Source organism: Punica granatum, chromosome 7, assembly GCF_007655135.1.
Source record: "Punica granatum isolate Tunisia-2019 chromosome 7, ASM765513v2, whole genome shotgun sequence".
Classification (NCBI taxonomy): domain Eukaryota; kingdom Viridiplantae; phylum Streptophyta; class Magnoliopsida; order Myrtales; family Lythraceae; genus Punica; species Punica granatum.
The window spans coordinates 20650792-20721511 of NC_045133.1; the positions used below are offsets into that span (position 1 = coordinate 20650792).

The following is a 70720-nucleotide window of genomic DNA, read 5'->3' on the forward strand; positions in this document are numbered from 1 at the left end:
ATACGAGGGGAAGGATCGAAGAAATTTTTCCAAAAAAATGATGTAGTGCAGTGACACGCTTTTTGATCTAATAATACTAAGTTAAGGTTTAATTTTTATCGGTAGGACAATTTACGCTAATTTATTTAAGTTTTCTTTCCATTATCTAGACTTATTTATTTTCTTTGTAATAAAGAAAAAAACTTCTTGAAGGCGAGGAATAAATATTAATTATTAATTATATTACCAGGAATTATTTTCACCCAAACTATTTAAATATCAAAAAGTGAAGTGTCATGGTCGCCCCTTTCTTTTGTAGCCCCACATTCAATGTTCATTGTCTTTTCCCTCTATTATATTTTTATTTTAATCTCCTATACTCGAATCCCTCTCTTCCCCTCACTGTACTAAATGCCATTTTGTCTGCCCTTTTTAAAATTATAAATTCTTCCTTTTCCTCACTCTTTACACTCTCCTCCCTTCTTAGCTTCTGTCACTGCGTCTCTTGCAGGGCTCTGTCCCCTATGAGCTCCCAACAAACAACAAAACAACAACTGCCAATAACTTAGGGTTTCTTGAATTTCCTCCCCCACCCCCTCTGAGATCTCTCCTTCCCTTGAACTCTCACATCATAAAGTAACAGAGGATCCAAGGAATTTCTGTGTTTCAATGGCTGTCTGATGAGCTCACCCCCCCTTTCCCTCTTTGTACCTTGGAACCATCAAACATTTAACAGATCTTGAAAGACCTCTCACTGTCTTTCTCTCTGTCCCTTCTCTCAGCGTACAAAAGGTATCAATCTTCCATCACATATATAAATATATATATATATATGTATGTATGTATGTATATGTGCACATGCATTAATTCCTTGGCCTCTCTCCAAGTTATATTAGACGAAAAGATTTTATAGATTCCAAGTAATTAATTAAGGGGTAAGTACATCTTTTCCATTTTATTCTTATATTGTATATATCATCTATCTCTATTGTTATATATGCATGGGAATTATATAGTTTATAACTTATCAATTATGTATGAGGACGTGGTTCTTGATCATGTAAGAAATTAACTCCAGTCTTACCATGTCGATCCCCTTTACAGGAAAAAGTAAGGAAGATATTGCCGATAAATTAAATCCTTAGTGTGTAGCTGGTTTCATTTTGAAAATTACTTATATATGGCTTTTATATAGTGTGCCAAGTTTGAATTTCATCTCTAATAGAATCTCTGATTTATTAATATTAGTGAATAAATAAAGTCAAGGAATCTCCAATTTAACGTAGATAATACCGTGTCTTTGCTTATTCCGAATTGATTAAAACAGATCGTTTGTGCTCATCGAGAATAGCTGGGAAGAGAGAGAAGAAATATGTCAAGAATTTTTCGAAATCACTAGCGATTGAAAGTGTATCTATGAAATTAATGTTTCAACAAATTCAGCAAAAGCATATCTCAAGAATTGACCCAGGGGAGTTAATAAATATATATTGCTTCTCAGCTTCTTCACTTACTTGAAGATGTACATACAGGGCAAACCTTATGCAAACAAGAAGATAGCGTCCAATTCGCCGTGCGAATCTCGCCGAGCATTAAAATTGATAAGAGTAACAAGTTATTGATTGGTTAAAGGGCTAATCATGCACGAATAGAGTTGTACTTGCCGTAGGAATTATTCCGGTGCATATTCAAGCAAATTGTCCAGTCTTATATTGATACTTCTATAAAGTTCAGATATCTAAGTTGTTAGTAGGGACAAGCTGGGTTTTCGAATAGCAGATGGTGCATATCGAAGAGAAGTTCAGATATATGAGCGAGGCCAGAAAATATTGAGTAGGTGAAAAGTTTCTAAAGATGTGGCAAACTGCGATTCGTTATAATTCAGATGAAGATGTGGAGTGTATATTTTTATTATATCCAATTTCAATCCTCAGAGCTCCTTTTTGGTTTATTGTAGAAGATAAATGGCATCTTCTTCTTCGTCTTCCTCGAGCTACTCTACTTCGCCCTGCGCTGCTTGCAAATTCCTGAGGAGAAAATGCCAGCCCGAATGCATCTTCGCACCCTACTTCCCACCAGAGGAGCCCCAGAAGTTTGCGAGCGTCCACAAGATATTCGGGGCGAGCAATGTGAGCAAGCTCCTGCACGAAGTCCTCCCCCACCAGAGGGAGGACACGGTCAACTCCCTAGCCTACGAGGCCGAGGCAAGGTTGAAAGACCCGGTCTATGGCTGTGTAGGGGCCATCTCGGTCCTCCAGAGACAAGTCATTCGGCTACAGAAGGAACTAGATGCCACGAATGCCGATCTCATCCGGCACACGACGAGGAGAAGGATCAATGGTAATAATTCTGGTCATCGGAGCGGGGGAGAAGGATATGATCAGGGCCCGGGAATAATATACTATCCTAACTATCATCAATGGAATTGCAATGGAGGATTTGGAGATGGGCATCAAGGGGATGGAGAAGGTAATAATATGTAAAAAAATTCAGAGTATTATTTGGTGAAGTATTTATATGCACTAGAAGACACAAACCTTTTTAGGGTTTCTTTTGTCTTCTTAGTGAACTTTAAATGTGGACGATTAATTTTCATGTGCTTAATGTTACATATGTTCCATAAATGTTTGAATATCTGAAACCTTGTTGAACTGTTCTTGATATACCTATGCATATCCTAGATGTAAACTGAAATTCTTATTTGGGAGAGCAAGCATATAAAAAGATTCTTATTACTGTGTTTCCTTTCGGGAAATAGGATATTTGGGGCATTAGCCAGTCCTTAGGAGAATGGAGATGTTTATTTCTTATCCATGAATCAAACTGAGATGAAACCACCGTTTTTGGTGCTTTTCTGTGCGTTTCACCTAATGATTTACTATATATTTTGAAGATTTTCAATGAGTCGGACATACTCTTCTTTACTATATGAAGAAATTTCTTGCCATATGTTTTGGAACTCCATGGTTCATGTTGGTTTTTTTTTTTTAATTTTTATTACAAGGGAAGTTTATAATTTAGCTTAGTTGAAGAGAGAACGATAAATAAAAAGAGTACTAGAAATTCTACTAATAAGAATCAAATCCAGGATCTCTTTGAGTGCGTTTGGTTTCAGAGTTAAAAAGTAACTTTGATTTTGATTGTGGAAAAAGATAAATGAGATGGTATTATAAATTTGACTTGGGAAACGTGTGTTTTTGTTGTGTAGTGGGTAGAGTTAAAATCAAAATCATGATTCTAAAATCAAACTATCAAACCAAACGGGCCCTATGATCTATAGTTAGGGTGGGTGCACATCACCAAACTCGTCCACTTCTTGTAGTTACTTCCTTTGGTTATTCATAGTGTTAGCCAAAATGTATGACTACAATCCACTTGGTAATACACCAGCTTCTGTAAATAGTTCTTGTTGGATTAATTTTTGCAAACGTTGAGACAGGACAACTACCTTAAACTTAACTGGCTCTATTTATATATAGATTTAATATGTGTCTCTAATTTTTGGTTATAGTGGAGGTTTATAAATCTAATAAAAATGATAAATAGAAGGGAAAATGAGGGGCCGTAATGTCCCCTACTAATGAAAACTGAATATGTAAAACTTTTAGTTTCCAATTGAGAGTGAATGAGTGAGTGAAACTAGCTAGAAGCCTACCTCGAGTAATCTTCATTTTTGGACCCTCACATAGAACATCAGCACATATATAGGAGAAGGCTAAATTTAGGAATGAGTCATGATTGATGTGGCTCAAGAAGTGACAATGTGACGTTGCATATAATATATTGGTTGTTGAATATTTACATCAACTACATGAATTCACGTGATAAAATTTCTGAACTACAGTAATATATGACGTTAGGGTGGGAGGTAATCTCAACGGGTAAGTCGAGAAAATTCCATAATTTCACAAGAAAAACAAAAGTTGCAAAGATACGGCTTATTTAATTGAAAAAGAGAACATGTGACAATCTTTTCTCAACTTAATGAGTAACGGACACTAGGATTTGGATTAAGAAGGGGGGCCTCCTTGAAGGGGCGAGTAGGATGGTGTTTTTTCGAGTTAAGGTAAATACAACGAATTCATTAAAAATCCAACAATGGTATATAAATTTTGTTAATGCGATAAAATTTTAGGGGAGCACCCGTTACCTCAGCTCCTCCACCTCTGTCCATCCCCGAACCCAACTTTGAAGCCATCAAATGGAAATAAATACTATTTAATTTGTGGAGGGTAGGATGTCCCCGCAGGGGAACTGCTGCAGGTCCTTTTTTGTGAATAGAATGGAATTAAATCATTCAGTCGAGATTTCACTGTTTGCCGACATTTAAAAAAAATAAAAATAAATTCTTACCCAGAAAAGAAAAATAATAAAAAGTGATAATTAGTTATAAGATTCTTCTGAAAACATTTTCCCTTCTTTTTTTTTTTTAAGGTTCATGCAAGAATCGAATCCTACTGCGTGAACAAGAGAAAAGGTTATTGAACGCATCTCTATATGGTCAATTATATCAATTATAATATCTAAAAGGCGAAGGTAAGAGGATGATGCATCTTACAACTGAATTATACCATCTTCGACCCCGTATTAAATTTTTAAAATCAATTACATGAACTTTTACGATATTTTCATTGTGTCATATTCGACGTACTTTAATTATTTTTCCATAATATATATATGTAATAATATATAGTTATTTCTAAAAAATAAACATTTTCTTGATAATTGAAAAGAAATTCTCGAAATATATGATAAATTTTTCAAGTTAATGTGCCAAATGCCTATACATTTTCTTCCTTCATCTTTTTACTTACTATAATTTTTCGAATACCTTAAATCTAGTATAATATCTTACTCCCAATCTATGGTGTATTATTATGTATTAAATATATAGATTTGAACATACTTTCAATCAATATTAATTATTTGTATGTCATATTTGTTCACTATGTATTCTCAATCATGCAAAAATATTAACAAAAATTATTGTTCAACGTGCAGGTATCAACTAATTTTTAGATAATTTTTTCTACATTTCTTTGACAGAGAAAAAATATTTCCGGATGAAAACTGATGAAACAACTTTCAAGGACTAGAATAGCTTTATTTCCACGGGTTGAATGAAATGAATTATGATACCAAATATATATTCTCTATTTAGAGGAAAAAGGAAAAAAAAACAGAAACTAGATTATAAATTCGCGACCTCTTTTCCTAAAGTTGACATAAACTAATTGAAAAATTGGAACACCAACTTTTAGGACTTATGATCATGAATACATATAAGGACACTGAACTAAGTTAGAATTTCCTTCGTGTTGCCTACATATATATATATATATATATAAAAGGAGAAATCCTAGTCGCCTTCATGGATGAATTTAGGGGGTGCGGGCCGGGGGTACACTCACAGTCTTTGGATCCCACCCCACACCCCCACACCCAAAAACCCACCCAACAACCCAAAAAAAACAAAAAGCAAAAAATTTAATATATTTTATCGAATTTATCTCTTTTTTTTCCCTAGAAATTTTCCTTGCTTGCTTCTTTTATGAATTTACTATTTCTTAGCTTCCCCTTCAATTCCTCCTCCCCCCATAACTAAATTTTCAAATCCGTCCCCGCTAGCCTTTCGTGTTCCTATAAGAAATCAGTAATGGCGTATCGTTAATATATATATATATATATATATATATATATATATATTTGGAAGATCTACTTTTGCATTTTGCATTTTTGGAATTTGTTTTGAAATGTGGCACAGATTGGGAAATCTAAATTATTTGGAGAAATATTCCAACACACTAGTGCAAGCCAGAATAATAAAGGGTCATAAAACAAAACCAAAGACCTAATTTAATATAAGGATAACAAAAAAAAAAGGTGTAGGAACCATAGTAAGATCATTAACAAGGTGTTCTACATTGTGTCTAGAAGTTTTGTTTTGAACTCGTCAACATAATCTTCAACCTGGATTATGTTGGACACAGATTCTAGCACAACAGATGTGCATGCCTACGGTTCATTATTTCTCTCGGTCTCGGGCATTTTTTGTGTTAATGAGATTGTATTTGTAGAATTCATATTTAGGAGAGATTCCCACTATCACGATAGTGACTCGAACTGGACCAAGTGCAACAAATTTCGAATTTAGGCAGGTACAAATCCTTTTTACAGTTATGCAATAACAGGTTAATCCCGACAAAAGAGAAAGAGACTTTAATCAGTATTTACTATTAATTGATTATAAGTTGCATCCTATAAAAGTAAAAAGGGCACGGGCAAGATGCTATTTACTCCTCTGACAGTCGATGAAGGGATTGATTGTTGCCTCAAGATATTGTGAATTGAATGTGGACGACTATTACCTCTTAATCCCATCATTATAAAGTTTACTACGGAAAGAAAAAGCTTTGGTAAAATATCAATATGGGTTGATTCAAGTGGCTCAACACATATTCTCCTTAAGTATAAGATCTCGAATTTAAATTTTGTAAATAGAGAAAATCTATGATCGAGAGAAATTTACTGACCGGCTCAAAATCGAGTTGATTGCTCATCAAACAATTTCGAATACTAAGCGGTGCACAAAAAGAAAAGCTTCATAAAATTTGATATATATATATATATATATACAATTATGACGGCATCAGTGAATCTACATGTGCGTTACACTTGAAAACTTTATCGATTAAGTGGTAAGATGTAGTACTTAAAAAATGCTTTAAAATATATTAAAAAATTAAATTTCATTTGAACAATATATAACTAATTATATAACATTATTAATAATTTTATTGGTTGGTTTAGAAATACTAAATCAATAAATATGAATTTCATAATATCATTAATGTATATTGATTCAATTTTCTTGTAAGAATTAAGTCGATTTACCTTAAAAATTAAGGTTAATATAAGAAGTGATGATATAATATTTTAATATTGCACATTACTAAACGATTATATATTTGTTGGACTTTTAAAGTAGCTAACTGAAATAGAAGAAAAAAATTAATTCTAACGTTTAATTAAAAATAAATTGTAATAAATATTCATTTTAAGTACATTAGTAACTTAATATTCTTATTCTATTGCACATATAATAAATTTTAAAATATGTAAAAATAAAACCTAAGTAACAAATTAATTAATATAAAAAAAAACCTTAACAGAAAGTCGGGTTAAAATCATGATAATCATAGGCAAAAAAAAAATGAACACTTGTTAAAGGAAAATGGGAGAAAAGCAAAATAACCGAAAGATTGTCTAATTATTTATAATTCTAATTCTTTGTAAAAATTACCTCGAAAGTAATGAATAATTATTGCCAATCTTCTTTTGAGCATAAATCACATATAATTTTAATTTCTTCTTTATTTTCATTTCGAATAAGTACAAAAAAGATATAAAAAAATATTTGGGACATTTTCATTTCAAACCAAAACGTTTATTTTTGTATAAATATGACATGAAATTTGTAAGTATTTATGGTAGCTTTTGGTTTTGGAATATAATTATATTCTACTCTGCTCCATTTCATTCTTCCCTCAATTAAACAATATAGTCATTACTTTTTTTTTAATCTTTTTCTCACATTTAATAATAATTCTCATAACTACTTTTTCCGAACCATCATTACAAATAATTTTATAATAATAAATTTCTCATTTACTTTTACATTCGTATATATACATACATACTTTTTTTCTTTTTTGCCATTTTAATAATAATTTCTCACATTTAAGTTTTCCTAACTATTATTACACCAGTTTTTTAATAATAAATTCTCCTATCTACTATTGCCTATTTTGTCTCTAGCTGGTAGAGTGAAGTGGAATTTGTTTTAAACTCCAAAACCAAACGAATCTAATATTTTGAATATTTTTAAATTTTAAAAGTTGAGCCTAAAATTTGTAATAAAAATAGAACAATTATATATACATATATAAAGAACAAACTTACAGGATCGAAGAACGAAAGACAAAGGCAGATCGCACCAATGGTAGTTCATCGAAGGGTACCACCACCCCCGGCAAGGTTGTCAACGGGTGTTAGTTGCCGGCCCACCGCTAAATTTCCTTCTACTTATAAGAATATGAACAAGAGTACCAAGGAAAAAATAAAATAAAATAAAATAATGTCTCGAAATATATAGGAAAACCTATGATATCCTAGATATCCTATAAAAAAGAATAAAATTTATGGAGAACAACAAATAAAGAGTCACTCGAGAACCATATATATATATTTTCTACACATCAGAAAGAATTATGTCGCTCAAATATTCGATCCGAAGTAATCCTAGGGAATCAGTAGTATTAACGGTATAAGTCCAGTGGGTTTGTGATGGAGTGTAGAGGCTTGAGCATGTTGCCCGGGAGAGGTTTTGAAGCTCGCCAAAAAGCACATAGTGGACGATGCCTCTGGGCTTATGTCATTAATCTTATTGCATTTCCCTAATCTCACCTATAAAGCATCTAAAATTATGAGGGATTAGATATCTTATAAGAAATGACATACCTTTTGAAATATAAGAACTCAATTATTGAGATTTTCGGGCAACAACGTCGAGAATCTTTTAATGCTTCTTGATGAACTATCGAGGAGAAAAGTGAGGGAGAATGGAGTTCAAATGATTTTTCATATAGTTATTTGAAAACTGGAATGAATATATAGCAGAGATAAATGCAACTCTTTGAACGGTTACATCCTTTTAGCAATCACATCTTTTCACTATAAAATCATATTTCACCAAATTTGAAATAGTATTTGATGATTGAATTTATTTAAACTTATTTAACTACTAAATTTATCTTCTTATTAAATTACAACTTTCTTTTTTCTCAATTTTTTTTTTTGTTATGCAAGGGACTCTTATAATGTTATTTGAAAAGTTGTTTCGCTTGTATTATATGAATGAATGGACATTTACCAAAATGTACGATGATTTCAAGAATTAATTTGGTTTTGTTAATGTAAAGCGGCAAATTTGTAACATCATTATTTAAGGGCAAAATGGGAAGAAAAGTTGGAGAAACACCTCATATTTTTATTTTGGCCATGGTAGCGTGAAAGGGTGCAATAGACAAAGACGGTGTGAAATCGTAGGGTAACGACCATATGATACAATGAAAATTTGAAATTTTAGACCGATATGAAAAAAAAAGGATAAACATACCTACTATAAGGTTTACTCGGTTGAAATGGATGTGAGAGAGAAAAATATCAAAAATCAGTGATGGAGGGAAATAACTCAAATATGCATTATGAAAACATGCGACAAAAAGTGACAAATTTAAAATGGTGCAACGTAAGTCACGAGGATACACGAGTATATTTGAAATAATAAAAATTGGAGAAGTATACATTGTGCCTTTATTTCAATATGATTCTGAATGCCTGTATTTTTGCGAAATACTTTCGTTGATAAAGCAAATTTCGTATACGATGAAGACGTGTATAAATATTAAGAATTGAATCATTGCATATCTGGTAAACATGAATGAAACGAAATGGAATGAATAATCAAGACAAGGTAAGAAGGAAACTGGACAACTGGGAAAATTGAAAATGTGGAGAATTTAGAGATAATAAGTTTCATAACTGGAAAATGCATAATCAAGGAAATCATAATATTTTCCTTTCCTCTAAATCCACTGATGATTGGTCTCGTTTGTTATTGAAAAAGAATTAGAAAAAGATAAATAAGTTCACCTGAAAATGCTTATCAAGTCTCTACAATCTCATTTTGGGAACGAGCATGCGCATGAACTAATAGGTGATGACATTGAGAGTAGCAGAACACACCAGGAGGAAACTTATAAGAAGCACGAGGATTCTTACATTGATTCAAGTTTGAATGGATTATCTCATCTCTCGAAAATCACTTTTTTTTAAATGCTCATGTCAATAGTTGTTAGAATTACTAATTAATATCATTGTTGCAATTAGTCGGGTATTTTGAGAGAGTGAAAATACAAATTACATCGAAAAATAAACACAGAAGGGCGCATATGTCAAAAAAAAAAACAGAGAGAGAGAGAGAGAGAGAGAGAGAGAGAGATGGTGAAGGCTCCAATGGGTCCATTTGATGTGGTGTTGGGTCACCACAAACCGCCCATGGATCGAGTGGGTCCAACATAAATCAAGCAAAGAAGCAAGAAGTCCCTTCCCTTTCCAATCCAAATGTGTAATGGAATGGAATTACGTCCGATCCGATTGACTGATGGATGGATTGGACGTGCTCCAAAAGCCCAACCGCACCTGCTCTACAACAGGGTTAAGAGTTATCCCGTCCCTTATACAAACCGACCCTAATCCCCCGTCATCGGTAGTGGTGGGCCTCGGAAGTGGTCCAAAACCAAGGTTGTTTTTACTTGAACTTAAAATTAAGTGGTGAAAATTTATCAATAGAACAAGTACGTAATTTGTGAAGTCAAAAATTGTTTGGTAAAACAAGTAACCACTCCTATAGATTAAGGAAAAAAGTTAATGTTAGAATTATTAAAATGTGAAATGTTTGTACATTTTTTTGTTATTAACCTAAGTTATTAACATGCAGATAATGATCTCTTGATTTTTCTTAACCATCAAATTAGCATTGGGAATTTAAGGAGTCAGTGTTTGATGTGAAGGTAAAGAAGAACCAAGTGACACTTTGAGAAGGGGCAGAGCCAATTTAAAAACGAGTGCACGAAAGTCCCCAAATCATCTATTGGTTGCCCTGATGGAATGTGATTCTTTTTCTCTTTTATGTGTACCCTTCTGTTCCATATCACCAAAAAAAAGCTCGTGGCCAATCTCATATTTCCTTATAATTTGACGGGAAAGCACTATGGACAGTCCAATACGCACTTTGGTCCATCTCTAGATGCATTATTTTGTAGTGATGCTTAATTTAAGTAGATCCCATGTATATGATTGATATCTTCAAAGAGTAATCATTAACTCGATGAATTCGTGATGTCAGTAGTCATATCTTGCCGGCTCGAATGGTGCTACGGTCTATGTCCCATTTCAATGTTAATTATCTTCGGCTCTTTTGGGATGGCATATGGGTTGGCTTATCAATCAAATGGATTATCATCTCATAAATCCACGGGCCTCGTTGAAAAACCCAAAGAAGAATATTAGCCCAAAAGAGAGGATAGAAGCCCAGATATCCCACATGGATTGCGTCCATCATGATCATCACTTAATACTTTTCTTTATCATAAGGAAGTTCATAAGTGAAACCCCAAAAGGAAGGAAAAAAAAAAAGTACTAGGCTCAAGCTTACTCCATATGATTTCTCAAATTCGAATTTCCTCTGCTCATTTGTGTCAAAACAATTGCTAAAAGTGTGCTCCTAATTTGGGCTTGGATGATACCGACTTCTGTGAATTATATTAGACCTTTAGCGATGCTACGTTGACGGAATCGGTGCTTGTACTAGTTGTTCAGTTCGTCTGATATATTTGCAGTTGAACACGAATTTGAACTGTGCGTAACGGGGTGGCTGGCCCACCATTTTATCAAAAAAAGAAAAAGAAAAAAGAAAACCAAAAAAAAGGAGGTTCGTAAGTTTTAATAAAGGATATGAAAATGAAAATAAAGGAGTAAGAGAGCTCACTGACCAGAACTGAACACGTATCTTCTTTTGTTTCAAGTTGATGAAGAGCACTGCGGTGCAATTTTACTTTATTTTTTGAGAAGTAGTCTCATCAAAAGTTATATATGCAGTAAAGAATTAGAACTCCTCGAGGCATATACACATCTAGGCGCTGACACAGTAATTCTTGAGGTTAATTCCATTTTATGCAACCAAATTTTCAATTTCGTTTTTCTTTTTCAATGTGTACTATGATATCTGGAAACTCAATGGGTCCCAACAAATAATCAATCTTTATATAATACTTAGTGGGAAAGTTTTCGAAGTCCTTCCTTGCCTGCCAAGAGAAAGTCTCCTCAAGCAGCATTTGGGAAGATAGGAAAGGAACAGCTATGGCACACTGCAATATTGTATACACTCCTGATATTCTCGAGATTTATGATAGGCGTGGTTTATTATTTTTACAAATGTGTCAAAAAAATCAAATATTAGTGACACAAAATTGTAGTACGCGATCCCGGAAAATAGCTCTTAGCGAGCTTCTTTTCCGAAGCTAAAAAAGCACCGATAAAAGTTACACGCTGGAGGCCTGGCACAGTTAAAAATGCTGGGTTTACTGACGTATCTAGGAATATTTGCAACAATGTTGCTAAAAGCACTACTAAAGGCTTGTTTAAAGCGTTCTCATATATGTCCATTTTCCGACCAAATATTTTCATAACTTTAATTTTTTTTTATTGTATTAGATTTATGGCCTCATTTGTAACCGACTTTTGAAATTTTAAATTTGAAGCAGAGGCATTCTGGACTTTTCAAGCCACGGCCAAGTTGTACTTTGCTGATGCTCATTAGGCATCGGCTCAAAAGTGTCTTAAGTTGACGCTTCTACACGTTGCCCAGGAGGCATCTGTGCCAATGCTTCACAACGTGGGCCGACGCTCTTGATGACGATGCTTTCTTTTGGCAAAAGAATTGGCCTGAATCGAGAATATCATTACTAGACGTGTTAAAACTGACCTGTTTTTTCGAGATATTTCTATAACGAAAATTCTCCTTTACTGGACATGGAGTCTGCAGATCTGATGGAGGGAGTCCAATTCCAACATCCATCTGTATGCTGCAATTTTTTTGTCCGTTACTGTCAGAAAACAAACAGAAAATCGCTTAGTTGGAATAGGCAACCGACAGAAATTTCCAATTTCCAATTTCCATTTTGGGAAGGCGGCAGTTAATTATTAATTCCACTGGTTGGTGGCGCCAACTAATACGTGAAAATCGCTACACAAATTAGTTAGACGCAATGAAATGTTTGTTAAATCATTTTTTCCTCGTAAGGAGACCCATGAATTTTGAAAAAAAAGCAAAATAATTGAGCGTAGATGGAGATAATCCAACTCGAAATCCTCTTGATTCCATACAATGACGTGTGACCCTACGTTTATCCCTTTCTCTATTATAATCAAAGCCTTAATTTCGCATGTTACTTTGACAATACATTACCAAATTATTGGTTTTAACCTCCGAATTTCTAAGAAAATAACTTTAATAATGTCACACTTGCTCTCAACTTGAAACTAAGAGATTTTATATTCAAATCTCACTAGTAGTACTTCTAATGACCATTTCTAATGCTTATAACACTCCCTTATAATTGGGAAGAAAAAACATATTGTCTTTGTTGTAATAAGGAAAATCTTATTCTTACTTGGGATAAGAATATTTTGCATCCATAGCCAAGTCTCCGTGCAAAAGATCTATATGTTCATATCATAAATTTTAAAATCTTTAGGCTAGTTTGGTTTGTTAGAATTCCCAATCCGTTCCAGATATATTCCAGGCAGAATAAAAATTATTGCGTTTGTTTGTATCCGGAATCGGAATAGTGATTCCGGATGGGGCCTTCCATCCTCCATAGGAGGAGAATGGCCATGACCGACCCCCCCTCATAGCTATTCCAATTGGGAATAGAGTGCATAATCCCCATCTTGCTCTTAGCTCGGCCCTCTACTATCACTGCTGCCGCTCCGCGTTGCTGCCTCCCAAGTTCCACCTTCGACGGCGGTCGGTGTTAGGAGCCTCGCGGCTCTGTCGCTGCCTTGCCTCGAGGTCGGTGGAAGGAGGCGGCGACCAAAAAGATTGTAGCCGTGGTGGAAGCGGCGATGGAGGGCTTGGAGCTTGAGCGAGAGGGACGAGAGGCAACGTCGGAGGCCGCCATTGGTGGAGGAGGGGTCGGGACCTGAATGGGAGAGGCTGTGAACTCTGGTTCAAGCTCGCACATTTTGAAGAAGATGAATTGTTCATCTTCTCTGAGAAACATATGAAGAATATATTCTTTTATTTTAATATACTATTAATCATTTTATTTTATGTTATTTAATATAATGAGGGGTATTTCAGTCTTTTCATTGTGTATTCTAGATTTTCATATTTTTCTAATCATTCCAAACATATTGAATTCTATCAAAATTTCAATTTTGTTATCTCTAAATTCTAATCCATGTCCATTCTATTTTGTATTAATTTCATTTTAGTGAACCAAACGTACACTTAGTGTTGCCAAAATTTAGAGTATCCTTAAAAAGACAACTTCTTGCTTCGAAAGATAATAATTAGGGCTTCATATTTAGCAAGAGTTTTATTTTTATTTAATAAGTTGGTTTCTCATTATATAAACTAGAGTTTTCACCTGTGTTACGCACTGGATTACACAAATTCAATTTTATAAATGAAATTGTGGGAGTTAAAAGAAAAAAAAAGTTTGAGGCTTTACAAAAGAATAAAAATGAGAGGAAAATGAGGGGGGAGAGTGAGAGTGAAAGAGGGCCAGTGGGAATAAAAGAGAGAGAAAACATGTGTAGAGGAGAGAGATTATATAGTGATATTACTGTTTTATCCTTTGATTGATAATTTATTTTGTTTCTATTTAATTGAGAGTGAATTTTTTAGTATCATTTCGTCAAATTACACAAAAAGTAACTTCCATAGGACACCAACTCTTTTCTTTATACATTAGTATAGCTATAATAATGCTAGCCATAAAAAAATAATACATAATATTCTAAATACACAAATTTTTTACTAGTTAACAATTATTTGGTTTATTTTAATAAAAAGTTTTTTTTTCGAATAACAAGAGTTTCCCTGAATAGTACTTAACTGATAGGACACGATGTGCCGAAACTCGATCGACCTCAGAAAATGCTAGGCTCCTGATGGAAGTTAAATTCGAAATTTTTAGCAAGTAGAATAACGAGAAGGAAGTTGTTTGATAATTGTTGTTATCATCTGATCTAACAAAAACAAAAATAGGAGGTAATGAGAATTAATTAACTACTAATTAGAAAAACAAAATTGAAAAAAAAAATTTCGAGTGAACAACAAAATTTCAAATAATTCCGACCGTTAGCCCACATTTGTCGATCCATCTCACCATATGCCACCGAGATGGCATGCCTGGCTGATGTTGTGATACCGTTCCCCCCCATGAAATGAAATCCAAAACGCTCCAACTGAAAAACCAGACATGAAACAGAAACACAAAGACAGCAACAACCGAAACCAAGTGATGAGCCGCAATCCGTTCATCGAGTTCGTATATATAATGGCGAAGAACTGCGATCGAGAAGACATCGAAACACGAATATCTCTGATAAGAAACCGAAGAATGTACCTGCAAACTCTCGACCGACATGAAGGAAGACTCGTCCACAGGATTCCCACTGTTTGCGCGGCAGTTCTTGGGACTGTTCAAGAAGAACATGCTGCTTGCATGGTGGAACAAGTTCTCTGGCTCCTCTTGCCCCTCTTCTTCACTGCCCTCATCTTCGGGATCCAGAAGTCGACTGAAGCTCTAGTACGGTCTCAACCGGAGTACAAGCCCTTGAGGGACCCCAAGACCACAGTTGTCGAGGCGATCCCCGCCTGTGAGGAGAAGTTCTTTATAAAGAGGCTGTGCTTTGACTTTGTCTGGAGCGGCAGTGACAGTGCAAGGATCCAGAAGATTGTGGACTCCATTGGGGATAACAACCCTGGGAGGCCGATTCCGAATAGCAAGGTATTAATAAATCCTCTAACAATGTCTTCACCAATAATGACTGCACAAAAAAACTCTCTTTTCTCAGATTGAATGAAAAACCGACCGACTTCTCCCGCATCCCTTGTGAAAAATAAGAATGTTTTCCATGTTTTGGTTTCGATAGGTTAAATCGTTTAGAACATCGGATGAAGTTGATCGCTGAATGTACAATAACCCTGCACGGTGCCCTGGTGCTCTCCATTTCTCAGAGAAGTATGCTTCTGTGATTAGCTTCGGGGTGCAAATAAATTCCACTACTGTTGAGAGCTTAGGCGACACCAACCACCCATTTTTCAAGTTCCAGATACCCTTTCAGGCCGCTGCGGAGCGAGAAATTGCTCGGTTTCTACCTGTTCCAGTTAGGCATGGTACCCAGCATACACTTCCATTTCACGTTTTCTTTTCTTTCATCCGCTTCAATTTATCGGCTTCGAGTCATTGATTTTGCCTTCACATCTTGTTCTTTCTTCCAGAGACTGGCTTTGCCTTCACATTATCAGCCTTCCTGAGCAAGTCCTCTTCATCCACAACTCTCGGCTCCATCGCATTCATCGTCAGCTCCATGACTCAGGCAAGAACAATATGCATCCGTATCTATAGCCCCAAAAAATTGTTTCTTAATATATTTTGGCGATCCAAAGCGACTTCTATAATAGTGTCCTCGTAACAATTTTTTTTTTCTTTTTGCTCGTTGCAGATGGCAGCGCAGGTTGGTTGTTTATGGGAATTCAGAAATTCCTAAAATCTGGATAATCGTGTTCTCTTTTTTTCCTCCTAACCTTTTTGCCCAAGGTGTGAACCTTCTCACTTTTGCAAGTTCCACCGCTGATGCTCCTGGATTCAGCTGGAAACGCATGATCCAGGATAAGTCCTCTTACCGTAGTCTCATAGAACTGGTGCGTAAAGAAAAGCTACTCGGTTTTTCTTGTAGGTTTATCGCTCTTCCTTTTTATTTTTCTTTCTAAGATGAAACCTCTCGGTTTTCAACAGAGTGATATATACCTATGGCTTGCGGTGGAGTTCTTCGTCTGGTTTATCTTGGCAATTTACTTGGACAATATACTACCAAATGCTTCCAGTTCAAGGAAGTCGGTCTTTTACTTCTTGTATCCCGGATATTGGACCGGAAGTGGTGAAAGCAAAATGGAAGGTAATACGCTAACTTTTCTAGATGCAGTTGGTTTAGTTCCCCGACCGAAGGCCGATCTTCGTGATGAATGTATTTGTCGAGAACATTTATGTGAGAAGTGAGAGCACTTACTTCCGGTTCCATCCAAAGAAAGACTTCGCCGACCTTGTCTTGTGGTGTCTTGGACAGAGAGTGGGATCTTTAGCTGCTTCGGTTCACTGCCAGTGCCAGAGCAGAATACTCCTGATGATAAAGATGTTCTTGAGGAGGAAACTGCTGCGAAAGCACAAGCAAGCAACAGGCTAACTGATCCCAACATTGCAGTTCAGATTTGTGGGCTCATGAAAGCTTATCCAGGCACAAAGTCGATTAGTTGTTGTTGTTGTTGCGGTAAACGTAAGGAGATTCCACCGTACCATGCCATCAAGGTGGCTAACTAAGCCAACGCTCATGCAATTACATCAAAATTTTCCATTTTTTTAGTTCCTTACAGCCTTTTTACTGATCTCCTTGTCGCCTTTACCGATCTGCAGGGACTGTGAACTTTCCGAAGAATCAGTTGTTTTGCCTTCTTGGACCTAATGGAGCAGGAAACACCACTACCATTAGTTGTCTGACCGGAATCTCCCCAGTGACCGGCGGTAATGGTAAGTTTCTGCATAGATTTTTCGCCTGATGAGGATGTTATCTATACATGACAGATAAAGTATCCAATCGCGTTACTCTGCTCTTTGGACAGCATTGATCTATGGGAATTTGATCAGGAGCACCGTAGGAATGTCGAACATTAGAAGGATAATAGGAGTCTGCCCACAGGTAAACAAAACAATCGAACATGAATCAATGGTTTCCTGATAAGAATTTAATATTATCATTAACTAAATTTGGCGTATCTGTTCTGCACGTAATACTTGTTAGTTTGACATCCTGTGGGATCAACTGACCGGCCAAGAACATCTCGAAATCTTTGCAAACATTAAAGGCTTCCCCCTGCATCCATCAAATAGGTAATTCTTTGGAACTTTCTGCCTTCCTCCGTCCGGATCCAAAATGGCTTATTCTGAAAGAGGAAATGACTTATCTTCTTCCGGTGATTGGCAGGATGTCGAGAAGCTACTCTCAAAGTAGAAACTAACACAGACAGCCAAAGTGAGGTCGGGAAGCTACAGCGGAGGGATGAAGCGACTGATTAGTGTCACTATAGCCCTCGTCGGAAATCCAAAACTAGTTATTCTTGATGAACCGGTATAGATCTTAACTATCCTAGTTTTTCCATTCAATAACAAGATATTTTCGAGATACTGAGGTGATGCTGCGTACTTGCCTGACCACGTGAATGGATCCGATAACAAGAAGGCATGTGTGGGACACAATTGAGGAAGCCAAGAAAGGACAGGCAATCGTACTGACCACGCACTCAATAGAAGAAGCCTATATATTGAGTGACCGTATTGGGATCATGGCTAAGGGGAGACTCCGTTGCATCGGGACCTCCATAAGGTTGAAATCGAAGTTTGGGACCGGCTTTATCGCCAATGTGAGCTTCAGTGGAGATTTGGCAGTTTCTTTGGCCAACCATGAAGCGATGAAGCGGTTCTTCGAAACCGTGCCTACAGAAACAAAACTACTACTACTCTTACTGGTAGCCTTTTTTTCTATCGGTGAATTGTAGGTGTTTGATTATAACAGCATCTGAGAGTTTCACCGAAGGAGGAGAACAAATCCTTCATAACTTTCGTTATTCCTCAGCAACAAGAAGCCCTCTTGACGGTAAAACAACTAAGCTCTTAGCTCTTTCGATTTCAGTTGAGTTGTATTCTAGTTTTAGTATGCATCAACGATGCATACCAAGCACGTAGCGTTCCCAGCATGTGCGAGTCGGCTTGATATGTGCAGAAGGACCCGAGAATAAGGCGAAGGCAGAACAAAATAAATCGAAGGATGATGCACTGATGATTGGATGTTAACGCTAATGAGTGTGCTGAATTCTGTGCAGATGTTCTTTAAGGAGCTTGAGGGAAGGAAAGAGGAGTTCGGAATATCAGATATCCAGATCGGGTTAATGACGCTCAGGGAAGTTTTCCTTGACATTGCAAAACAGGCAAAGTTCGAAACTGCTGCTGCTGAGGGGAGGATGGAGACCCTGAATTTGTCGTCGGGAGCCTTATTCCAGGTAAGCTAAGTGAAGCAGATAAGGTGGTACAGTTCAAGAAAATAACCTCTATGTCCCGAATCCCTGAGGATGAATATTTGTTTTTATCTCCTGTTTGTGATCAGATTCCTGTAGGGGCAAGGTCTGAGGCGATTCCAGGAACACAGTCGTCGAGTCCTAGAGGGTTGATGGTGGAGGTGTACTGGGAGCAAGATGATTACGGCTCCATTTGTATTGCAGGACATTCACCGGAAACTCCTATTCCTCCCTCTGTGGAGGTGGCTCCTGCAGGTCAAGGGGCGCCAGGTCATGGAGTCGTGCTTGACACGGATCAAGTACTCACTGCCACTTCTCGATGAGCCACCTAGACCTCCATCTATGTACCTTCTCAATGTCGCAAGTCATTCAAGTAGGAAATTCGAGATTCATAACTAGACTAGACATCAGGAGTGACATGTACATGATGAAGTTTGTACAAAGTTCCCACTGAATACATTGTAATGCATTGAGAATTTACGATTGTTGAAGCATTTGATTTATTGTCCTGCCCTCTTTTCTCCATCAGAAGCAACCTCTATCATGTGAGTGATCTGATACTTTACCTAACTTTATTTTAAGTTGGGACGTCAATAGCTCGCTGATCAGAAGCACAGTTTGATGAAAGTTGTAGGTCTAGAGAGCAACTAACCTTGTGCTTCTATTGTCGCAATACTTATTGTGACCGCCTGCAACACATTTTCGGCATTAAATGTTGTTGAAGAAGATCAGACTATTTGGAAAATTGTGGGTCAGTCATCTCCTAAATAATTTCCATGCAAGTTCGAGAGAGGTTTACTATCAACTATCAAAGTAGGTTACAGAACATTGAGTATGATCGGCGAGAGTGGGTAGAATGCTCTCTGTACATATTTTTCTTAAGAGTCACAAAAATTCAGTTTACTTGACCCCGATGGGAGTGAGCTCGAAAAATCCTTTGCAGTGTGTTACTATAACCTTTAGACAGGATAATAATCCAGAGCAGCAAAAACTACAACTGCGCAACTTTCAAGCTCAGACAAGATTTTGCATGGAGAAAGATAAGAATCCATGTCTCTTAGCTCGGAATTGGTTCGGGTTTTACTGCTTTATGGGGTGTTCCGATTGAGGAGCAGCTTCATTCTTTGATGGACCCTGAGAGTCCACGTCGGGTATCCAGAATGTGAGGGCAGTGGATGCTGCTACGAACATCACTCGTCGTGGGGCCCACTTCAAGCATGAGGCAACCCCGATGTAGCTATTCCAAGACGCAACCTGATTCACCAGGTCGAGAAGGTCATTCATTGCTAGATAAGCCTTGAGATAATGAGCAATCAATCCATTCATTAATTTTGCCATGTGTTGATATGAGCCAATCAGAACGGAATTGCATAAAACTTTCTGACTCTCACAAACGTTAAAAGGAATTGCTATTGGAAAGAGTGTGTGTAAGAAAGAGACATGTACCTCAGTTCCCATGTTAATGTTCCACGCATGCAAGGTTCCATCCCCCGAGCCTTGAAGGAACAGAACGGCTAATCTTAGAATGACTCACAATTATAGCACATCGAGGAATATATGAATTTACTGTCTAACAACATTCCCCTTTGTTGAGTTTGTTGAGACTTCATAGTGAATGCTATCCACTGAAAACTGAGTTTCAATATGGAGAATATATACCTGACACGAGATATTGGCCATCTGGAGTAAAAGTTGCTTCTATTGGTGTGCCAGGAGAAGGCTCTAAATTGAACCCACAGCGCTGCACAAATCATGACAGTATGTGCAGTTAATTTCAACCTCAGGTGAGAAAGTAAATTAATTGCAGGACATCTGGATCTTGAGGCTTTGCTTGAACGTGTACCATTGTATGATGCCCAGGGTTAGAGAAAATCTGTCTAAACCTTCAAAACTACAAAAAAACTCTAACAGTACAGGGAAATTAACCTTCTCTCCCGCATATGCATCTAGTACATAGATATTGTTATTAGTTGTTGACAAAAGCATCGACTTCCCATCATTGCTGAACTTGATGTCACACACCTCAGCTGTATCCCCGCCAACCAGAAAGGTATCGAAAGGGCCCTGAGTGTGGGAAAGAGAGAAAAATAATACTCAAACATATTCCATGAATAATAAAAAATCCAAATTAGCGTTCTGTATGATAAGAAAAAACCGCCCTTAATATATAACCTTGTCGTAGGAGCGAGAATCAAAGAGTTTGATGGCACCACCTTCCATTGCTACAGCAAAGACAAGTCCTTGTTGGTCGTATGCAACAGTTGGCCTACCACGAAGGCGCAAAATTCCCTGAGAGCTATAAAAGTAAGAATCATCATAATATTGTACCTGATCCCTTGAGGAGGATTAAACAGGCAAGCCAGCTACTACACTATGATCACGATTTTCTAAGGATTCCCTTCTTTTCAAGAGTATATTTAACTCCAGTTAGAGTTTATATTGAAACCAGCAACCTACCTGACAAGCATTAACACGAAGATCCCAAACTCTGACACTATGGTCAAGAGAACCAGACATGAAGCTGTCATTAATCGGAGACATGCAGAGAGACACAACTCTGCAGGGAGGAAAAAGAGGTGGTATTAATCAGAGAATCATCACGCGCAGAGAGAACTGCTAACTGCCAATTTGAAGTAATGCAAGTGGATGCATAATAATACTAATTATAACACAAAATCAGATCCCACAACTTCCTTATTAAAGACAAGAGAGGTGAAGGTCTGAAACCTGTCCTTGTGGCCCTTGAAGTAACGAAGGCAGCGATTATCATACATGGATAGGTATCGCATCGATTCTGGCAAAGGTAAATCCAAAAGTGAAAAAGACTTCTTTGTCTCCCCAGTATATTACATAACCTGACAAACCGAATTTAAATGAAACTAACCTCCGCCATCCATATTGTATCTTGAAGAACATATTACAGAGCTTGGGTGGTGGGTAAAGCAAACACGATCAGCACCATGTTTCTTGTGATAGGTGGTCTTCAGCAACCTTAAACAAAGAAGTCATACCCTTTTCGTTAAGGAAAACCACCCTGGATAGCCCTCTATGTTCTAACTTTTATGTAAAACCTCTACAACAATCATATTCTCAAAATGCAATACCTCTCAATCACATTGAGGAATAGAAATAGACAGGCGTATATTTGTACACTTCAAACAAGCAAAGTGCAGAATGAAAGTCCTAAAACTCTAAATTGATCAGACAAAGTTGTTTCAGCACAATTTGACTTGAGTGTGAGTCAGAGATCTTAATTATGAAAACTATCAGATCAATTGAGGAAGAAGATTTCAGAGAAGAACGAATCAGAAGCTTCGCAAACCTTGACACATAAACTGAAGAGTAATATGAAGGTTTCGTTGAAAATCTTTGTATCTCATGCTACTCCTTTTTCCTTGGAAACTGTCATGAACCTTGTATTATGATAGTTATAGATCTTATAGAAAGCAAATTCCCCCAATCCTTGACTTTCAGCATTCAACAACAACAAATGGCTTAAGACAGATGACTTAACCAAATTATTCACCATGCTATATGTTGCGGAACAGAGAACTCCATTTAGAAGATTCAAACGCACAAAAGGGTTCCGGCTCTGAATTACGAAGACACAAATCTTTCCTCTGAGAGAACTCACTTCGCATTCGCAATATCATATAATCGAACTGAATCGTCCTCACTGGCTGTCACCAAAAGGTCATCCTTTCGGTGGAAATCGAGCGCAGTAATCTTCCCACCCTGCAAGGTATACACATTAGACTGAGAATCATGTTTTATATATTACAATTAAACAAGGCATAGATACACAAATCCTCAAAACAAGCACAAATGTAAACGATTCTATCAATTAAACCAGGGCAAAACCCACTGCTACTTCAGTCAGTAGATTCAACAATTCAGCCTTGATCATGACAAACCTTCCCCCCGCCATCAACGTCCACTTTTCAACCTGTACTGATTACGATACAATCATATGATTCTCCGTGGAAGTGCACTACTGTACTGGTTTATGGAGTATGACTACGCCATTGTTAAGCCAACAAGCTTTCAAGGATTCCCAGGTGCAAGTAATTAAGCATCCCAGACGGCGAAGCTGACGATGACAGAAGAAGAACGGAATGCTTACAAAGTCGGTGAAGACAGCTCCGACTGACATGCTACGAACTGTTTCTTCGTCCAGTTCGGTGATCGGTGCCGTCGCCATTGGAGCGGTCCTTTCCACTGCTCTAGAGAGAGAGAGAGAGAGAGAGAGAGAGAGAGAGATGGGAAAAGGAAAAAGGAAAAGGGATATACCAAATTGAGTCCCTCAATTTTTACTATTTCATCATTTAGTCCCTATCTTTTAGATTTGGTCTTTTACTGCTCCTAGAAAAAATAAAACACCATATCAGTCTCGAGTCTTTAGCGTCTGTTTTGTCCCAAAAATTTCCTGCCTTTTTTTTTTCTCTAGAAGTTCTCTTTTGTATCTCAAATAATAAACATACAAGAATCTCGTGGTCATCGTCAATTGGCATGGACCGGCTTGTGCAGGTCGTTTTCAACGTTGATAAAGCCAGTCTAGATTGGGCTCAACCTTTGGAGTCCCTATGAAGTTCGATTCATGTCAAAATCAACCTAACCGTGGTGTCAACGAGGTCCAATGCAGCCTAAGTGGGTGACGATAGGAACCGACCTATCTCGACCTTGATCAGGTTCGGTTAATTTCGGTTTTAAGAAGTTGAAATAATGCCTTTGTCGTTTCTTCCAACGTTGGCTATACGAAGTAGTATATACAACTACAGCCCTCTGTAATACGAGATTTATCAGTCAACTAATGAATCATTACTCTCATTTGATGTTTCAAATCTGATAGTTCCCCCTTTCACAATCGGCAAAAAGTTAAACATGAAATATTTGTAATTTCCTAAAGCAGGTCTACCTACAGAATGCTCGGGAGCTCGAGGATTTGCGTTAACCATACAAAAATGTCGGGCTTGGCTCAACTTTTATCCCCTTCGGTGACTCTGCAACACTGTTAGTAGATGTTAATGTTGGATTGCCTAACAAACTTCGCCGGCTTTGTTGTTGCTACAAAATAATTTGCTCTCTGAAATTCCTGAATTCCCAGCTCCCCAGGCGGCGGGTCCATGTGAAGATATGGAAGATTCTTTTCCAGCTGATGGATTATCAGTTTCAGAGGCTACCTTAGCTGCAGGTATAGAGTCATTCGATTTCAACCACAGGAATTGCATGTAGTGGCCTTTCCAGCATTTACCATGCATAAATGCCCTCTCAGCAGACTGCCGTGTTGTGAATCTGACACAGGCTGAGCAATTTTTTGTAGTCCAGGACTCAGATAAATCAGCGTTAGCTTCGATATTTTTGAACTCCACATTAGAATGTTCGCCGTAAGGCGAGAAATGCTCCTTCAAAGCAGCAACCTAGCAGGCAAGAAAGATCAATGTTAACCCAATACTGGTCTGCACATATTGATATCTTATGAAGCAAAGCAGCAACATTGAACTAATGATAAGTTCACCCAGCAGAAGAAAAAGCTTTAGGCCCGATGATGACTACCTCAAGCCCCACATCTAAGCACAACTAACTACAGTTCCTGAAATATTCCCCCAAACAACATAGGAAGCACAGGAGTGAATCAAATCATAAATTCAAAGGCCTAAGACTCTAGGAGTAATGAACTCCTGAAATCAGATGAATAATAGTCGCACCATATTGTTCTGTTCAACTCCACAGTTTGACCAGGCAATAACTAGTTTCACAATTCTAAAGCAACAATTTATTCATATTCAAACACAAATGCGCAATTATACCAACAAAAATGCTAAATCCTACCTTCAGCGGTGTACCTGATAATCCTCCTAACACTCACATCTATTAAATAACCTTTGGATATTGTGTGTGGGATTTTGAATTAGGAGGATTTTTAGGTTGATTGTTAGGAGGATATAGCAACACTCTTGCACCAATATTTATGGGAAAAAGGTTCTCATGTCTATCCAGAGAGCCAACAATATAAATTGTCCCCTTTTGCTTTTCCAATCTAAGTGCACCTCTAAACGTGGATATATGCATTTTTTTTTTTGGTGGAGACAAATGGAGAATGGAGAGAAACTTACATTTGCAAGACCACTGGGTAAAGGTGGAATGATTTTAAATGCAGTAGGACGACTGTCTACCTTGTATCTATCTGCCAAAAAAGAGGTGCTGAGAGGTGCTGTAGGACAATTGAATGGCTTGAAACTAGTAGAGTCCTGTAGTGTCCTAACTGAGCTTGTATTGGGATTCTTCGCATTGTCCGCTGATTTCTTCTGACTGTCCGCCATTTTCGCATGAGGTAATGTCACGATGTTAGCGGTGTTACAGGAGCCTGGGGATGAACCAGTCTTAGATGATCCTAAATCTGCCGATTTTGGGACATCACATGCTGATACCAGCTTTTGTCTCTTGGCAGGTTCCTCGGCAGCTACGTCACCCTTGATTCCAGCAGCCTGGTGACATGACATTCAAAGGAAGAGAATGAAGGATAAAAGTTTACAGGAAGATAAATAATGAAGTACCCTTAAGTCTTTGACATATTTCCTCAGTTCAAAAAAATGAAACTAGAATTGGAAGGAGAAGTTATATACTTGTTTCTCTAGCTTCTCCAACTGACGCTTGAAGTCTTTCTGTTTCTGCTCCAGCAATTCTTGCTTTTTTCGAAGTTCCTCCTTCAATTGCTCCACAGTAGCTAGTTTCTTATTTAAAGGAGGCAGAACCCTGGAGCCATTTGTGGGCCCAGGCTTCATTTTTCGGGGGTGAGGCGAAGATGAAATATGCAAATCCTGAACGTCATCAGCCTTTGCAGCACCATGTTGAACATTGTCCTTCCCACTATTACGGACAAATGCCCAGGAAGGAACTAAACCACTTTTCTGACCATGAGTCTTATATGTAGAACTTCCACCCCTTATACCATTCTCCCGTATTCTATCCCGATTAGCCCAGGACAACTTGATAAAGCGGTTCCCTAATACTGCATCAGGAGCTTTTAGAGCAGCTTCAGCTTCCTCCCACTTTGAGAATTGGATAAAAGCTCGTTGACTATTTTCATAAATGTAGATATCAGTAACTTCCCCAAATTTTCGGAAATGAGAAAGAAGAGATTGTACTTTGTTGCTTTGCTGGGGAATGCCACTAACAAACAGAGTGCGTTCTGCTTTCTGGGTTGGCTTGCGAGCACCTATTACATCATCTTGTGTCTTAAGAGAGGGGTCTGTGGCTTGACATCTGGAAGTGATGAAAGGCTCTTCTGAATTGGTATCATTTTCTAAGAGTCTGGTAAGACCCATAGCAGAACATAATTTACTTTTCTCTGTTACTACACTTCTTGAAATTCCTCCCCTCTTCCAATGCGATAAATTTGCCAGAAGATGCCCAGTTGTTTGATTGTGGGTATCAACTTCAGCGCTTTCTCTCGCACGATGAACAACATCATTCGTCATTATTTCAGCTTCATCAAACCTCGACAGTAGAGTGAAGAGTGAAGATGATGTCCCAGAATCAAAACTGTTCCAGAGGGGCTGATCAGGATCATATAGATCTGCGTCACCCCCATCAGTAGAACAAGAGTACTCATGGTTCCAGATTAAATCATCACCGGTAATTCTTCCTTTGCTGTTGCTAAGTGGTTCCTTATCATTCATCAACCTCACTGAAGGGACATTAGCAGGAGGTGGAGGTCCTGCAACAGCAGATGTTCCTTGTAGGTTTGTGCTTGAAATTGAAAGAGGGAGGTTAAACTGTGAAAGGCTCTGTAAATTGGAAAGTATATTTTTAGCAACTCAAACATAATTCTTGAGAAAGCATAAGTTTTGGGGAGAAAAACCTCTGAATGAGGGTAAAGTTGAAGAACATCTTTGTGATCAATGCATGGAACAATCCAATCGGCCAAAAAGAAAATAATTAAGAACTACCTAAGATATTAGACGTGCTTAAAACCAATAATGCATCTACACATATGAAGATGCAACATGAAGAACCGACCTAAGGAACTCCAATATCATTTACAAATAAACCAGAGGAGGAAAATAAAAGAAAGAGTTTCTTGACAATTTCATCCTGACGGGCATCTAGAAGGTGAAAATACCACATGTTGGGCCATTTAACAGAATTAAATGATCAAAGCCGCTAATAATAGCACGTTAGTATATGTCCTAAAATAAATTTGAAACAACATAGCTTATATAGCTTTGAATTTGCATTATTAATGCTTCACATTGCAGTTTCAAACATTTCTGTATAAGATGTACTGAAAGTATTAGAACAATTAAGAGATACAATATACTTACATAATGATAGCACAAGTATAACAGCTTATATGAATAGCCTTACTCTTGAGAATTCAAGAACAAACTTAGAACAATGTGAAAAAAATGAACTAGAGTAAGGCAGTCCGGTCACAATCCTTTTCGTTTATAAACTTGCTGAGCATTCTATGAGCTGAAAACACATTCAGTAACGTGTAGAGTTCAGCAATATGATGTACCTGAACATCTTCAACCACAATTCGATAGATACCATGCTCCATGGGGCACATATCACCTCTTAGACAATATCCTAGCTCCTCAAAGTCTGTACATCTTAGGCGAGGAAAGCCCAAGCTCAATGAAGAACTTAATGGAGGCCTAGATGCTCCTTGATAGATATACAAACTACGGTGATCAAAACCTCCATTTGATGCTCCATATGCATCCCTCAGCGCACTATGTGGATATGGAATTTTCGGCAGTGCATTTCCACTTAAAGAAATGGAGCCCTGATGAACTATATGGGGCAAAACATCTGCTGACGGATAACTAGAATTGTATTGGCTCCATGGACTAGCATCCCTTCCACGTCCTCTACCTGGCCCAGGGTCCACAAAAGACGCTTGCTTTACTCTTTGGTTTGAGTCAAAAGGAACTTCAGGGATTAATACTGAGACAGAGGGACCAGCAGACCTTCCAAACTTCGTAGAAATATCTTTTTTTTCAGGGAAAAGGTGCTCACTTTCAAAACGTTCATGGACCTTTTCAGATGGCGTCATTACAAGTTGTTGAAAAGCATCTGTGCTTGAAGGCTCGGGCAGTGCCTGCTGTCGACGATGCTTATGGTTACAGTCATCATCAGGATAACTGAATTCCTCCTTGCACAGACTAACAGAATCTGAACTCGACTTCAAAGCTACGAACTCCATCAACTGACTCAAGACGGCAAGCTTATAACAAGTAGAATATTTCTCAACATCCAAACTACAAGAGCTCTTCAATGCAGTATCTGTTATTGTCTCCAGCATTTCAGCATTGAATCTAAACCCAGAAACAGCCAATGAAACAACATGAGCAACGAGGTCATATCTGAAGCACATGTACCAATAATGACAACGAAACATGGGAATGGTATGCAAATAAGGAAAACATTTCTAATATGAGCACATAAATCATGTCCTTTAAGATAACAAAAAAGGAGATCTAGAACACACGAATGCAATGTAAGAGAGAAAAGCCTAATACCTAAGCAAGAAAAATTGGAAGCATGAGACATGAGCTGAAATGGAAAGAAATCTCAGTAGACATAGCATAGAAGTCTATATAACTACCACATACACAAGAAAACAATATGAAGCATATCACTGTGACAAGTACTATATGAAATATTTAACTGCTTATAAATTTTGTTGTGAATCTTTTCAGTATGCATAAACAACTACTTCAGCAAAAGCATAACAGATCAACATATGACAGCAGACGTGTCAGCATGGAAGTAGTTTCAGAAGCCGTTATGTGCCCCATAGCATGGAAATCATGCAATATTCGTGAAGCAAGACTAACATTGCTTTACTTCCACATGGCACATATTTATAACAGCGTTACCCATTCAAATCAACTGCCCGTCGCATCTTCTTTCTAGAGACTTTGAATTATGTTTTCCAAATTAGATGTATCAAGATCAGCAGAGATACGTCATGCATTATTGAAATTGACGAAGAAATAACATGCTGGAAGATTGAATAAGTGCACATACTAATTACTCTAGAAATGGGCACAACAGAGATGCCTATTTAAGGAAAACTGAAAGAAACCTCGCAAATGCCAATGAAACAAAAGGAAACATTAAGAACAACACGACCAAAATTACAACATCATTACTCAGTTGGCTGCTAGCTATCACTATCCATACCTTGTACACGGGTCACCACATCTTGACAGTATGGAAATTCTTTACACCACTAGTCGATAAGGGGTATGGACTAGCACCAATAAGATATGCCAAACTCCATTGTAGCAACTTGCTCGTGTCAATGAGAAAGCTATGCAATCACAGAACTAATTCCTACCCGGTAAGCCACAAGTGCACCAATGCCATCACAAAGCACTTATTCAAATAGGAAAAGAAACAAAGCACAAACGTAAAACCAAAACGAAGCACACGCCGGTTCCGTGCTCTTTACAACACAACAGAGCTCCGAAACCATAGAACAGAACCTTGAGCGACAAACAACAGAGCTATTATCAGATGACAAACGCGCCAAACTAAACAGCATTCTCAAAGCGTTGAAATTCAGGGTGATTGGAGACTTACGGGACGACCTCTTTCTATCGAGCGAGAAAATACCGGGAGGAGCTTCTCCGGTAAGGCGCCTGCAGGAAATGCGCCAGCTCCGGGGCTTTTAAAGCGACTGTGGAGGGAACAACGACGGCGTGGAAGAGGAGATAGTCGTACGTTGTCGGAAGCTTCTGCCGGGGAGCGAGCACGAGAGAGGAGCTTGAGGCTCTGTGAGCGTTATGGGTTTTTGGTGGTTTTAGGGAGAAGAGAATGGCAGGGTAGAGAGAGAAAGAAGAGAGAGAACGAGTAACGTGGAGTGAAGAGGAGGACGAAGCAAAATCTCGAAATTTCCGTTTTTGTCCCTATGGATTGATGAAATTGAGCTATACAGTTTTTTGCATGAATGATATTATATTATCTACTGCGACTACTACTAGTAAGATATTATGTCATTACCTATTTAATTAATTGCCTGCACTTAACATTAATTATGCCAAGAGTGTAACGCGCCCGAAATAATATATTTTAGAATAGCCAAGTAAAACCTTGGGTTATTTTACTTCAAAGAATATGCTTCAATATTGTTTTGTGGAGAGCAATAAATTATATATACAATAGTATCAATCGTATTATTGGAATGTGTTAAAAGTCCTATCGATGAGTAGTACCATTGAACAATGTTGATCCTATCGCATGGCTTTCCCTCACTCTTTTGTGAAAAGACGATCTTATTTCCTCGGTCTCCACATCAAGTCATAGAACTTTTCTTATAACCGAAAAAAAATTAAATATCAATATAGCAAAAGCGGGCTTCAAGATTCCGCCTATAAATCCAATATAATCATGACCGTTACAGAGTGAAAATTCTATGGTACATATATACTTAAAAATGCATATACGGTACATACTTATATGTAATTGGAAAATTTCAAGTAATTTCCTATTTACTCGAATAAGTTATGTAAATAATTGAATTACTTAGATTAAGTAGTAATTTACTCGAAAAACATTTTAGTCGGTATTTGGAAGCCCATTTAAGTCCCAACTAATCCAGTCGAGCTGGATCGGCCTATTAAGGGGTAAACCTCTCTCAATATAGATTTTTTTACATTCATAAGACTCAAACTTAAAACCTTACTTAGGAGAAATAAATATCGAACCGCTTGAACCAACCCATATCGGTAATTTACTTGAAAAACTTTACTTGCAAGTATTATATATGTGTGTGGATATATGTGTGTATATATATATATATATATGCACATCTTGAACTCTATCTATTGAAAATCAACCCATTAAACAGGCTTTATTCCCAAAATGTGATGAGCCACTTTTTCCATTGAAAACGTTCTCTCTTTTCGGGTAGAAACCGGGACCAAACCTCAAGTTCAAATCAAAAGAAACTAAAAAAATTAAGTATTGAAAAAAAGATTGAGAATAATTAAGAATAGAAAATTTTATTTAAATTTACATGGACGGAGTATGAAAGTTGTCGGGGAAAAATTCGATCCTGACATGATTTATAAGAATAAATTTGGCGTGTCCCCACGAGTACTTCGGAATCTAACCAGCTTAAGGAACCCGAAAAATGTATTCAAGGAATATGATCTTACTTAATTAAGCAGCTAGAAGTATCATATGCTATCGTGGCTAGGTAGCCGGCCTCCTAACTCGATGAATTTTACATTTCGGATTGGTTAGAGTATTCAATATTAAGTATTGAAAGAGAGAGAGTAGCGGCTAATAATCAATAATCGTCAATGAGTAGGTTATGTTTTTGCATGTTTCTCGAGTCTATAATGGTTCTTAAGTTTGACATTGTTGAGAAATTAGATTATAAATTCAATGGGCTTATATTTTCGGTAAATTAGTTAGTCTAATTCTCGTGGTAAGTGGACAAAATTGAAGTTCCGATTTGAAATTAATATACATATTACACATATAAGTCAATGGTGCTTGGCCGAGAGAATAGACGTGTTTTGAGGGGGTGCAAACAGTTATTTGCAAAATTGGATTACATGCATGGGCAATCAACAACGCGGCATCAATATTATTGCCGTTATGCCTTGCATGATTAAAGACCGAAAATACTTAAAAATAATAGGTTCCTCACGGGACATGTCCCAAATAACATTCGTGTCTTTTTTCCCCAATAATGTCCATTGAAAACAAACAAATAGGCTCTGGTGCCCAAGGTCATGAGATCGGTTAATTGACCAATTCCAGAATATTGAGTGAGAGAATTAGGGATTGTTCAAGGAGACTGTTAATCGTTAAACATACAAAGGTTTCGTTATATTCTCGAAGAACTCGCTAGAAACCCAATAGTAACTTCGTGTGGGGGCAAATAACTCTTTTCGAAAAGCGTTAACTCGTGTCTCGAAACAATTACACAACATCAAAGATTGTGTTTGTCATCTTTTCAACTCCGAGTTCAGGATCAACATCATCTTCTTCGACCGTCTCCTAAATTCATCTTCTTTGAATTCAAAATTGGTTCCGAAGTTCATCTTCTCTGAACCCGAATTCGGTTCTGACTTCGTCTCCAAGCCATCCGCCCTCAGGTATAAATCCCCAACAGATATAATTAAAAGTTTCTTTCTGTCGAATAATGGTTCTTAATGTTGAGATACGTTATCCCACATGGAAAAAATGAGAAAGAAACCACAAGCTTATATGAGTTTGGGTCTAGCAACCTATTAGCTTAAGCTTTTGGGTTGCAGATGGGCTCAAGTCCGTGTAGGCCAAAGTGGGAATTTTACATGGTATCAGAACCTAGGTTACGCGTATGCGTGCCTACGTGCGTGTGCGCATCCACACCACGCCAGACCCAGTATGTCCGAGTGCAGGCAAGAGTGCGCCTCGTGTTAGTGTCCCCCCACACCCGAGCACGGAAGATGAGCCCGGCTCGAGGTCAATTACTGAGGGCGGGTGTTTACGGGCACGTGACAACGTGTAGGCAGAAATAGACCACACGTCGCACGTGAGGGCGGGAGTTGAGTAAAATGGGATAAATCCCACGTCGAAAAAGAAAAGGAAAATCCATGGGTTAATATATGGCTTGGTACCACCACTTATCAGCTTGAACTTTTAAGTGGATATGAGCTCAGGTCCGTATAAGCCCAATGAAAATTTAAGCTTTTGAGTTGCAGATAGGCTCAAGTCCATGTAGGCCCAAGTGGGAATTTTACATGGTGCGCGCTCGTGTAGGCTCACACCACGCATATTCAGTTTCGAGGCAGCCAAGAGTGCGCCTCATGTTAATCGAGGCCAAGAGTCGCCTGGTCCAGTTCTAAGATAGCTAAAAGTGCACCTCTAGTTAGGCCCGAGTGTGGAGCTCGAGGCTAGTTTGATATTTGTCCCCCCTTGCATGAGCACGGAAGAGGATGCCCGGCTCGTGGTCAGTTGTTAAGGGCGGGTATTTAAGGGCACGTGGCACGTGTTGAACCACACGTTGCCATGTGAGGGCGAGTGTTGAGTTACGTTATCCCACATGGAAAAAATGAGAAAAAAACCACAAGCTTATATGAGGTTTGAGTCCAACAACCTATCAGCTTAAGTTTTTGGATTGCAGATGGGCTCAAGTTTATGTAGGCCCAAGTGGGAATTTTACACTTAAGTTTGATATAAAGTTGAACTGTTACTGTCAGCGGTTAGAACAACAAGAATGATTCTTTAGGATGATCATGCCGGTAAAAGTTCGTAATTTCGGCCATGAGGAATCTCATGAAAATGAGGAATAGCCGAACAGGAACAAACTTATCCAATCGCCAAGAAGATTGAGTTAACAACTTCAATTATGCATGCATTTACTCCAAAATTGGAAGTCCTCTTCTATCTCTGTTCTAATTTCCGAGCTAATTGTAAGGAGGAGAGAGCGACAGAGAGGAAGAGGAGGACATGGAGAAGAAGAAAGAAGGCCCTCCCAAAAGCAAAGAAGACGAACTAACTGAGAAATTTTATTGAAATTTGTGTTGTTTGATCAATTAGCTGAAATATGTTTGATTTAGGGGTATTGCCATTTCAGTGTTGAGATCAATTAATGTAATTAAGCACGTCTTTATTTGGTAAATTAAGGGGAGTCTCGTTAATAAAATCGTACTAAGAAGGGAATTTGAGTTGAAAATATGATGATGCATATGGCTATGTGTTAATTAGTGGATGGAACAAAGAAAAGAAAATGTCCGATAAACTTTATAAAAGGTTTAATAGGAAAAAAAATCCAAACTTTAAGTCTTTTATCAATTTTAACACAAATTATATATTTTGCTTTGCATGAAAATTCGTCAGCTATCAATTTGATAACTTATAAATATCCATTTGTTATTCACCTAAAAAAATTCGTTTGTTTTTAATGTTTATCAATTTAATTGGGTGTTTTTTTTTTGTGTGTGACTTAGACTTCATGCTTGTCTCTTCTTCCAATTATATGATCATTTAATGTTTGTGTCTTGATCATTGATTTTTAATTTTTTTTCTCATTTATAATTTGAAATTATAATTTCTTTTTCTTTATTGAACCAACCAGTTCCTTCTAGAAATAATGTCTAATCGTAATTGACTCACACTTGGGTGCGACTGAGCAAGTGAGCATCATCCGAAATATATGTAGACGGAAATATATGGAAGATAAAAGTATGCAAGGTAGCGAATTGTTGATAAGTTATACAACAAGAAGGTGGAAATCATTAACCAAGAAAGGAAAAAAGAAGAAGAAGGGAACTGGAACTGATAATGGTGCCTTTGGCAAGGTGCTTTGTAAATTAATTAGTTGAATATACAAGTTAATTAATCAGTGCATTTGATTAGGGAAATTGGATGGAACCAGAAAAAGGAAAAATTGGTCTTTAGAGCCTTATATGGAGTGTATTATCATGCGAACAATACTTGGTAGTTTAGACAGTTTTTGGATACGAACTGCATTAGAAAAATGATCCATTTCCGACCATATACTAACCTCAATCGTCGACCAATTGATTGATTTGCGGATTACCCCTGGGTAGTTCGATATATAAGCCGTCTCATTGTCGCTTCCTGTTGTTCTAATTCATTCTGTTAGGTCAGTCTGAGCATCGTTTTGCGGATGTAAAGCTGAGAACATTATTGTTCAAGTTATATTCGGCTGGAAAGTCCACCCATGCATGCTTTAGATTCAAAAATGAGCTTTCTTGACGGGATTTGATATATCCATTGATTTTCGTTTGACGACAACTCCATTAAGATTCGCTACTCGCTATGATCGACTTGTTGATCACGCTGTGAACTCCATTAGGGTATATATGTACACTATCTATGAAAAATCCATCTCACAGTGAGATGGGAAAAGGAGAGGAAACCATGCATGAAAGCGTCATCCTTGATCCGGTGTACAAGTAAGTGTGGCGCATTACGTACGTAACACGACTGCAAGTCTGACACTTCCCGTTATATATCTCGCATGCCCTGTGAATTGTCTGCAATGCTCGTGCTACCTCGACAAGGGATTTCGATGGTTTTGTTGCTTCCTGTATCATCGGGACTTTTGTAGCGACTGCGATGCTCTGCTCTCCATGACATATATATTTCCAACTCCGATTGGTAACCTGAAGAGATTTTCAGAGTTTTGTATCAGTGATGATCATTATCAAATTGCAACCTCGGAATCACTTGTCTATGGAGCCCGGCGTGACTTGATTTTATATATATTATTATCATTTTAGTCATATCTCATGTGTTACCCTCTAATAATCTATCTATATTTATATAAAATTGTCTTCCTTGTAATAAATAGGGTTAAAAAAGTAAATATTTATTGATATAGGGTTAGAAAGGTTAATATGTATAAAAAAAATAGAGTTAGAAATATAAATGTTTATTGATATAGGGCTAGAAATATCAATATCTGTCAATATTAACTAATATTTACTTTTATATCTAATTTAAATTTAACTTAATTTAAAAATAACAAAATTAGAAAAGAAACTTTATTTGAATTAATTTATCTAAGCATATATTTTCCTCAATCTGGAAAATCTTGTTTATATTTAAAAATAAAAAAGAAATAGAAAAGAAACTTTACTTGAATTAATTTGTGTATGTATTTTTGCCATCAATCTGGAAAATGTTATTTGTAAAAAATTAGTTTCCAAGAGATAGATTAACTGTACAATCTATAAACGAACTAAATTTATAAGTACAAAGTTCAATATATTATTGAACTATTGCAAATAAAAATATTTTATGATTTTAAATTTATGTTGAAAAATTTATTATAGCATATAAATTTATATTATATATAATAAATTATTTATTTATGTGCATAAAATGACGATGTAATTGTCTGTACTTTGTGTCCTGCATAATTTAGGGAAAGTACTTTGTTTAAAACGAAAATATAATTAATTTTGAAAAACATAAAAATTTCTCCACCGGGAAAAGAAAAGAATTATAATTGCACATCCAAAGGTAAACAGTTCAACAAATCTCTGTAAAAAGAATTACCATGCAATGCACGGGTGAGAAAAAAAGACTAATAATCTGTATGTATAAAATTGTATCCTATGCAATAAATAGAATTAGAGATACAAATGTTTATTGATATAGGACTAGAAATGTCAATTTCTATGAGCTAAATAGGGTTAGAAATGTAAATATTTATTGAAATCGGATTAGAAAGGTCAATATTTAAATAATATTTACCTCGATATCTAATTTAGATTGAATTTAATTTAAAATAACAAAATTAACAAAAAAAACTTTACTTGAAATAATTTATGAAGGTATTTTTGTCCGCCTTATGAAAATTTTTATTTGTAAAAGATTAAGTTCTAATTGATAGATTAACTTACAATCTATAAATGAAATTAGCAAAACGCCTTTACTTGAATTAATTTATGTAGATATTTTTCCCTCATTATAAAATTTTTTATTTGTAAAACATTAAATTCTAATTGATAGATTAACTGTACAATTTATAAACGAACTAAAACTTATAAGTACAAAGTTCAATATATTATTAGACTAATGCAATACAAATTTCCTATTATTTTAAATTTACGTTTGAAAATTCATTTGTAGCAAAAAAATTATATTATATATAATAAATTAATTATTTTATGTGCATAAAATTATAATTATTTATAATTTGGATATGCATAAACTTGAATTAATCTTTGTAGGTATTTTTACCCTTATGGGCATCCAAGTGGGTGCCTTCCATTTGGAGTGATTTTTTCTATGAGTGTCTCTATGAAGTGATTAATCTTTGTAGGTATTAATAGGTATTTTTAGAGAAAACTATCAAAATGGTCATCGAAAGATTTTAAAACTAACAAATTACTACTTGAAAATTATTTTGAAACAAAATGATCATTGAAAGACCAGGATCCATAATATTTTGGTACCACTGTCAAGATTCCGTAAGTGCCGTTACGAGAAAATGACGTGGACGCTGATGTGGTGTCTAGTAGGCAAACGGAACCCGATTAACGGTGCACGTCATCATATATGACGTCGTTTTTGTCATCCCGATAAAAAAAAAGTTTGACCTAAAGTCGTTGTCACCTTCCTGGCCGTCCCTATCTGTAGTCATTTGGGCAAACAAAATACAGAGAGCTCAACAAGGGAGTTTGGGCAAGCAAAAATCAGGGAAATTAGGGTAAGCGGCTGACTCACACTAGAGGCACCCGACATCGCCTCCCATCAGAAGAGTCGTCGGCGTCGATCGACCACCGCACGGGCGCTACACTCAGACTAGGCGGACTTGTCGAGCTTGGGTTCGACCATCGATTTGGTCTTTCCTACAATCCTAGCTGAAGTTCATTTGTAACCTCCATTGCAATCCAGACGAGTTCATCCCTCTCGAGGTTAGTCGATTTTCACTTGATTTTGTGATGAATGGTAGGTTTAAATGGTTGGTGTTACTCGAAGTCGAACATGAATAAGAAACCGGTTGATTTTCACTCGTGCTTCTAAAAATTTACACTACTATTTAAATATGAAACCTTCTGAATCTAGATAGAGCACAACTGTTGAGGCGATGTGCATTATTCTTTCTGTCATTGACAGGCAAATCTCAACAAGTTGATGATCCTTCGTGAGGATATTGCATTATTCTCTATGTCGTTGTCCTAATTTTACTGTCGGTCTACCCTAATTTTGATTGCAGTAACATTTCGATTGGGGAGGGAGAGGATGATCAGAATAGGGAATGAGCAGAGGAGTTGAGGGTGCAGAAGAAAGTCGAAGAAGGTATCACCTTCAAGATGAGCTCGTATTCCCGTCGCTCGCACTCCCATTGCCGCAAATGCCACGGTGAGTATGATAATTTCCCCCACAAAACCTGATCAAGCCTCAGCAACCTCCAAGTACAGTTGTTCTTCTCTAGACATAGGTGATTCGACCATGGATAGAAACGGAATCATTCTATGTTATTGTAGAATGCCAGCGTTAAGAATGATATCAAACACAACAACAAATCCAGGGCGTTCATTTTATAGGTGCCCTTTATGGAATGATGATACAAGGAAATGCAAGTATTTTTAGTGGGAAAATGAGTTGCATATCAGTAGAAGTTTATCCCAAGAACAGAAGATAATAAGTAAGTTAAGGAAGAATTTACAGATGAGAAAGATACAGCTAAAGAGATGGAGGCATTTGTCTTTAGTTTTAGCTATGACAGTGATTGTATTAGGGTGCTTGGTTATGATGAAATAAAGTGTGATTAGCTTCAGGTCCTTTAGGTCTTTCAGTTGTGAAGTGATGAAATGAAGTGTGACACTTTGTTTTGTGCTCATTTAGTTCTTTAGGTCTGTTGATGTAATGGAGAGTGGTTGTGAACTATTGGTTGTATTAGCTTATCGGACTATAATGAAAATGATTTTATTGTTCTGGAGGTTATTGTTTGTTGCCCTTGTTCTGTATTATGCTTTAGGTTTATGGTTTTTGACTGGAAGGGGAGATAATGTGACAAAGTGGCTATTGTTACTATGTGAAATGGTTTTGTTGTCCAAGTACCAAGAAATCATTTCTTCTGCAATTATAGATACTCCTATCATCCATTAACATAGAACATATTAATCCAATGCTAATTTCAATCCGAACTCCAATTTTTCATGAAATTGGAACCAAATAAGTTGCAAAAGCCCTCACAGACATCAAAGGGCCAAAATGACAAGATAGCAGTTACATAATACCACTTCTCATAAAGAATAACTTCTGGCCAAAAGAACAACTTCTCATAATCTTTTAATGTCAAGTAGTTTCCATTATCAACAAGCTAAAATTTTGATGTATGAGCTATACAAAAACCAACAGCATCCCATTCTTACAGTTGCACTTAAACCGCTACATCATACTATATACAAAACCATCATAACAAAGCAAGTTCAATTTCAGCCAACAAAATAATTATCATGTGCACTTCTTCTTGCCTTCTCCTCTAACAGAGATTATTGAGGCCCATAAAGTTGAATTTATGTGGCAGTACTTGCTCGAGTTGTCCTTTCTCTCTTCCTTTTATGCAGTTGAGCGTTTGATCTTCAGGAGCAGCAGTTTCAATCGTCTCTCCTTCCTCAGCAGCTTCCTTCCTTCCTTCCTCAATCTGCTCTCCCTTCCTTCCTTAACAACAACTGGTCAGTCGTCTCTCTACTCTCCTTTCCTCAATCTTCTCCCACCTCTGTTTCAATCCGCGGTCGCATGAGCAAAGAAACTGTGATGAGAGAGGCAGCCGTGCGGTGGTCGAACTCAAGCTAGACGAGTTCGTCTGGTCTGAATGCAGGACCCATGCGGTGGTTGAACTCAAGCTCGATGACTCCGTCTGGTCGAACCTGAGCTCGACGAGTCCGTCTGGTTTGATCAGCAGTTACTGCGGCGCCCGTGCCGTGGTCGAACTCTAGCCTATGCGTCTCGTCTGGTGTGAGTCCACCGCTTGCCCTAATTTCCCTAATTCCTGCTTGCCCAAACTCCCCTGTTGAGCTCTCTGTATTTTGTTTGCCCTAATTGATTGCAGATGGGGGCGGCCAGGAAGGTGACGACGACTTTAGGTTAAACTTTTTTTTTTTACTGGGATGACAAAAACAACGTTGTATATGATGACGTGCACCGTTAATCGTGTTCCGTTTGCCTACTAGATACCACATTAGCGTCTACGTCATTTTCTCGTAACGGCACTTACAGAATCTTGACGGTGGTACCAAAATGTTATGGATCATGGTATTTCAATGATAATTTTGTTTCAAAATAACTTTCAAGTAGTAATTTGTTAGTTTTAAAATCTTTCGATGACCATTTTGATAGTTTTCTCGTATTTTTACCCATATGGGCATCCTACAAAGATTACTTGAGTCTTGAAGTAATCTGCAATTCTTTTCTCAATAACGAATCTCTCCACTTTGATCTTTTACGTCTTCAATAGGGTAAATAACTCTGGTTTTCTCCAAAATTTGCCATTTACACATCATTTTGCTTCATTTCAAAATTCTTTGACGCTATGCAATGACAAGTTTCGAAGGAACTTATTTCAATTGGGTGAGATTTGGGATAGCTTTATAATATATAGTTCACAACTTGTGCTATTGCGATGGATCAAGTGTTAGGAGTGGTTTGTCTTCATTCTATCTATGCTCCAAGTTTTCTATGTTCTTTAAGGGTGTTTTTAAAAGTCTTGAAAAGATAGGCCCTCCTCTTTGACTTGGTCTAAGGAAGGGAGGTCCCTCATGGTTGGGGAACACGTGATATTATTGTTCAAAACCATGGGCCGCTGGCAAACAAACAATGAGCGACCAATTTGACAAATTCACCCCTTCCTTTACATAAATACAACCTAAAGGCCAGGGTCGATACCGTCATTAAACACTATCGGGCCATCTGATCGGTCGGAAAATCAAATCCTATATATTCGGAATCTCGTGAACATTTTTTTTTAATTATTGGGAATAAATAAATAAATAAAAGGAAATTAAAACCAAACAAGCTAAGCTTTTACCGTTCAGGCGGTTCAGCAATACAAAATGGGGCCGAATGCACCGACGTTCTTTCTTCGATCAACTCTGGCATCCGTTCAGCGAGCGTTAGGGTTCCGATCAGCCCCGAGGATGGCGAAGGGGAAGCATCCACGCGTCTATAGCAGGAGATCGGTGTTGACTCTCGCGTTGACGATGTTCCTCATGCTGACCGTCGTGCTCCTGCTGCTGCTGGCTCTCGGCATTGTCTCCCTCCCGATCAGCGATGAGGGCTCTCCGCTTCACGACTTGAGCTCGTTCAGACGCCGAACGTCGGATAGGTAATCAATTGTTAGGGCTCAATTTGCTGCAATTGAGTTTTGAATTTGATTCGATGGGATGAGGTCTGAAATGTTGGTTGATTTTGGTTAGAGGAGGCGGGTTAGGGCAGAGAGGGGAGCAGTGGACGGAAGTTCTCTCATGGGAGCCCCGAGCTTTCGTTTACCACAATTTCCTGGTCAGTCTTAATAGCTCTCGATTCGATAATTCGATTACCATGAAATCGTAATTCCTAGATTTTTAACTGGTTCGATTCGGAATGAGAATCTGAATTCGTCTGTTAGTGTTACACTGGGATATGGAATTTTCGATGTTTGGCAAGTTTCATCGTCTCATATAGTGATTTTGGATAATTGAGTAGCGTCTGCCTATAATGTGATCTACGTGCTTTGCGCTGCATTTCTGCTCCGTCCTCATTGAAATGGCGACATGGGAATGATTGAACCGGTAACATTGTGTGTATATGTCCTAATTTGTGCAGTCCAAGGAAGAGTGCGAGTACTTGATAAATCTCGCTAAGCCTCACATGGTGAAGTCAACTGTGGTTGATAGCGCAACAGGGAAAAGCAAGGATAGCAGGTCAGAGTTTTCACCTTCCTACACTCTCCCTTGCTGAAGTGTAGTTTGTGCATAACAAATTTAAAGTTTGGGAGCCTCTGTCTCTCTTCTCATCACGACAGCGAATGAGACTAGTTACAAGGGACATCTCTTGGATGCAGGGTGCGCACGAGTTCTGGAACTTTTCTTAAGAGAGGACGGGATAAAATCATTAGGGACATTGAGAAAAGAATTGCAGATTTCACCTTCATTCCTGTAGGTATGTAATTTTGTGGAAAACTGCATAAATATGTAAAATTTTGCCGAGTATGTTAACTGTGAGAGTGATTTCTAAGTTTTTGCATATCTAGGTTTGATTTGTTTATAAGATAGCATATACTCTTCTGGCTAATGCGATATTAAGAAACATATCTCTTGGTGAAGCTTTTACTAGCAATTCTGTGTAACTTAGAAGTAGTTACAGGCTTGCAGCCTTTTTTTCCATTGTTTTTTCATTTTGTATCTTTTGATGTGTCCATTATTGTATGGGCTGATGTTTTCTAAAACTTTAATCTGCAGAGCATGGAGAAGGACTTCAGATTCTCCACTATGAAGTTGGACAAAAATACGAACCTCATTTCGATTATTTTCTTGACGAGTTCAACACTAAGAATGGCGGACAAAGGATTGCCACCCTGCTTATGTATCTGTAAGGACAATTTCATCTCGACAAATGTTATCTGTAGTCAATTTTCTCCCTTCAGTTGGTGAGAACTTCATCGTTCCCTATTTTGTTGTCATTGCTAATGATGTAGATCGGATGTAGAAGAAGGTGGGGAGACAGTGTTTCCTGCAGCCAGTGGAAATTTTAGTTCTAGGTCCGGGTGGGATGAATTATCAGAATGTGCTAAGCAGGGATTGTCTGTGAGACCAAAGATGGGAGATGCATTGTTGTTTTGGAGCATGAGGCCTGATGCTACTCTTGATCCTACAAGTCTGCATGGTCAGCTCTTTTGTCCCTTAGTAGCTCATATTTCCAGTCAAATTCTTTCTATCTTTAAGAACATCATTTATCAAGTGTTTTTGGATTTGGTTTATGTCAGGAGGTTGCCCTGTGATTAGAGGAAATAAGTGGTCATCTACAAAGTGGATGCATCTTGAGGAATACAAGACTAATTAGTAATCTGGCCAGGTATGGGAATTCAAACTAACTGCATTTGAGATTTGATGTGATCAAGCACATTTAGCCTAACTTGCCACTAGCAAACTCCAAGATATTCCCACCTCCCTGCAAGTTATTCGTGTTCTTGGCCTCTGTAGTCGTTGATATGGTACAGTTGATAGCATATGATCCATAAGTGTTGCAATATCTGTTTCTTCATTCTATATCACGACTCTTGGGGATGATGAAAAATGTAAACAAATGTGGCCCAAAGTTCCCTAAAATGATCCACCAAATCCATTATTCGATACAGAATGTGCAATTTCTACGATATCCTTTTGCAACTTCTGGTTGATTAGTAACTACTCATTCTGATCCTGTTGCTATTCCTTTGTAAGACTTGAGAGCAGATTCCTACATATTTTTTATACTTTGGGGTTCGTTATTTGCACTTGCAGGATTAGATGAATTAGAAGCATTTCGCACAGACTATACAGAGTTGCCAGGGCCATGTCAATAACATTAGAAAATAGTTGACACTCAACGACTAGAATGGCACTTTCCGCTGTTCATATAGAGATATAGATATATAGATCCAGGAGAGGCGCTTGTATTCAGTGGCTGTCTTTTGGTGAGATGTAGTGCTGACAGGTCCTCAGTTTTATCGACTTGTTTGCTGAATTACGGGATGTTGTAGATTTTCATTGTTTGTTATGTTAATTTGTTCAATTGGGATTTCTCCTATGAATCGAGTGTAATTTTTGAAGTAATATTCTTGCATCTTGTGATCTTTATTCTGCTGAGGACATGAAGAGAACTTTATTTTATTGGGCTTACTGTTATTCCTATTTGTTCCAAGTGAGTATAGTTGCTCTCAGTTTAGCAATAAGCCCAAAGGACAACCTACAGATTGCGAACCGGGGTTTTGAATTGTGAATATGTGCTTACTTTATTGAAAATATAGCTAAGAAAGCAGCTCCTGGACGCGTGCTATGGTAGAATTATTAGGGACTTACATATCATACAAGATATTACATCACATATACATCCCAATGGATGCTAATCATCTTTGCTTCCCATCGGATTTCCCTTCCTCATCATCGCCAGAAACTCCTCATAGTTAATTCTTCCATCCTGCAAAAGAGAGAGAGATGAAAGAGGCTCAGGGTATGTATACTCGTAGAGGAAATAAAAGTTTACATGTATTTGGTTCGAGGAAACATTCGGTCCATTACTTTATCGGTATCCACATCGTCAATGACTTCGTCTACGGTTGCTTCATCACCCATTCCGTGTTGTTGCATTGCCTGTCTCAGCTCCTCTCTCGTGATGAATCTGCACAAACGTCGAACCAGTGCAGAGATTGTCGGTCGTGTGAAATGTGAATTCTCGGTTTTGGTTTTCAGGGTATACGGGGAAGATATATTGAGCCGAAGACTTACCCGTTATTGTCCTTATCAAAGTACTGGAAGGCCTTGTACAAGTGTTCTTCCTTCTCCAGTCTGTGGCGATGCATCGTAGCGGTTATGAACTCGATGTAGTCGATGGTCCCGTTCTTGTCAACATCAGCCTTTTGAAAGAATGCACAATTAGTTACCTTAATCAAGACTGTACTCGAAATAGATAAACCGGTTTACCTGTAGGTGAGCAAGCGAAAATGGTATGAAAACAGAGTTAAATCGACTTATTCTTACAGCATCCATTAACTGCTTCATCTCCGCTTCACTGAGCTTAGATCCCAGCCGTGAAAGTCCCGTCTTAAGCTCCTCGAATGTTATCGTTCCGCTCCCGTCTGTGTCCATGTTGTTGAACATCTGCCTCAAGCCCTTGATGTCCTCCTCGGACAAGTTCTCGGCGATAACCTTAACAACATGGAGAGTTCCTATTCAGGACTTCCTGAATCCCAGATACCGATCCAAATCTACGTCAAGTTAGGAAATTACCTTAAGAGCAAGCTTCTTCATCTTGTTCATTGCCCTAAACTGCTTTATCCTCGTTAGCACTGCACTAGAAATCGGCCGGTCGGATGCTACTCCATCTTCCTTCATCCAAGGGTGTCCTATCCCGGCAAAAAATTCATGCAAATGTATCACTATTTCATCGATCTTGTTGAGGAACGAGGTATATCAATACTGAAACCATAGTACTACAGTTAATCGACAAAGAAACCGGACTTTCTTATGTAGGATTTTCTTACCGAGGGCTTGGGCAGCCGTGATCCTCTTCCTAGGATCTCTTGTCAGCATCTTCCTGATGAGATCTTTTGCAGAAGGTGAAACCGTTGGCCACGGAGCGCTTTCTAAGTCGAGCTTCCCCTCTAGTATTGCGTCGAATATTCCCTTCTCATTCTCTGTTATAAATCTTACGATATCAGGCAAGCCATAAGAGGAGAAACGTTTATGGGAGCGAAAAGATGTTCGAAAACAACGTATACCAGCCCAAAATGGTGGAGAACCGCAGAGGAGGATGTACAGTATGACCCCGGCGCTCCACACATCGATTTCTTTTCCATAGTTCCGATGCAACACCTCCGGGGCAACATAGTATGCACTTCCCACGATGTCCCGGTACACCTTCCCTGAGACATCAGTTACGAAGTTATATGATTTAACCTAAAGGTTCGCGTATCAACTTTATTATGGTTTGACAATATTTTAATGTGCCCGAACAAGCAAGGGTCGCGAGTCTACGACTATATGCTTTCGGCGGAACCAAATCCTGGCCCGAATATAATGCGGTGAGACGATCTTCACAGTGAGATTCCTAAAGGAAACATGTATGGCTGGCTTCTTTTTCTATGCTTTTGTTGCTCATTGTACCGATCACTAACGTGGTTGACTCAGTTGACCTGTCCCTTTCGACAAGTGACCCAATCAGCCTTTACAGATATTTTGGGCATCTCGAAAATACTTTCCGGAACCCGACACTTTGGTCCTCCAGACGATTCTTTTTCCAGATTCCTTTCTAGCTTGTTCAGTATATAACATTTCTTCAATTATATAAAAGAAAGGAGGAATCTCGGGTTGATCTCCAACCTTCCTCGATGAAGACGGAGAGCCCGAAATCAGTGGCCTTAAGCGGGGAATCCTCGGCTTTGCTGACGAGCAAGAAGTTCTCCGGCTTCAAGTCTCTGTGCATTACTCCCATGAAGTGGCAAACGTGCACCACGTTCACTATCTGCCGGCAGATCTTCGCCGCTTCCCTCTCCGAGTACACACCCTTCGCAATTATCCGATCGAACAGCTCCCCTCCTGCAGTATTAGAACATTGTTTTTATCAGACTGCATTCAAGCAAACAAGCTTTTGTACTTGAACTGCCCAACTCGGGTACGTACCGGAGCATAGCTCCATGACCAAATGTAGATTCTGGCGGTCCTCGTACGCGCCCTTGAACTCGACGATGTTGGGCTGGCCGGACAGGTGCTCGAGGATGAGGATCTCGCGGCGGACGTCGTCGATGTCCTTGTCGGTGGGGAGCTTCCTCCTTGAGATGGACTTGCACGCATACTTCCTCCCCGTCGACCTCTCGGTGCAGAGGTACGTGACCCCGAACTGGCCCCGCCCCAGCTCCTTGTCGAGAACGTAGATGGAGGTTATATCCACATAGGGCTTCCGAAGGATGGGGCCGATCTGGGAAGGCGGGATGGGATGCCTGGATAAGGACGGCGATGAATACTGCGGCACCGGGGCTGGACGGGTCGGGTAGGCAGGGTGGTGGGGCTGGGATGGCTTGGGGTGGTAGGGCCGGGGAGGGGAGTCAGAGGAGGAGATGGGAATGTCTTGGGATTTGGTGAAGCAGAGTCCCATGTTTCTGGTCTTCCTGAGATTGGTCTGGGCTTCTCTCTAGGATTTGTCAGAAGAACTGAAGCTTAAAAAGGGGTTTGTGTTCTTTGATGATGACGATGAAATGAGAGATTTAGCAATTTGAGAGGGAATATTTGGGAAGATGGGTTGGGTTTGTCTATGAAATTGGGGAATGTGGAATCTTATGGGAAAAGCTATTCTTTTTTTAGTAGGCGCACCTGATATTTAAAAGTTAAATAAGATTCAAATAATTCAGTGCGAATCATATCAATTCATTAAGAGAAATTTTTTAGTGTAATTTTTTTTATTCATAAAAGTAGAATTCGAGAGCGAAAACAAGTATCAAATGGTTTGAACCAATTTATATTAAAAAAATTCTTCTTTTTTATATGGTATTATATGTAACGAGTATATCATGTGATACTGTATTACTGGACGTATGAAAAAAAATTATTTTTTTCAATAGTAGCTTTTTTTAGTGATATTACTAAAAATTAAGAGAAATTTAAAAAAATTTATTAATTTATAATATTATCACGTGAGTAAATATAATTTTACATTTTTTTTTTATTCTTGGCTTTCTAACTTGGATTTGTCCAGAGTATTGTTCTTTCTTGTCCCCTCTTCTTTTTGCTCCGGTGAGCTTTTTCAGCTCTTAAAGAGAGACGAGGGGTTAGCCTCTCTCTCCCCTCCCTCTTTGCCCCCCTTTACTTCAGCTGATCGGGGAGATTACTTTACGCTAATGTTCGAGGATGCATCTCTTGTTTCCATTGCATCACTGGAAGACATAGCTGCCATTGATGATATTAAATTTTCATTGGGCTTATACGGGCTCAGGCTCATATCCACTTAAAAGCTCAAGCTGATAAGTGGTGGTACCCAAGCCATATATTAACCCATGGATTTTCCTTTTCTTTTCGTATGTGGGATTTATCCCATTTTACTCCTCAACACCCGCCCTCACGTGCAATGCGTGGTCTATTTCTGCCTACACGTTGTCACGTGCCCTTAAATACCCGCCCTCAACAATTGGCCTCGAGCCGGGCTCATCTTCCGTGCTCGGGCGAGGGGGGACACTAACACGAGGCGCACTCTTGGCTGCACTCGGACATACTGGGCCTGGCGTGGTGTGAGTCCATGCGCATACGCGCGTAGGCATGCGGAAGCATAACCCGCTCTGATACCATATTAAATTTCCATTGGGCTTATACGGGCTCGGGCTCATATCCACTTAAAAGCTCAAGCTGATAAGTGGTGGTACCCAAGCTTCATATAAACCCATGGATTTTCCTTTTCTTTTCCTATGTGGGATTTATCCCATTTTACTCCTCAACAGATGAAATGTCTAATCATGTATTTCATAGTGATTGTGGACTATTAGGCACTCTCTCACCGTTATATTGCACTACGTGACATATACGACGGATGCGTAAGATTCTTTTCTCATACTAAAGGTCTTGCATTAAATTGGGAGGCTAACTAACAAGTGTGAGTGGATTCGAAGCTAATGTGAGAAAGGTCAAGAGCCTCGATCTGGTGCAACTAGCTGTGTCACCGGACAAAGCCCCCATTATTCAGTTGCAATATGCAGAAGATTTCCAATTTTCGAGATTGAAAAGATATCAAGATATAATTAGAATTCACAAGGTTAGATGTGTGACGCAGCAGGAATCACAATACACACACCTAAATCTTTGTTTAGACGATGAAGGTAACAAACACAAACAAAGTTTGTATGTGAGAGACTCCAATAATGGGAGAGAATCTCATATATTCATTTTTAATATGATTTTTATTGTATGTTTGGTTTTAAAGTTAAGTTGAGTTGAGTTTTGATTTTAATTGGATTGTAATGATTGTATTGTTGAATTAGGAGAAAAAATGTAAAAAAATAATGATTGTATTATTGAATTGTGAAAAAAGTAATGCATAATTGAAATAATTTAATATTAAAAATTGAATTGAATAATTTAAAATTGAAGAAAAATGAAAAAGTAATAATTATGTTGTTGAATTTTATTATTTAGTGAATAGAGTTAAAGTTAAAGTTAAAATTTTAAAAACATAACTATAAAACCAAACGAACATTATGGCCCGTTTGTTTTCAGGGTTAAAATCACAAAAATTTTAACTTTAACTTTAACTCAACCCACTACACAACAAAAATACACATTTGCCAAGTCAAAAATTTTAACTTTAACTTTAACACAACACACTACACAATATTTGTTATTTTCTATAATCAAAATCAAAGTTACTTTAACTCTAAAACCAAACGCACCGTACTAGAGTACAATATATACAAACATGAGCCCCCGCCCCGACCTTTTCTCTCCCGTGGTCGGAGAGCTCATCGGAGCCCGCCCTCCCCTCCCATCCCATCGGAGCTAAGACTTGTTCCGACAGCTAATCGACTCCTTGGAAGCTTGTCGAGTCCCTTTCACCTCCTTCTCCTCTCTTTCTTCCACTTCGTTTTTCTTTTTTCTTTTTTTCTTTTTTTCAATTGAGGCAAGTGAGTTGGAGGTGGGGCGGCCCACCGGCAACCCCAACCCCCAACCGAGCTCGCCAAAAGGGTCTGCGCCAGCCGGCTAGCTCAGTCGGGGGGTCGGGTCGCGGGTGGGGAAGCCCCCGCCCCCCCCTCGAGAGATCTGTGGTCAGATCTCGAGTCAAGGGCGGGGCTCCCCCGCCTGCGACCCTACCCCTCGAGCAAGGACGCCAACAGGCCCAGACCCCGCTGGTGACCTGGGCCGGGGGTGGGGTCATCGATGGGGTGCCCGGATACCCAATTTAGTTGAAATTTAAAAAAAAAAAAAACACACAAATTGGAGTCAAGATTGTCTACGTCTTTGTTCGTGGGCTCTTCTTCAATGGCTGGAGGGGAGAATGATTTGGATTGTCTCCTTCAGTGTCGGTTCGTGTTTGTTCTCTGCCTTGCTTTGTAAAAATCAGATTTTTATATGTTCTCTGCGTTGATTTGGATTTGCTTGTTCTCTCCTTGGTGTTGGGCTCTTCTTCAATGGCTAGAGGTAGGGGTCGCAGGACAGAGAGAAGAGAGAACAGAGAGACAGGAAGGGAATTGGGATTTGGATTTGATTCTCCCCTCAATCTCCATTTGTCAGCTCCATCTTCTGTTTGCTAACTGGATTTATCTGCTCGCTGCAACTTTTAGAGGAGACAGAGATGGAGAGAGAGAGAGGGAAAGAGAGACGAGAGAGAAAAGCTGAGAGGAGAGAGAATATTATTTTATTTTATTACATTTCTTTAATTATTTAATTATAATTAAAATTGAAAACAAAAATTTATTTAAAATTCAATGTCACACTAGATGAAGTTTGACACGTCATCAGCCACGTCAGTTGAAGCTAACGGCGTCAGTGAGACAGTTGATGGAGAGTATCCAACTGTAACCGATTCGAACGTTTTGTATCAAATCTTAATAAAAAATTCTTTTTGTATTAAAGTGTTATATTTTGCAAATTTTTTGTATTCATGATGTAATTAACCCGAAACTAAAACGTAACTGGAAATATTGACCATCCCAAAATCATTGTTATCAGAATCGGATCGAACAGGCCAATTCGATCGGAAACCGACACCATGTCCGGTCCAATTCATCTGAAAACTCAAATTACAAATTTGAACCGTCGGATCCATTAAATCGGCCGATTTTATGAGTTTTTTATTTAGTGTAAAAATTGTTTGGTTTTGTAAGAATTTGAATTCAAGACCTTTTACTTTCCATACTAGTATATTACCAATCAAGCCACCACTACTTTCTTATTCTTTAAACTCTACTTTTAAGTATTTCTTAAAATTCAATATTTATTTTGGAATAAGAAATATAAAATATAAATATTTTATTAATTTATTATTATATTTTTTTGAAATCATCGTACTTCTATCTTAATTATCATAATTTTTTTAATAATATGAATATTTATTTCACTTTAATTAAACGTGCGGTCCGACCTATCGAATTCTCGGTTGAACTCATAAACCCATGAACACATACCCCTTTCGGTTCATCATCCGGTCCGATTCTGATAACACTGCCCAAAATCCGAATTTGGCCTTCTAAAATCATATTTAAAAAGTCAATAACTACTTCCCCTATTTAATAAAATTTGACTTCTCCATCAATATCAGTATCTTATTTGAGTCTTCAATACTTCAGATCATGCCTTTTTAATTTGGGCTGAAATTTGGGCTTTTCATGAACAAAACTGATTGTTTTCGTATTGTGTAGATTCATTATCTTTCCTTTCCACTTGATAAAAATCGGGCCTTGATTTATCCATAATCTACTTATTTGGACTTCGTCGTGTTGTGGCATGCACGATTCAAAAGTCCTCCGCGTCAATGTGGGAACTTATATCGTCTCGTATGGGAATGGTACTTGAGACCCCATCCCGTCGAGTGTGATCATACCTTTATTAGCGATTAGAAGCATGCTTCCAATTCCAATGGCGGCATCTAATGTATGTGCTGGTTGGGATGGTAAGACCCCTGTAAATATATAGAATGAGAATTGAGGAGCAGGGAGTAATTCGTCTTTGATAATATTGTCAGTACAACCCAACAAAAGTTTGGACCATTTGGTAATTGTTAATCCTAGTGGACTTGGATCCGAACACAAGCCCCAAAATTCAGGTTGGCTCCCCCTAAAGCATATTTCATTTGGGCGAAGTCGATACTCAAATAAAATTAATTTTAGTCAATAAATAAATATTCGTAATCTCATCGAAATGAGAAAGAGTAATTTGATTTGGAAAGCATTCTAATCCCATCATGAAAGAAGGGAAGAGAAACTGACAGAAAATCTTATATTTGACTACATAAATGAATTTCCTCAATAATGAAATAAATTGGACCATCCAACGCGACTTGCTCTAGCTTACATTTTTTTTTTCCTTCAATTTTCGTACTTTCAATAGATAATACCAAAGCTACCACGTCTCTGCAGTGGACATATCGCCTTCTAGTAGTATCGCTCGGTAGCACAAGAATCGGATCATTCTCCTTTTGAGGATCGAGACGTCGCGTACACAGTAAGCAGGTCCAAGGCCTCATTGTTGATTCCTAGCAATCTCATTGGAAAAAGGATATCTAGACAATGACCTTGGGCTCATATAGCCAATGTCAGCTAAGTTTACATGTAGCAGACCTTTTTCTTTTCTCAGCCGTCAATGTTATGATCATGCCAAAACCCAAAGCCCAATTTAAAATAAAATGAAATGAAATGATGTCATGATAATTTGCTAGATTTATTTTCTTCTTCACACTATTCTCAGGCTTTAGCGTGATTTAACGGCAGGCACTATAGATAAGAAGTCGGTTCAGATGACAATAATGTTATAAATTCACTCTTGTTAGAACGCCGCAAAAATCATCCGTACGAATGCATAGCCATGATATAAACTACCACCTCAATCCGACAATGTCTTTCTTCAGGGACTTATTTTCAAATTGTTTGTTTAAGAAAGAGGAGAGGAGAGAGACGGCAATTATACGTATTTTAAACGCTTTGGTCTCTTATTGAAATCCAATTTCTTTCAGCAGCCTTAAGCTTAGTAGTTAACACGGTTATGGGACGAGCACAGGCCCGTCCCCATGCCTGTTAACAAACAAAAAGATTCGATTAGGACTAAAGTTTAGTCACCACCGAGTGACGCTGGTACGATTACACATTCAAATCGCCGCTCGATGTTTAAGGTGCCGGTGCCCACCGATCTCATGCACTTGGTGTGCACTTCATAACCGCACTCAAGGCACTGGTAGGCCCAGCCCGACCCCTGCTCCTCGCAGTCACAACATATGAACGGCCCGCCCCCCGACCCGCTGGACACTAGTGTGAGCTCGTGCCTGTGCCCGGCATGAAAATCCAATCTTGGGAGATTCTTTGCCTCCTCATCCATTTCCTTCTGCAGTTGCTCCAGCTTAGCATCAGTGAACGGGTAGGCCTTCTCCCTGTACAGGTTTATCAGGCTCCTCCCGTGTGTTGTTACAGTCTTACCGTCGGGGCCCAGGATTACCAGCCACGGTATGCCCCAAACATCGAAGTGTTTCGCCAGGGCTTTTGCATTCTGGTCTCCGAAGGGCAATGCCAGCCAGGGCATGGGGTCAAAGTCGGACTGGAAAGAGGACTCATCACGGTCGCTTGATATGTATACGATCTCAAAATCCCCATCCCGACCCTGTTCCTCAAGCATTTGCTTTATCTTGTGGTACATTGAGATCAACTTTGGAGTGAACTTGGCTCCTGGAAGGCACCATTGAGCCGAGAAGAAGAGCCCAACCGTTTTACCTGTCAAAGAAGCCACGGGTACCTGCACGAGACATTGACATGTACGACATATTAGGCTCCATTCACCATATATATTGGGAAGAAGAGCTGATATTTCTAATGCTAAGCCGATGAGACAATTGACCTGTCTGGGCTTCGGATGAGCAAGAAGATAATCTCTGTCATGGTTAGTAAGTAAACTCATCAGGCTTTGCGTGTCGTGCTTCTCCTGCTCTTCCTTCTGTAGCTCTTCCAACCTCTCTGCAGTAAACGGGAACGCCCGGGCCCCGTACCGGTATATCAGTTCGACACCATCGTGCAATGTCTGCATATCCTTATCATCACCCAGCTGTAGGATTATGAGGCACGGTATGCCCTCAACGTCGAATTTCCGGTTCAGGGCTTTCTTGGACTCCAAGTCGGAATACGGAATTGACAGCCATGGCATGCTGGATCGATAGTGGTTGAATGCATCCAGGTCCTCATCAGCAGACACAAACACGACCTCAAAGTTGGATCCACCAGCTCTAAGCTGCTCATAGGCGCTCAACAGGGCCTCCGTGAAGTTTCGGCATGGCTGGTACCAGTTTGCAGAGAAATAGAGGCCAACTACGTGGCCTTCAAGGTCGGAAACTTTAACCTGCCCATGGCAAAGGAAAATTTGCCAAGTGAAAAACTAAATAAGCAATTAAATTGCATACCATTCAAAGTATTAAGTGGTTACTTTTACATGGAGGCTGTAGGATGAACATTTACTCATGTGAAATCGAAGCTAGCAAAGTAGTAAAGATTATTTCCAAGAGCGACAAGTTAGAAGTCTCACCGACAAAAATTGACCAACAATCCATCCTATTTTAGGCGAGAAACATATATGCTACTATACTATCCCTTATCGTGAGACTAAATTTAGGAAATAAAAGAGAGCAGTCCTTCTAACTTCCAACCCAACGCCGTGCCCCGGCCCGCCCCAGGGATCTTAGGAGGGAGGTCTATAGACATATAGTAGGAAATCCTCGTAACAAATTATGCAATGATGAACACAGGCAATGAGATTAATATCTTATGATAGTCCTTCATTTCAAACAAAATCCATGAGCGTAAGAGATGATGAAGGAAAATATAGGAGCATGCAAAATGCTATAAATGCACGGACAACCTCTTATTTTCAATTGAAATGCTATTTTTTGACGTGCATCATAATATCCGAAAATCTAATAGACCAAAACTAATTCAATATGAACTGAATCAGTTTATTGAGGGATAAAACTCTCTCCATATGAATTTTCATCCATCACAAACTCAAGCTCGAAATTTTATTTAAAAAAAAATAAGTGTTGAACACGTGAACCAACACGGTAGTGAAAGTCATGCCATTATGCCTAGTCATTTTTCCCTATCTATTTATGATATATAAACTTGACTATGCCCGAATAAATAGAGATATAATAGTAATGTTTTTATAGTTTATTATGTTGTATAGAAATTAAATAATAATAGTAATAATAATCTATATATGAAATAAACTTGAACGCAGCGTAATAAAATGGCACAATTGTAAATACATATACAATTTGCATTAAATAGGATTAAATTAGAAGATACATTTGTATATATTTATAAATATATTTAGACGTGAAATATTTTAATTTTAATATATTCTCAAAACTTATGGAATAATTTATACACATGCACAAATACATTTGGATGTGAAATATTTTACTTTTAATATATCCTGAAAACTTGATGCATAAATATTGTGATTACAAAATTACTGTTACGATTTAGAGTTAATAACCAAAAAAAAAATTAAATTTTACGCATTTTAATAATTCTAACACGAACTTTTTTCATTAACTTAAAAATGCACAAATTTTCGATTTGATAACAGTTCTAGCACGTCGTCAAATTTTTCGTTAATTTAAAACCGAATTGAGGCCAAAGAGGACGTCGACAATCCCAATCAGAGGTAAGGCACCGGCGACTCCAATCGAGAGATCACGGCCGTAGTCGTAGCTCCCCCTTCCAAAATAAGGAGAACCCCCAATTTGAGAGCTCTCGATTCCAAGAGGTAGAGGCCTCGATTCCAACCTCCACCGTTCAATTGGGGTCGTCAACGTCCTCTAAAGTCTCAATTCCATTCAAATTAACGAAAAATTTAACGCCGTGCTAGAATTATTATCATATTAAAAGTTCTTACATTTTTAAGTTAAGGAAAAAAGATCACGTTAGAATTGCTAAAATATGAAAATTTCATTTTTTTTCCTTATTAATCCTAAAATTTATGGTTACTAATTTTTGACTGAATGAAGAAATGATAATTTATAAGAGTTACACTACTACTTTCCTTCAATATAGGAAAAATATATTAATTAATCATAATTCTTTAAGATATTTGGATATAATTATTAGATATTATAAAATATAGGAAAAAGAAAAAATTGTTACAACATTTTTGAAATTTATTTAAAAATAATTTACATATACAATAAAAGTTCCGTATAACGCATGGATAAAAAACCTAATATATATATATATATATATATCTTTTAATAGTTCCACAAATGCCAAATGACCACACCATTGGTTCAACTTTTTGTGGAATTTCCACGTGCACGATAATAATAAGGGGGCAATAAATTGAGATGGAACACCCCCATCAACCCAATCACTCAAGAAATCATTAGGTGAACTGAATTCACCAAGTCACCCGTGAACTAAGTCAATGAAAAGCGAACACGTGCGCTCTTTTGCTCCAAAATTTAAACACGACACTAAACTTTTGTCCTCCAAAAAAATGCTCCAGTTGCTTCTCTTTCCTCCCCTTCGTTGTCCCCTCTTATGCGATTTTCTTTCTCCTCTGGCACTCTCCAATTGCACTGCCAACTCTTCGACCTCCCTCCTCAATATTTGACACTCACCTTCATTTTCCAGCCATCTCTCTCTTCTTTGCGCCGAGATCTCACCCTTCCTCTCGTTTCTGTCTTCTTCGCCTAACTTGCCCTCTCGAGTAAAAGTCAAGGCCTCGCTTTCCAAGAAGATTGAAGTCGATGTTTGAGGCGAGATTAGAGCAAGGTCAAGTGAGAGATGATGTCGAAGTGAAGGAGTGGTGGCAACGAAGAGGCGATGTCCTGACATAAGAGTAAGGGCCGACCGGAGATGGTGAAAGGGTGAGGCAATGGCTGTTTTGTAGGATGAGGAGAGAGAAAAGGTAATCGTCCAAGAGAAGAATTCGGAAGAGGAGAGGATAGATAAGGAATTTAGCCAAACTTTCTAGGGCAAATTACAAAAAAAACTCAAATTTTATAAAATATCTCAGTTTTGTCCTAAATTTTGTTTTGTAACAAAAAAAATCATAAGTTTTCTAAAATGTCTAAAAAATGACTTCCGTTATAATTTCCGTCAATTTTTGCCTCCGTGTGACCTACGTGGACTGTTAAAGGGACCCACTAACCTACGTGTGACCTACGTGAACTGTTAAAGAGACCCATCATCAACAGCAAAAATTGACGGAAGTTATAACGGAAGTCATTTTTGAGACATTTTAAAAAATTTATGATTTTTTTTATTACAAAACAAAATTAAAGACAAAATTAAGACATTTTACAAAATTTGAATTTTTTTTGTAATTTACCCAACTTTCTAAAAGGAAAAATTTTATGGTCATTTTTAAATTTTGAAACAAAGAAATGCACGTGTCCGCTTGTCACAGACTTAATTCACGGGTGATGTGATGAATTTAATTCGCCAAATAATTTCTCCAATTACCCCATAAGCTATGAAAACGACCCGTCACCAGCTGACCACGGGCGTCTGTCATAATCCGCCCCGCGTCCCACCTATTAAAAGGTGAGGTAAGGACAGGCGACAACCCTCAGCCTAAGACGGGAGGGGTTTGATAAGAATCTACGCAGCAACAGCTCGTCCACCCTTTCGGCTTTTGCCTGTCCTGTTCAAAATTTCACCAGTGCCAAATTTCTCTCCGATCTTTCTAAAGAATCATTCCAATACCATATAAGTGGATCCCATCAACTTTTTATATCAATTCCTATACCTCCAACAGACGAAATAAATAAAACCAATACAACAGGTGAATTCCTATACCTCCAGCAAAAGAAGTAAGTAAAACTTATATAAAGATGAGAAATATCATAGACTCGATCTCAGTGTGACTGATCATCCTCTCGAATCAGATACTAATGATTGCCTTAGTAGAGCATTGCCTCATGGCCCTCACCAACCAGCTAATCTCTCCCTCGACTCCATCTAATTTTCTCATTATGCACGCAAGGGAAGGGAGGAGCCGTGTGAGGTGAGAATTCCCCGTATGGTTTTGGAATGGAGATTTAACAGAATCAGTAGAGCAATAACTCCACTTTGAAGGGGTTTCGAATAGTTTACCAGATACAAACAATCATGCCAATACGATGAGTCGAGGAAGGGCGCGGTATGGTGTAAATTCATTATCGTCAGGGGGAGAGAATTTGTTGGAGTGGAGTTATGAAATCAACAATGTAACAGAAGCAAAAATAAGCATGTTGGTTAATCAGACCGTATCGAATATTATTAAGAGATTATACTATAAGCCTATGGTGTAGCGCGTACTGCACCATTTGTAGACATTTTTCTTCTATCGATCCCACGAATGGGAAATTCATTTTTAGGGTTTCAAGAATCAAATTTTTCGTGAGTATCTTGTTCGTTTATACACAAAGATTTCGATAAATCTCTATTCATATTCTAGGGTTGGAGTTTAAGTATGGCAACAGTTTGAAACACGCCATGCCGAATATCAACTAACAAATCCTTCAAACAATATACTTGTTCATTACAAAAATCACAATTTTTTCCTTTTTTTTGTTTCTTTTCATATTTTTATTTGTGAAATTAAATTTCCTTTTTTGGGTTTTTTGTACCAAATAATATTAATTTTATGGGTATTTTTGTACCAATTAATATTAATTTTGCTTCCATTATTTTCATCCTTTTTTTTGGGAAACTTCCCTTTTTTTTCCTGGGAACCTTTTCTACCATTAACATATGCTCAAAGCTCGCAAGAATATATCTGAGTAACCCTTATTATAACCCAGATCTAGGTTATATTTCATTAACATAATAAGAGCAAAAGTAATAAACAATTAAAAAAACATGTATTTACTAACGATTATGTATATATATAAACTAGAAATGAATATGTATTATGTATATATAAAATTATCTGAAAATACTAACAGACGGTGTCCGTATAGTACGCGTGCACCAAAATACATAATAATCCACAAAAATAACAAAAAAAATAATAAATATTCCACTAATACTAAGGAGATCATGACTGGAAGATTAATTACCTGAGCCCCGGAAGGAGATAGAAGATAATCTCGATCTTTGGTGGCCAGGAGAGATGACAATCTCAAGCTCGAGTCCGCCGTTGCCGCCTTGTCCGAGTCAGAGCCGCCGCATATGTCCGCGGGAGGAGCATCATGATTCCGGTCAAGCTCCCCGGCGGCAGCCCACAAGACGTTCACCTCCTCCTCCTGCCTCATATCTCTCTCTCTCTCTCTCTCTCTCTCTCTCTCTATATATTCGTACAGAAAGAAAGCAAAGGCCTTACACGATATCTGACATGTATGCTTTCACTCTCTTATTATTATGTGCATAGTAATCCGCGTGACGTCACTTTCTACGTAGCTTTTTTTTTTCTAATAGATATTTTTATACGTAGTTTCAAATAGACGGATGCTTCGACTTGTACATTGGTGCCACGGAAATAACGTTGTCGGTCCCCTGTTCGGTTCTATGTATTCTTAAAGTAGGGTTTTTAGATCGACTCAGTTCTATATATTCTTCGTCGGTTACAATTCGATTTACAATGACAGACTGAGACGGAATAAACCTTATTAACTATGCGATCATGTAACTATCGATGGATAAAATAGAAACAAAACAGGTGAAAGAGAATTGCTCGTCGAGTGGTAGGGCTCGAGGAATTTGCCTTTCCAAATCTGCTATGGGAATTATATATTAGATCGCTTCGTTTTCTTTCTTAATAATAACCATAATCGTCTAGGTATGTCCACCTCACCCTATGAAACTACTACAAACTACCAGACCAAACAAAACAACACCTTTTCACGCATTATATTATTGTGCCACTAATTATATTATATATGACTATATCGTATCGAGACGATATCAAATCAGAATGCCTGAATTGCAAAAATGAGAACCGCAATGAAGTAAGTTTGAATGTTTTCATCGTGTACTCAATTGTAGATAATGAAAAACAATATTTCTTCACTTTTTTTGACACCATAACGCGTGGAATCACATGATTATTATAGACACGCGAATCATCTGAAAATACTTGTAAAACTGTCTAATTAATATGATAAGATTCTATCTTCCTCGGTACATACGTGTCCGACGATCGTGAAACCCGATGGATTTTGGGTCACCACCACAATCAACACCATTACCATAAACCAAACAATGCACAGCTAATACAAATTATACAAGTAGTATATATGTAGGAGAATTCCCATGCCTTTCTCTCTTATCCTTTTCCATTGCCAGTTTTGCGAGCAGAGGGACACGTAGCGCTCTCTTTCCCTAGCGGGAGGACTAATCACATGTGAAACGTCCCACTGCAAACTCCTGCTGCGGCATTCTCTCTCCTCGTGCAGGCCCCACGTGTTGACTGTGGATTGAGTCAGTCAACTGTGATGATTGCGGACCGCCACGTGTGTGCAGATGACTGGCCTGTCACATCGCCGCATGTGAAGTGCGGCCGCACCTTAAGGCTGCCCAGGTCCGTGTTGGCGTGGAAGGCTTCTATCCTTCTGGGAACTGATGTAGTACGAATAGGGGGGCCACCTGTCCCAATGCCCTGTAATAATAATAATCCTTAAAAAAATCTAACAGACTAACACTTAAAAAATAATAATAATAAGATTTAGGTTATTTGGAAAAAAAATTCGTTGTTTTGGATAAATAAAGAAATTCATAATTGATCCTCAAACTTTACTTAATTTTCGGTTTCATACGAAATCTTATATATTTTTAACATCATCTCCTATGTTCAATGATTTATTCGCTTTAGTTGCGCCATGCCATCACAATTCTAACAAAAAAAAGTGGTTTTAATAAATATTGTTTTGTAAATTATTAGAACTTATTAAAAATGTGAAAAAGAAAATAGAACGAAGAGTAGGGAAAGAAAGGGAGAGCGGCTGCCAACAAGATCAAACACAATTGACAACCTTGAATTAGTGGTTAGAGACGGACGATGAAATCCAATATAATTGACAACTGTAACTCAGGAGATAGAAACTAGTAAGAATTTTCACATCTTCAAAATCGATAATAATAACAGTAATAATGGAATTCGTGATTTTTTTTTAGAAGATTGGGAGCCTTCCGACTACAACTGATTTAGGATTTTGGACCTTAGGCAACCTCATTGGAGTGAGGGCAGTCGTCGGCTAGACTCCCACAACCCCTCCTCCTCTAACTCTTGACTCCAACGTTTTGCCCCTTTTTTTCCCTTCATTTTCTAGCATTTCCGGCTTCAAAGTTAATTTTTATCAAGAAGTAACATTTTTGACAGAAATATGATGGCAGAATTGAAATGAACAAAACATTGAACTTCGAGGAAAATTTTGAATAGGAAAAAAAGTTTATGAAGAAAGTGAAAAGATATGTAAAAGGTTTTTCCCCTTATATATATATATATTTATTTTTTTTTGTCAGACATGACTTTTTCGCTTTTTCCAGGAAAACGTGAGGTGCTCTGCTACGAGGAGGCACATCACGACGAGACGATTGATCTGACGGCGGAGGTGCTCTACAAGTGTTGTGATCTAGTGAGTTCTCTATTGTACTGAGCCGACTGTCACCGTCAGCCAGCAACTGACGGCTCAGTTAAACGACCACATTTTTCTTTTCTTTCTCTTTTTAAAAAGAATTAGCCACGTGGAAGTACATCAGCGGTACGTGTATGTCCCCATTTTGGTTCTTTTCCTCTTTCACAGACTTTTGGAGCATTCCATGATATCCCACAAAGAAGGGGGGGGAAAAGAAATTATTACTCTTTTTTTTTTGGTAAGCACATTATTTCACTTTTGATTTTATTTTACTTTAAAATAGACAATGAGAAAACTTCGATTGTTTTGGTTGTATGTTGTCCATAGGCCCACCTCGCTCGCATGCTGGAATTCAAATATCGAAAATAGTAAATCAATTAAAAGATCTAGTTAAGTTATGACTTGATTTTGAATTTGAATTAGTTAGAATTGTTTGAATTTTTACATACTAGATGATGCAAATCAAAAAATAAGACCTAGCTAGCGAAAACCAGTTCGGATTAAATAGAACATTACTTCCAAAGTATTGATAGAATTTTAATTCTTTTATTAACTGGGAGGTTTAAAATACTAGAATGAGAAATTATTTACATCATATTATTGACACAACTTTAGTGATATGAAGAATTTTTCTTTTCTACCAAAAAGGAAAAAAAAAATCTAAGACATACCAAAGTTCCTTTCTTTTATAAAAACTTTCTTTTTTTTTCCTTTTATACCTCTCTTTTGCCAAAGCTAAAACAGTTTTTTTTTGTTTCGGTCAAGTAAAAAAAAATTAAAAGATTTTGGTTGGTAAGAAAAAAAAGATTTACTTATATTGATCGAAAAGAAAGGACCATTGCCTGAATAATTTAATTTATCAGCTAATCACACAGCTACGCAAAACTCGGGAGAAGAGGATGATATTGTCACTGCGCATTCGAAGATACATATATGGCCCGTTTGTTTTTGTAAGAAATTTAATTTTAACTTTAATTTTAATTTTAACTCAACACACTATACAACAAAAACACACGTTTCCCAAGTTAAATTTATAATCACATCTCATTTGTCTTTTTCCACAATCAAAATTAAAATCCAAATCAAAGTAATTTTAACTCTGAATCCTAACTGCCCATATAGCATTCTACATAGTATGTATATACAATTTTATATATGCGACTGTCCTGTATAGCACTCAACTGCGAATTTGGAATTTGAAGAATGAATATAGATGTTGCGCCGGTGTACCAGTCCAATCGAAGAACCAAATTCCACCTATCTTTGATTATTAGATCAATTAATATATATATATAAATATATATATATACACCGCTAAAATAAAGAAAAAAATTATCCAGCAAAAAAGAAGAAGAAAAAGTTAGGTTTTTCTTTTTTTCTTTTTTTTTTTGCTAAGAAAATTGAAAAAGTTAGTTGGTCTAACTTTCGATTATTCAAAATGCTCATTAAAAATAATACGGTTGATTAAACTCCACTAGATAAGAGAAAGAATATAAAGGTAAATATGTATTTTAGTTTCCGTTTATCACAAAATCTCAATTAATAATTCTCTCTTTTAATCTCTTCTCCTCTCATTTTCCGTCGCTAGCATGAGAAGGAATGTGAGACAGAAAATTCCATCTCAGGAGAATGAGACGAAAATATTTATCTCAAATTTCTGTCTATATCACATTTTTATCTCAAATTTCCATATCTATAGATCTAAATAGTAATTATAAATTCAATCTTTATTTCTCTTTTTTTTTATTCCGAATCTTAATCCTCTCAATATGTAAAATATGAAAAAAAAAATAGATAATCATATCTCAAATGATGTGGTGAGTAAGAACCAATCAAAAATTCTTTAATGAATAATAATTATGGCAATTATCCCAGTGATTAGCACCAAGTCTCTAATTTCATATAATTTGATTGGCGCTTTCTCACACTATGTGGCGAGGTAGAATCGCACAATAACTTCTTGTAAAACCTAAAAGTTTTCTAGAGTTTCACGCTTAAAAATTTTAATTACTCGCATATTAAATGCATCAAATAAGTCATTAATTGCTCATATTAGTTTTGATGTTGTGTAATTGAGATCACGAATAACTAGGTATACGAATATAAATTATAAGAAAATTATATATAAAAGTTTCAAATATTATCAAAATAAAAATGATGAATAGAGATTGTACATTAAAAGTTTTGTAGATAAAATAATAATAAATTACATACGAGATAAATAGTATTAGGGGAAAAAAAGGGTAAAAACTACAATAGGAGTGGAGGTATAAAATCAATTGGAGGTATTTAACAAATAACCAATAGAAAAATAAATATTAGGTTTAAAATGAAAATTAGCAAATCTATAATAAATATAATGAAATGTTAAAAATTAATAATAAATTAAAGTAGTTTAAGTGGTAACACGCACGTGGGTTAGGGTGAAAACCTTGATTCGAGTTTTCACAAGTGCAAAAGACCACACAATTAGAGAGAATTGTGCATTGCTTGTATAGGTGGTGAGCACATAGAAACCCGTGCTCTCTCCAAGCTTGGCCGACCCAATAATTTTTTTCCTTTTATGTTCTTCGATGGACTTGGGTCTCAAGGAATGAGACGTAGAGGCAGACGGAATTTTCCCTCTCTAATGGAGAGACAAAAAACTCCAACTTTCTTTCTGTCTCAACCGTGAGACGAAAATTGATACAGTTTAATCTGTCTATCTGATCGAGACGAAAAATTCCATCTTAATCGAGGATGAAACGGAAAGTTTTATCTCACTATTTTGTAATGAGATTTTTTGAGACAGACCATCTGAGACTAAAAATGTCGTCTTTATATCATGTAAAAACAGAGTTTTTCTTTCTCAATTTTTATAGGAGGAATTCCTATAGTGAGGCGTAGAAGTTCGAGAGATGAGTTGGGTGTGGACAGGATTGGGGCTTGCTTTATAATGGATCCCAAACTTAGTTTGGGCTAAGCAACGCGGGGATGATTATTTGGCACAAATTCATATATTTATTATTTAAATATATTAATTAGTGTGATTGTAAAAAGTCATTAAATATATTAATTAGTGTGATTGTAAAATTAACTCTTTGATAATCAATTAATTAATTTTTAGTGTTCTATCTTTTGCAATGCACCTATTTATTATCATAAAACTAAGTGATTTATTTAGATTTTTGAAAAAGAACCTTACTTATTATGTCATCTCGTTGACTTATTTTCGCTTGATGATTCATCAATTTCAGTATAGATTTTTATATTTATGAAATTATGCATCATTATTTATATAAAATAATTTTCTAAGGGAAATATATATATATATATATAAATTAATCTAAGTATTAGATTTCACCTAAAAACTAACATCTACATTTACTTGTTAGATATTATTTACATTATATTACTCCGAAAGAGATCGCTCTTATATTAAATAACGTATTTTATAATATATAGAGATATAGATACTATAAACATATATTCTTGAAATCACATAAATTACTTCAAATTATATTTGATGAATAACAGCCAAATCCAGGGTCTAAACGAATAGCACTAATATCCACATTTACTTGTTAGATATATTTTAAATTATATATATATTATTTCGAAGGAGCTCGCTCTAACATTAAATACTGTATTTTATAATATATAGAGAAATAGATGCTGTAAACATATATTCTTGAAATCAAATAGCAACTTCAAATTATATTTGATGAATAATAGTTAGATCCAGTGGCTAGCCACGTCGTTTTCCTTTTTCTTTTTTTTAATATAAGACATTTTCACAAATAATTAATTGTTGGATAAAGCAAAGTGACAGCTAAATCCATATTAAATACAACCCAATTAATTGCTTGTGAAAGACAATTTTTAACATATACTAGTGGTTTTGACCCGTGTATTACACGAATTTATTTTAATAGAATTGTTCATAACATTTAAAAACAAATTTACTTTTTTAGTACAGTCAAAATTTTCAATGATAATATATTAAAATAATTTTAACATATATTAGTGTTTTGCCAATTTTTCTATATAATTGCATATATTTATTTAATCGTGAATATTATTCATTATTCACTCACAAATAAGAAGTGCAAGTATTCAAATTTAATTTTGCAAATCCTTTTTAAAATATTGTACTGTCAAATCATTACTTTCATTAATTAATTTTTTACTTTTTATGTGACCCTCATTTGTAGAATTATAGTTTATATTATAAATTTATGCGAAATTCTACCTTGGACAAATGTTCCTATGATGAGGGCGAACTCTGTTGAGATTGATAAGAGCTAATGAAATGTCGAAAATGAGTGATGAATAGAAATAGTCAAAATATATATAGAGAGAATAAAAGTGTATGATCGAAAGTCACAAGTCAAAAAAGTGTGAGAAAAAATCACGAAAATACATTGGTATTTTTGAAATATTAAAAATTGAAAAAACACATCGTACTTTTATACATTGTTATCAGAATCGGACCGGACCGGCCAGTTCGATCGGTCGGACCGAGACCCGACACCATGTCCGGTCCGATTCGCCTGAAAATCGAAATTGCAGCTTTGAACCGTCGGACCCATTGAACCGATCGATTTTAAGCAAAATTCCATTGAACCGGCTAGTTCTATGAGCTTTATGGATTTCCTATTTAATGTAAAAATTGATTGGTTGTGTAAAGGATTTGAACCCATGACCTCTTGGTCCTCATACTAGCATATTACCAACCAAGCCACCACCACTTTTTTGTTCTTTTAACTCTACTTTTAAGTACTTATTAAAATAAAATATTTATTTTGAAGTAAGAAATATTAAATATAGATACTTTCTTATACTATTATTATATTTCTTTAAAATCATCATACTTTTATCTTAATTATCATAATTTTTTTGATAATATGAATATTTATTTTATTTTAAATAAACGTGCGGTCCGACCCATCGAACCCCCGGTTGGACCCATAAACTCATGAACCCTTATCCCTTCCGGTTTATCATCCGGTCCGATTCTGATAACACTGCTTTTATATATAACTAGTTAGATGGCCACGTGCGTTGCAAGTGGTTTGCTTCCATATGAGCAATTAGTAGTTCATTTGGAAGAGAATTAAAAAATTAGTTAACTAAGAAAATATGTCAAACAAAACACGTCTATAACATCTTAATGTATACTTATCCCAAAATAGAAAAAAGAAAAAATCTCAATGTATGACACTGTGCATCATTCCTTACGAGAAAATGCTTATTTGTGATACAGTTTTCTAAAGCAAGAAAATACTGATTTGTGATAAGTAAGAAAACGCTTATTTTGCTTCAGAGAATCTATACTCCTATAAAAAAAATAAAAAAAAAAAGCTCCAATTGTGTATCTTCACATTTGTGGGTTTTCACGTCATCAACGGAGGCCAATTGTAACTTTTCGTCAAAAAGGAAAATCCCCTTTTACTAGTGTTTTCTGAATTATATGAACCCAATAAGCAAACAGCGAATCCATGGGTATTTGAACCCGAGTAATCGGGAAAAAGCATAATATTTGATGGAAGGACAGGAGATCCTTTTGAACAACCTGTGATAATAGGAAAGCCTTATATATTGAAATTAATTCATCAAGTTGATGATAACATACACGGACGTTCCAGTGGACATTATGCACTTGTTACACAACAACCCCTTAGAGGAAGGGCCAAGCAAAGGGGACAACGGGTAGGAGAAATGGAGGTTTGGGCTTTAGAGGGATTTGGTGTTGCTAATATTTTACAAGAGATGCTTACTTATAAATCTGATCATATTAGAGCTCATCAAGAAGTTCTTGGTACTACGATCATTGGAGGAACAATACCTAAACCTGAAGATGCTCCAGAATCTTTTTGATTGCTCGTTCGAGAACTACGATCTTTGGCTTTGGAACTGAATCATTTCCTTGTATCTGAGAAGAACTTCCGGATTAATAGGAAGGAAGCTTAATCGGAATGAATCAAAAATTTTATTCTATGATTGATTAGTATAAACATCAACAACTCCAAGTTGGATCAGTTTCTCCTCAACAAATAAGTGCTTGGGCCAATAAAATCCTCCCTAATGGAGAAATAGTTGGAGAGGTGACAAAACCCTATACTTTTCATTACAAAACCAATAAATCGGAAAAGGATGGATTATTTTGTGAAAGAATTTTTTGTCCTATAAAAAGTGGAATTTGCGCTTGTGGAAATTATCGAGTAATTGGAGATGAAAAAGAAGATCCGAAATTTTGTGAACAATGCGGAGTCGAATTTGTTGATTCTCGGATACAAAGATATCAAATGGGATACATCAAACTGACATGCCTAGTAACCCACGTGTGGTATTTGAAACGCCTTCCTAGTTATATCGCGAATCTTTTAGATAAACCCTTAAAGAATTAGAAGGCCTAGTATACTGCGATGTGTGATTTGATCGAAATTCTGATTTTATAGATTCGAAATGAAAGACTGTCATCCCATTCAATCCAATTGGGATGCCCCGTATCTGACATGTCTCTTGAAAGGAGTAACATGAAGCTCAGAATTATGGGTGTAAATAAAATAAATATTCCCAAATAAAGGGGATTGGTCTATGGTCGAGTCAGTAACAAATAAATAGGAATTTTTAGTTGTACCTCGTGAGAAAAGACTTCTTTCGGGAATGAATCATTACCTTTCTTTAGAAGGAAATGAAATTATGTTTATGTTCAAGTAAGCAAATATGTCATGGTTGCAGAAGTCTATCCATCGCATATAGGCTTTAAGGACATCGTAGCATAACCATCGAGGTGATGTCAAGGCCTAAAAGATCGAAGGGAAGGACGCATAGACAAGTAAATCCCTTATGAATTACAACCCTTAAGGGGCTTCATCGTTCAAAGGGAAGTAGACTACTCAAGAATTTCACATTTCATTTATGTAGTAATCTAAAATTGAATAAATAATTTACAAAAAATCTCAATAAAAAAGGGAAAAAAATAATAAATCAATGAAATGTTGCTTGGTCTTTCCTGCTAACTTGAGTAAGGAGTAGATCTTTTGGGGTTTTTCGAGAATTTGAAAGCGAAAACTCATTTTTTATTTGGTGTAATTACTTGACCTGGATGAAAAGAAACTTTCACATCTGGTTTTTAAGGGAGGGAGATCCTATAGGATCAGGATCCTATCCCAATTTTTCTTTTGCCAGGCCCATAGCTAAAAAACCTACTTTCTTACGATTACGAGGGTTATTCGAATATGAAATCCAATCTTGGAAATACAGCATCCCACTTTTTTTTACTACTCAAGGCTTCGATACATTTTGAAATCGAGAAATTTCTACTGGAGCGGGGGCTATCCAAGAACAATTAGCCGATCTAGATTTGCGAATTATTCTAGGTTATTCATTGGTAGAATGGAAGGAATTAGGGGAAGAAAGACCCACGGGTAATGAATGGGAAGATTGCAAAATTGGAAGAAGAAAGGATTTTTTGGTTAGACGCATGGAATTAGCTAAGCATTTTATTTGAACAAATATTGAACCAGAATGGATGGTTTTATGTCTCATACCAGTTCTTCCTCCCGAACTACGACCCATCATCCAGATAGATGGGGGTAAGCCAATGAGCTCAGATATTAATGAACTCTATAGAAGAGTTATCTATCGGAACAATACTCTTAAGGATCTATTAACAACAAGTAGATCTACATCAGGGGAATTAGTAATGTGTCAAGAGAAATTGGTCCAAGAAGCCGCAGATACACTTCTTGATAATGGAATCTGCGGACAACCAATGAGGGATGGTCATAATAAGGTTTGCAAGTCGTTTTCAGATGTAATTGAAGGCAAAGAGGGAAGATTTCGTGAGACTCTGCTTGGGAAACGGGTCGATTATTCGGGTTGTTCTGTCATTGTTGTAGAACCCTCACTTCCATTACATCGATGTGGATTGTCTCGGGAAATAGCAACAGAGCTTTTCCAGACATTTGTAATTCGTGGGCTAATTAAACAACATCTTGCTTTGAACATAGGAGTTCCTAAGAGTAAAATTCGGGAAAAAGAGCCGATTGTATGGGAAATACTGCAGCAAGTTATGCAGGGGCATCCCGTATTGCTGAATAGAGCGCCTAATCTGCATATATTAGGGATACAGGCATTCCAACCCATTTTAATGGAAGGACATGCTATTTCTTTACCTCCATTAGTTTGTAAGGGATTCAATGCAGACTTTGATGGGGATCAAATGGCCGTTCATGTACCTTTATCTTTGGAGGCTCAAGCATAGGCTCGTTTACTTATGTTTTCTCATATGAATCTCTTGTCTCCAGCTATTGGGGATCCCATTGCCATTGGGGTTTAGCGACAGAAAAGAAAGAATTTATGATAATAACTAGAAAAAAAAAGAATCTTTTTTTGTAATTCATATGATGCAATTGGGGTTTAGCGACAGAAAATAATCGATTTAGATAGTCCTTTGTGGCTTCAGTGGCGACTAGATCAATGCGTTATTGCTTCAAGAGAAGTTCCCATCGAGGTTCACTAAGAATCTTTGGGTACCTATCATGAGATTTATGAGCACTATCTAATAGTAAGAAGTGTGAAAAAAGAAATTCTTTGTATATACATTCGAACAACTGTCGGTCATATTTCTCTTTTTCGAGAAATTGAAGAAGTTATACAAGGGTTTTGTCGAGCCTGCTCATATAGTACCTAATCATATGTAAGTTAAGTAATTATATGACACCGGTGTGAATTCGGGTCTTTCCGATTCAACTGGGATCCAAGTTCCTGAATTTCTATGCGAATTAAGATCGAGAAAAGGAAGTTTTCCAATCATTGACTCAAACTCATTGTCGAATCCCACTCAGCAGAATATGGAGGTACTTTTGGCAGAACGAGTCAATCTAGTATTTCACAATAAAGTAATAGATAGAACTGCCATTAAAAGACTTATTAGCAAATTAATAGATCACTTCGGAATGGCATATGCATCACACATTTTGGATCAAGTAAAGACTCTGGGTTTCCAGCAAGCCACTACTACATCCATTTCATTAGGGATTGATGATCTTTTAACGATACCCTCTAAAGGATGGTTAGTACGAGTTGCTGAACAACAAAGTTTGACTTTGAAAAAACACCATCATTATGGTAATGTACATGCAGTAGAAAAATTACGCCAATCCATTGAGGTATGGTATGCTACAAGTGAATATTTGTGACAAGAAATTAATCCTAATTTTAGGATGACCGACCCTTTTAATCCAATCCATATAATGTCTTTTTCGGGAGCCAGAGAAAATGCATCTCGAGTACACCAATTAGTAGGTATGAGAGGATTAATGTTGGATCCTCAAGGACAAATGATTAATTTACCTATTCAAAGCAATTTACGCGAAGGACTGTCGTTAACAAAATATATCATTTCTTGTTACAGAGCCCGCAAAGGAGTTGTGGATACTGTTGTCTCAACATCAAATGCTGGATATCTTACGCGCAGACTTGTTGAAGTAGTTTAACACATTGTTGTACATAGAACAAATTGTGGGACCATCCTAGGGATTTCTGTGAGTTCTCGAAATGGGATGATGCCGGAACGAATTTTTATTCAAACATTAATTGGTCGTGTATTAGCAGACGATATATATATGGGCTCACGATGCATTGCCATTCGAAACCAAGATATTAGAATTGGACTTGTCGATCGATTCATAACCTTTCGAACACAGCCAATATCTATCCGAACCCCCTTTACTTGTAGGAGTCCATCTTGGATCTGTCGATTATGTTATGGTAGGAGTCCTACTCACTGGTGAACTGGTCGAATTGGGAGAATATTATTGAGGGTCAATCTATTGGAGAACCAAGGACTCAACTAACATTAAGAACTTTTCATAAAGGTGGAGTGTTCACAGGTGGCACTGCAGAACATGTACGAGCCCCCTCTAATGGAAAAATCAAATTCAATGAGCATTTGGTTCATCCCACACGTACGCGTCATGGGCATCCCGCCTTTCTATGATCTATAGACTTGGATATAACTATTGAGAGTGAAGATATTATACATAACGTGACTATTCCACCAAAAAGTTTTCTTCTGGTTCAAAATAATCAATATGTAGAATCAGAACAAGTGATTGTTGAGATTCGCGTGGGAACAATACTCTAAATTTTAAAGAAAGGGTTTAAAAACATATTTATTCTGACTCTAAGGGAGAAATGCACTGGAGTACCGATGTGGACCATGCGCCTGAATTTACATATAGCAATGTCCATCTTTTACCAAAAACAAGTCATTTATGGATATTATCGAGGAGGTTCGTGCAGATC

The 70720-nt window shown here is 37.3% G+C and overlaps 6 protein-coding genes and 1 pseudogene across 11 annotated transcripts; 3 read left to right on the forward strand and 4 right to left on the reverse strand.

The window, feature by feature from the left end:
• Positions 1-424: 424 nt before the first annotated feature.
• LOC116213007 (LOB domain-containing protein 25-like) lies at positions 425-2613 on the forward strand. 2 transcript variants are annotated; one of them, XM_031547798.1, is made up of 2 exons: positions 425-771; positions 1940-2613. In XM_031547798.1, exon 2 carries the CDS (start codon positions 1944-1946, stop codon positions 2460-2462), a length of 519 nt encoding a protein of 172 aa, XP_031403658.1. In that variant the 5' UTR covers positions 425-771; positions 1940-1943; the 3' UTR covers positions 2463-2613. The 2 variants fall into 2 exon arrangements, with proteins under 2 accessions (XP_031403658.1, XP_031403657.1); XM_031547797.1 differs by having other exon boundaries at positions 432-771; positions 1937-2613.
• Positions 2614-14925: 12312 nt separating this feature from the next.
• On the forward strand, positions 14926-19470 carry LOC116214483 (annotated as a pseudogene).
• A 262-nt stretch (positions 19471-19732) lies between these two features.
• On the reverse strand, positions 19733-23243 carry LOC116214066 (protein ANTHESIS POMOTING FACTOR 1). Its single transcript, XM_031549315.1, has 10 exons — positions 23085-23243; positions 22596-22696; positions 21846-21952; positions 21689-21755; positions 21419-21518; positions 21134-21250; positions 20888-21025; positions 20621-20702; positions 20408-20457; positions 19733-20215 (listed from the first exon to the last, which is right to left on the reverse strand). The coding sequence occupies exons 1-10, from the start codon at positions 23160-23162 to the stop codon at positions 20042-20044; spliced, it is 1014 nt and encodes a 337-aa protein (XP_031405175.1). The 5' UTR covers positions 23163-23243; the 3' UTR covers positions 19733-20041.
• Positions 23244-23695: 452 nt separating this feature from the next.
• On the reverse strand, positions 23696-29845 carry LOC116214065 (zinc finger CCCH domain-containing protein 41-like). Of its 5 annotated transcripts, XM_031549314.1 has the most exons (6): positions 29558-29845; positions 27986-28284; positions 27483-27841; positions 25585-26748; positions 25075-25446; positions 23696-24378 (listed from the first exon to the last, which is right to left on the reverse strand). In XM_031549314.1, the coding sequence occupies exons 2-6, from the start codon at positions 28269-28271 to the stop codon at positions 23998-24000; spliced, it is 2562 nt and encodes an 853-aa protein (XP_031405174.1). In that variant the 5' UTR covers positions 28272-28284; positions 29558-29845; the 3' UTR covers positions 23696-23997. The 5 variants fall into 5 exon arrangements, with proteins under 5 accessions (XP_031405174.1, XP_031405170.1, XP_031405173.1 ...); XM_031549310.1 differs by having other exon boundaries at positions 27483-28284; positions 29566-29845; XM_031549313.1 differs by having other exon boundaries at positions 25135-25446; positions 27483-28284.
• Positions 29846-40427: 10582 nt separating this feature from the next.
• Positions 40428-43306, forward strand: LOC116214261 (probable prolyl 4-hydroxylase 3). Its single transcript, XM_031549643.1, has 8 exons — positions 40428-40781; positions 40873-40957; positions 41261-41358; positions 41499-41596; positions 41896-42025; positions 42132-42319; positions 42420-42508; positions 42937-43306. The coding sequence occupies exons 1-7, from the start codon at positions 40510-40512 to the stop codon at positions 42494-42496; spliced, it is 948 nt and encodes a 315-aa protein (XP_031405503.1). The 5' UTR covers positions 40428-40509; the 3' UTR covers positions 42497-42508; positions 42937-43306.
• A 137-nt stretch (positions 43307-43443) lies between these two features.
• On the reverse strand, positions 43444-46447 carry LOC116214260 (calcium-dependent protein kinase 29). The gene is made up of 9 exons (XM_031549641.1): positions 45814-46447; positions 45514-45729; positions 44913-45056; positions 44676-44828; positions 44422-44537; positions 44173-44340; positions 43921-44048; positions 43714-43813; positions 43444-43612 (listed from the first exon to the last, which is right to left on the reverse strand). The coding sequence occupies exons 1-9, from the start codon at positions 46283-46285 to the stop codon at positions 43538-43540; spliced, it is 1572 nt and encodes a 523-aa protein (XP_031405501.1). The 5' UTR covers positions 46286-46447; the 3' UTR covers positions 43444-43537.
• Positions 46448-51793: 5346 nt separating this feature from the next.
• LOC116213955 (probable nucleoredoxin 2) lies at positions 51794-58185 on the reverse strand. The gene is made up of 3 exons (XM_031549119.1): positions 57911-58185; positions 52711-53205; positions 51794-52608 (listed from the first exon to the last, which is right to left on the reverse strand). The coding sequence occupies exons 1-3, from the start codon at positions 58103-58105 to the stop codon at positions 51934-51936; spliced, it is 1365 nt and encodes a 454-aa protein (XP_031404979.1). The 5' UTR covers positions 58106-58185; the 3' UTR covers positions 51794-51933.
• Positions 58186-70720: the final 12535 nt, after the last annotated feature.

What these genes read in the sequence shown, in the direction of transcription:
- LOC116213007 (XM_031547798.1), top strand. Translation starts at nt 1,944, where the DNA reads ATGGCATCTTCTTCTTCGTCTTCCTCGAGCTACTCTACTTCGCCCTGC.
- LOC116214261 (XM_031549643.1), top strand. Translation starts at nt 40,510, where the DNA reads ATGGGGCCGAATGCACCGACGTTCTTTCTTCGATCAACTCTGGCATCC. An exon ending in GGGAAAAGCAAGGATAGCAG is followed by an intron (nt 41,359 to 41,498) that starts GTCAGAGTTTTC and finishes TCTTGGATGCAG; the next exon opens with GGTGCGCACGAGTTCTGGAA. An exon ending in GCCACCCTGCTTATGTATCT is followed by an intron (nt 42,026 to 42,131) that starts GTAAGGACAATT and finishes CTAATGATGTAG; the next exon opens with ATCGGATGTAGAAGAAGGTG.
- LOC116214066 (XM_031549315.1), bottom strand. Translation starts at nt 23,162, where the DNA reads ATGGCGACGGCACCGATCACCGAACTGGACGAAGAAACAGTTCGTAGC. An exon ending in TATGATATTGCGAATGCGAA is followed by an intron (nt 21,953 to 22,595) that starts GTGAGTTCTCTC and finishes TCTTTGTTTAAG; the next exon opens with GTTGCTGAAGACCACCTATC. An exon ending in ATACAATATGGATGGCGGAG is followed by an intron (nt 21,756 to 21,845) that starts GTTAGTTTCATT and finishes TACCTTTGCCAG; the next exon opens with AATCGATGCGATACCTATCC.
- LOC116214065 (XM_031549310.1), bottom strand. Translation starts at nt 28,271, where the DNA reads ATGCTGGAGACAATAACAGATACTGCATTGAAGAGCTCTTGTAGTTTG. An exon ending in TTGTGGTTGAAGATGTTCAG is followed by an intron (nt 26,749 to 27,482) that starts GTACATCATATT and finishes TCCAATTTACAG; the next exon opens with AGCCTTTCACAGTTTAACCT. An exon ending in TACCCAGTGGTCTTGCAAAT is followed by an intron (nt 24,379 to 25,074) that starts GTAAGTTTCTCT and finishes CTTGCCTGCTAG; the next exon opens with GTTGCTGCTTTGAAGGAGCA.
- LOC116214260 (XM_031549641.1), bottom strand. Translation starts at nt 46,285, where the DNA reads ATGGGACTCTGCTTCACCAAATCCCAAGACATTCCCATCTCCTCCTCT. An exon ending in TTCTCCACCATTTTGGGCTG is followed by an intron (nt 44,829 to 44,912) that starts GTATACGTTGTT and finishes GATTTATAACAG; the next exon opens with AGAATGAGAAGGGAATATTC. An exon ending in TGAAGCAGTTAATGGATGCT is followed by an intron (nt 44,049 to 44,172) that starts GTAAGAATAAGT and finishes TTCTTTCAAAAG; the next exon opens with GCTGATGTTGACAAGAACGG.
- LOC116213955 (XM_031549119.1), bottom strand. Translation starts at nt 58,105, where the DNA reads ATGAGGCAGGAGGAGGAGGTGAACGTCTTGTGGGCTGCCGCCGGGGAG. An exon ending in TATCTCCTTCCGGGGCTCAG is followed by an intron (nt 53,206 to 57,910) that starts GTAATTAATCTT and finishes TGCCATGGGCAG; the next exon opens with GTTAAAGTTTCCGACCTTGA. An exon ending in CTCATCCGAAGCCCAGACAG is followed by an intron (nt 52,609 to 52,710) that starts GTCAATTGTCTC and finishes TGTCTCGTGCAG; the next exon opens with GTACCCGTGGCTTCTTTGAC.